The sequence below is a fragment of the Hyaena hyaena genome, unplaced genomic scaffold (assembly GCF_003009895.1).
Source record: "Hyaena hyaena isolate Hyena2069 unplaced genomic scaffold, ASM300989v1 scaffold_96, whole genome shotgun sequence".
Classification (NCBI taxonomy): Eukaryota; Metazoa; Chordata; class Mammalia; order Carnivora; family Hyaenidae; genus Hyaena; species Hyaena hyaena.
Genome location: NW_024080729.1, coordinates 276,895 through 347,841, shown reverse-complemented (window position 1 = coordinate 347,841; position 70,947 = coordinate 276,895). Strand labels below are relative to the sequence as shown.

General features: G+C 51.6%; 1 protein-coding gene across 1 annotated transcript; it reads right to left on the bottom strand.

Annotated features, from left to right (window-relative positions):
• Positions 1–19,618: 19,618 nt before the first annotated feature.
• On the bottom strand, positions 19,619–57,580 carry KCNK5 (potassium two pore domain channel subfamily K member 5). The gene is made up of 5 exons (XM_039235329.1): positions 57,021–57,580; positions 26,798–26,909; positions 25,509–25,675; positions 25,070–25,238; positions 19,619–22,389 (listed from the first exon to the last, which is right to left on the bottom strand). The coding sequence occupies exons 1-5, from the start codon at positions 57,204–57,206 to the stop codon at positions 21,524–21,526; spliced, it is 1,500 nt and encodes a 499-aa protein (XP_039091260.1). The 5' UTR covers positions 57,207–57,580; the 3' UTR covers positions 19,619–21,523.
• Between the last annotated feature and the right edge of the window lie 13,367 nt (positions 57,581–70,947).

Here is a 70,947-nt window from a genome sequence, read left to right as displayed (position 1 = left end):
AGAAGGGAGAGTGGGCGGGGGTGGCCTGGAGTCTAGCGACTCCCTTTAGAGACCGTCTTTTTTTTTTTTTTTTTCCTTTAGAGGCCGTCTTTTATCTGCTAGTTTGTATTTTGAGCATTTTCTTTGTATTTCTTTTGAAGAAAGGGCCGCATGATTGACCGGACAGAGGAGTCTGTGCAGATCCGTCAGAGGAGTCTGTGCAGATCCGTCAGCTAGTCCATCCTCCGTTTGTTGGAAACACAGACCCAGGGCAGAGAGACTTGCCGGAACACACACCACAAGAGGGGCAGAGTCAGCCCTGAAACCCAGGTCTCCTGGCCACAGGCCCACCCCATGCACACACACACACACACACACACACACCCGCAAAATGGGTATATGGGGTATATGAGTGGGGTTAGGGTGAAGAGCAGAGGAAACCCCTTAACTGTCAGGAACATGATAGCATGGTCTAGAAGGTCCATGAAACCATACTAGTTAAGAATCTGTCAGTCACTTGACAAATATTAATTGAACACCTGCTATGTGCCAGGCATAGTGAACAAAACAATGAAGAAAACAAAGATCCCAGCCTTCAAGAAGTTTACATTCTAGTGGGAGACCTGTTTGTTCTGTGACCAAGCAAAAATGACAAGATTGGGGCACCTGGATGGCTCAGTCGGTTAAGTGTCAGACTCTTGATCTCAGCTTAGGGGCTTGATCTCAGGATCGTGAGCTCAAGCCCTGTGCTGGGCATGAGGCCTACTTAAAAAAAAGATGGCGAGATAGAGGGTTACAAGCTCACCCCTAGGGGCCCTGGGTGGCTCTGTTAGTTGAGTCTCTGATTCTTGATTTCAGCTCAGGTCATGATCTTACAGTTCATGAATTCAGTTGCGTTAGAGCCCCGCATTGGGCTTTGTGCTGCCAGTGAGGAGCACTGCTTGGGATTCTCTCTCTCCCTCTGCCCCTCTCCCCTCTCCAACTTATTCTCTCTCTCTCTCAAATTAAGTAAACTAAAAAAAATTTAAAAACTCACTCCTACCTTATCCAATTTTGTAGTTGCTGCACGTGTATGCCACCCTTATGATTTGCCCTCTGTTTTCTTAGTACCGCTTATCGACCTCTTCCATATTTTTCCTAAGGTTACTGGATCCATCTTTTTCCTCCTCTAAAGAGGCATCGTGGCAGCCAAGAAGAGGCCTGAGCTTCTGGATCCACGCAGGTCCAAAGGATGGACACTGGGAGAGCCATTCATGCGGGTGGCCAGGCAGAAGGCAGGAAGCCAGAGCTCCTGCTGTGCCGAGCCCGGAGCAGGCTGCCCCGTGGCCCATCATTGGCATCCATGAGTCAAGTTTGCCATCATGTCATCCCTGAGAAGAACAGCTCCATGAGGGACTGCCATGGTCACAGATCTCAGACTCGAACCTCCATGCCCCACAGCAGGGGGAGGAGAAAGCGAAGGAATAGGAGGGAGGGGCAGGACTCACTCTATAAGCATCAGGCAGCCCTCTGGGGAAGTTCCAGGTCTAAAGTTCATCCAAGTCTTCTCTGTGATGAGGACACCCAGGCTGACCTCCCTAAACTCAAGTCCAGAAACAGAGCACCTTTCCTGAGTGTTTCTACAGAAACTTCTGAAGACTTAAGAAAAGTATACCAATTTACCCAAGGGATACAGAAATGCTGAGGCATAGGAGCACATGGACCCCAATGTTCATAGCAGCACTCTCCACAATAGCTAAAACATGGAAAGAGCCTCAGTGTCCATCAACAGATGAATGGATCAAGAAGATGTGGTTTATCTATACCATGGAATACTACATGGCAATGAGAAAGAAGGAAATCTGGCCATGTGTAGCAACATGGATAGACCCTGAGGGTGTTATGCTGAGCGAAATAAGTCAGGCAGAGAAGGACAAATATCACATGTCTGCACATATAGGAGGATTAGGAGGAACTTAACTGAGGACCGTGGGGGAGAAGAAGGGGAGAAATGGTGGGGGAGAGGGAGAGAGGCAAACCATGAGAGACTCTTGAATGCTAACAAAAACTGAGGACTCATGGGTGTGGGGGGGAGGGAGGAGATGGGCATGGAGGAGGACACTTGTGGGGATGAGCACTGGGTGTTATGTGGAAACCAACTTGACAATAAACTATTTGTAAAAAAATAAAAATAAACATTTAAAAAAACAAAACAAAAACAAAAAAAAGAAAAGCATACCAGTCACACAACTCACACTGTGCACACACAGTACTTGCGGTTCTTCATTCCAGGTAGATCAGCTTCTCAGGGAGGCCTTGTCTGAAGGGAAAGAAAGCAGTCCTACCCCAGGGACCCAGTCTGAGGGGGAGACACAGTCCTGCCCTCGGGAGTCCCCATTTAAGGAGAAGACATGGTCCTGTCCTCAGGGAGCCCCTGTCTAAGAGGGAGACCCGTCCTGTCCCCAGGAGTCCCAATCTGAGGGGAGACATGGCTTGTGTCCAAAGTGGGGAGACACAGCCTGATGAGGGAAGAGATACCGTCTGAGGGGAGAGAAACGCTTTCTGATTTCTAAAGGTCTCTCCTAGGATATCATCTGTCTCCCTGCCACTGTCTTGCCTGTTTCTTCCTGTCTCTCTGCATCTTTCTCTTCCTCATGTGTGTGCACATACAGAAACCCACACATGTGCACACCCACAGCAACACCTTCATAAGAAGTCTTAAAAACCCTCAAGACCAAACCTCAATAAGTGCCGAAACACAGTCCAAACTCCAAGAACTAAGGAGACCCAGATTCAGTGATACGTTAGGGAAGGTCTCCAGGTTGGGCTGCTGGAGGTGAGGCTCCAGAGCTCACTTGAGCTCAGGGGCTTTGAATCCCTTTGGGCTCCCCAAGGCTCTGAGCATGACCAGCGTCTCCAGTAGCTGTGTCCTCTGTGGTCACTGGAATGGGGTGTGAGCCTCAGCACCTTGGAGCTGTTCCCTCCCAGCCCCATCCGTCCTGATACATGGTCTGGCTGCTAAGGAAGCAGGACCTAGAAGGACAGGGAGCACGTGCAGAGACTGAAGACATCACAGGGGTGGGGTGGGACAGGAGAGGGGGAGCTGACCACCAGCTGTCCAAGCTCCACATGAGGCCAGGCCAAGAAGCAGGAATCCCCACTACACACACACACACACACCTGTCTAGAAGTTAGGTAACATGCCATGTAGTCTTGGTTTCAGGCGTAGAACCCGGTGATTCATCACTGACATACAACACCCAGTGCTCATCCCAACAAGTGCCCTCCTCAATGCCCCTCATTCATTTAGCCCATCCCGTACCCGCCTCCCCTCCAGCAACCCTCAGTTTGTTCTCTGTATTTAAGAGGCTCTTGTGGTTTGCCTCCCTTTCTGTTTTTATCTTATTTTTCCACCCCTTCCCTTATGTTCATCTATTTTGTTTCTTAAATTCCATCTATGAGTGAAATCATATGGTATTTGACTTTCTCTGATTGGCTTATTTTACTTAGCATAATACCCTCTAGCTCATCCATGTTGTTGCAAACGGCAAGACTTCATTCTTTCTGATTGCCTGGTGGTACTCCATTGCATATATATACCACATCTTCTTTATTCATTCATCAGTTGATGGACATTTGGGCTCTTTCCATACTTTGGCTATTGTTGATAGTGCTGCTATAAACACTGGGGGGGGTGTACCCCTTCGAATCATCATTTTTTGTATCCTTTGGATAAATACCTAGTAGGCAGTTGCTGGGTTGTAGGGTAGTTCTATTTTTAATTTTTTGAGGAACTTCCATACTGTTTTCCAGAGTGGCTGCACCAGTGTGCATTCCCACCAGCAGTGCAAGAGGCTTCCCCTTTCTCCGCATCCTTGCCAACATCAGTTGTCTCTTGTGCTGTTGATTTTAGTCATTCTAACATGTGTGAGGTGGTATCTCATTGTGGTTTTGATTTGTATTTCCCTGATGATGAGTCATGTTGAGCATCTTTTCATCACACACACCTGTCTTGACTTTCAGAGCGCAGAGAGGAGAGAGCAGGCCTTGGCATCTTCCGGGGATGTGTTCCATTGCCCTTGTTTGGGGCTCCATGCTGGGGAGGGCCAAGGGGTGGCCAGGAAGGGACCCCATATGGGGTTCAGTTCTGGTAATGTTTAGAAAACACCCTTCTGGGGGCACCTGAATGGCTCAGTCAGTTAAGCATCCGACTTGGTTCAGGTCATGATCTCACGGTTTGTGGGTTCAAGCCCACATCAGGCTCTGTGCTGACAGCTCAGAGCCTTGAGCCTGCTTTGGATTCTGTACCTCCCTCTCTCTCTCTCCCCTTCCCCTGCTCATGTGCTGTCTCTGTCTCTTAAAAATAAAATGTTTAAAAAAAATTTTTTTTAAACACCTTTCTGTCACTTGCATGATCTTCGTTACTTTCTGTCTTTGAAAGGGGCCACTCCAATTCATTTATAAACATAGAACACAGAGTCTGTGCCCCAGAAGTAACCCTGTCCAAATAAAAGATGGAAGGAAAGGAAGTCATGAGCGATCTGGGGATGCAGAGAATCTGTGAAGTCATTCTTTCTAGGACTCTGTAAACTCAGGACCCGTTGTCTTCCTTGCAGTTCTATCGGGCTGGAGGCCGGAGAATCAAAAGTCGACATCTCTAACGGCAGGAGCACAGAGTGGCAAGATCGCCCATCTCCCAGCCAGGTCACATCTCCAGTGACGGGAAGCTCACTTTCTTTCAAAGCTTCCTTTGCCTTCGCCAGATGCCTCTGCGCGGGGAGGGAGGGGACTTGGCCTGGGAGACTGCGGGTTCCCTGCCCTCCGCCTGGTCAATAGCAGACGCTGGCAAAGAAGATGGGGCGCTGGAGCTTTCATTCCATTTTACACGGAGTTCCAGAGCCTTCCTGGCTGCCTCTGGGAACTCCTCCTGGGCAAACAGATTTCCCAGATGAGTGGCCCCATTGTGCTCTTGGATGGCGCCAGGGAGGTGAGGGTGGTGAGCTGAGGAGGCTGTATTCTGAGCCACAGTGTGATGAAGGTACATCTGGCCTCGGCGCTGCGCGGTCCCATCGACAGGCCTGGGGTGGCACCTCCTTGCCTTGGCATTTCCCACACTGGATTGTGGTGCAGCCAGGCTTCCTGTGCAGGTCTGGCCGGTCCTGAGCCCTGGGGGGGGGGGGGCAAGAGGTGGAGTATAAGCCTTTAGGGCCACTGTCGGTGGGCAAACAAGGTGTTTATTCAGTGAAGACGAAAGGGGAGGTCCAGGGATGAAGCTGTTGGGTCCTCAGCCCTTCTCTCCTGCCTTCCCCTCCCCATGCCACACACACTCAAAGCGCTGCCCCAGGGACAGAGGCCAGGCACACACACTCAGACGTCAGCACCACAGCCTCCATGGATACACAGGACAGACACACACATACACACGTACACCATACAACAAGGGGACAGGTGTGGACAAGGCAATGCTTTTCTGATATAACCTTCCTAAACACACACACACACACATAGACACAGCCTTTGTGTTTTAAAGGGGTGGCTCTGGTCCAAGGGAGTCACAGCAGCTGCCAATGTCAAAATGGAGGAGAACTGGCCTAGAGAGGGAAGGAGGGGGTAGCTGGCGGCAGGCACGGGTCATGCAGGCTGCGGTCGCCTGATCTGTGGCATAGCACCTCTGAGGTAAACAGACTAGGCTTTGATCTTGAATGCCATCCCAGGAGGCTGAGATCCGCCTCCCTGGACTAAGGATCCAGGCTCCGGGGCCCCATGCAGAGACAGAGCAGGACAGTGGACAGATGGACAGATGGACCCCTGGAGGGAATCTGAGGTCCCCTTAGTCCTTGCTCCTCAAAGTGTAATTCATGGACAGCAAGGGGACAGGAGAGCCTCTCAGAAATGCACGGTCTTTTGGGTCGAACCCAGACGCACTGAATCAGATCCTGGTTATCGATTTACGTATTCAGGCTCTGGAGGCACTTCTCTAGGAGCTTCCTGGGCCATGGATGAGAGCTTGGATGACAACATCATCTCAGTGGACTTCACCGGAGTCTGGAAGTCACCTTGTAGAGTCGGCCCAGCCGTTTCCCAGGAGCCAGGCCATGCCTGCGTGTGTGGCCTCCCGGATGGATTCAGTCCCTCACCTCACAAGTGTTTGTGTAGCACCACGCTGCGGGTGGGAGAGACAATAATAAGCAGAAAACAGACCTGGTCCCTGCCCTCTTGGAGTCTCCAGGCTAGTGGGACCGATAAGCTTTCCTGAAGTGTCACTTGAGCTGCATCTGAAGAGGTTACTTTGGTGAAAAGGGGAGAGAAGTGTCTTCCAGGCAGAGGGAACAGCACAAGCAAAGGCCCTGAGGTAAGACGGAACATGGCTGGTGGTAGTTAGGACACATTTAGGCTGAGATTAAAAAGACACTGGTCTCCACAATAGACGGACATAAAGAAGAAACAGTTTCCTTTCTCTCTCAGGTGAAAGTCTATGCAGACTGTCTACTACAGATCAGTGTGGCTGGAGGGCAGAGAGCGACAAGGCCACGTATCAGATGATGCTGAGTGTAGAAGTCTCCGGGAAGCCAGAGCTCCCTGGTACCTGCCGCACCCATCCATTAATAGGCTTCAGAGAATCCTAGAATGCCAGAAATGGAAAGAACGTTGGGCTTCGTCCATGCCAATGCTTTGAACCTGGCTTCGAGCCTCAGTTCCATCACAGATTAACTGTAACTGTGACCTTGGGTCAGGACTTTCTCATCTGAAACGTACTGCAGGTGTGCTCCGGGAAGTGACACTTCTTTGACCAGGCTGGGAGCAGCTTGTGTGAGACTCCAGTGAGGAATTAGGAATTAGTTAGGACACATTTAGGCTGATATTAAAAATGAGACCCTAAAATAGACCCACTTAAGCAACAGTTTCCTTTCTCTCTCAGGTAAAAGTCTGAGCAGTTGGTACAGAGTTAGTAGGGCAGCTCCGTCAATGGTGATGGATAGGCAGGTATCTTCCACCTTTTTGCTGTGCCATGTCAACATATAGCTTCATAGGATCCAAAATGGAGGCTGCGGCTCCTGTCATCACATCTGGGTCCTCCTTCCTTTTAGAGGCGCCATCTAGATGTTGCACCCAGCCCTTCTGCCCATATCTCATTGGCCAGAACTGAGTTTTGTGGCCACACCCAGCCACAGGAGAGTCTGGGAAATGAAGTCCGCAGCTGGCCAGTGTGTGCCCAGTTGAAAATTCTCTTAACGATGTGAAAATGGGAGAATGGTGTGGGGCGGCCACAGAAGGTGACACAGAGTCTGAAGGTACTGTTGGAGTCAGGGCACCCAACCAAGTGTCTCCAAGAGTCACTTCTTGGCTCTGAGCTGCCCTGACCCCCTCCACTGAGCTCACCAGGGCCAGGCTCTGTCCTGCCTCACGATCTGCCCCCATTCCTACGAACTTCAGGAAGCTGACGCAGCCTGTGGAGGCTTTGGTAGTATAGCGCTATGGTCATAGAGATGGCCCCAGCTCTTGTGGCCCCACATTACACCACACCCTGTGTCTCAGGAGGTTTTTTGGTAGGCTGGTGGGACAGGCTCAGGAAGAGGTAGGCTTCCACTGCTCACACTTGTTAGAGGCTTCTGTCCTCAGAGTGGTGGGAGAGACGGGTCTGGGGTGGGGAGTGGGCCAGCTGTGCTCTCATTACCTGCTTCTGAGCCAGGACTAGGGGTGGTCCTAAAAGCCAGGTAAACAGTTGGCGGCAGCAGCTGGAGTGGCTGAGGAGCACTTTCCCACCAGACTGTCTGACCCTGAGAAGGCCAAAGCCAACACCAATGATTCCTGGGGCCGCGTCCCACCCACTGCTTGGGCTACTCATCACAGCCGGCTGCTGGCAGTGGCTCCCTTTCTGGGCCTCTGCTCTCTGCTCTTGTTTTCTCGGAGAGGAGCTAGGGAGTGAGTGTGAAGGAGGGGTTGTAGAGATCAGGGTTTCTCACCCTTGGCACTGTTTGGGGCTGGATAATTCTTTGTCGTGGGGGCTCCCCTGTGCACCGAGTGATGTTTAGCAACATCCCCGGTCTCTCCCCACCAGGTATCAGTACCGTCAACCCCTCCCCAGTTGCCAGATGTTTCCTGGGGGAGCAGGGGAAATCAACCCTGGCGGAGAGGCACTGGTAAAGATTGAAAGTGTCCTCATTCACTGAAGGGAAAAACCAAGGATGGGTGGAGAAAAGGAGGGGAGAGAAGAATGGGGTGGGGGGAGGAAAAGAGAGAAATAGGTGGAGAGAGAAAAAAGAAGGAAGAAGAAATACTAAGATTGAGAAAATGAGTTTAAAAACAAGAAAAGAAAAGAAAGGAAAAGAAAGGAAAAGAAAGGAAAAGAAAAGAAAAGAAAGGAAAAGAAAAGAAAAGAGGGGCGCCTGGGTGGCTCAGCCGATTAAGCGTCTGACTTGTGATTTTGGCTCAGGTCATGATCTCACAGTTTGTGAGTTCGAGCCCAACACCAGGCTCTGTGCTGACAGTGCAGAGGGTGCTTGGGATTCTCTGTCCCTTCACTCTCTCTCTGCCCCTCTCCCGTATACTCTCTCTCCCTCAAAATAAATAAATATACTTAAAGAAAAGAGAGAGAAAAGAAATAAAAGCAAAAGAGAGAAGCAGGTGTAGAGGGCCAGGCCCTGGAAGGCAGGGAGGGAAAGCAGGCCCCAAAGATTGTGCCAGAGCCTGGGGATGTAACGGGGCCATGCAGGAGCTGGCTTGGGGCACAGGGGCCATCTCAGAACTCTCACATCAAGGTCAAAATCAAGGCCCTGGTACCCTACTCCCTAATTGCCAGGCCGCAGAACAGAGCTTTTAGGGGTCAAGCTTCTCCCGGGTCTCTGGCCATTCTTAGTGGGGTTGGAGTTTGGATGTAGGATCGCCTCAAAGTTTCTCTAAACCTCAATTTCACCTCCAGAGAATGAGCCATTGCTGGTGAGAAAGCATGGAGGACACCTGCTTTTTATGTCTGTTCTCTCCTAGAGCCCCACTGAGATGATCACCATAAGGCATCACCCACAAGGACAAGAAGATTGGAGCTGGACAGTGGGCAGCAAAATTCCAGAAGCTGAAAAGGGATGGACAGTTACTTAGCCCGGTAGAAGCTGCACCCTCACCGCCTGGAGTGGGGAACCAAAGGAGGGCCAGGATGGAAACAAGAAGCTGCTTTGAGCCGCAAGTGCCTCGAACAGCTCAGCACTTGGCCACATGAGATCCCTCAGAAAGGGGGTGCAGCTGGGGCTGAAGAGGACTGGCTGGAAGGTCAAGGAGCAGTGAGAACCCCAGGTCTTCTCCTGCCTCTTGCATAGCCGGACTCTGCCTTCCCCACTTTAGCAGAAAACGGGCTTGCTTACCATCGGGGAAGTTTACACAGCTGAGGCAGGGAATTAAGTGCAGCCCTGAACATGGAGGGAGCAGTAAGTTCCCAGATGCCCTTCCCCACTCAGCATCAGAACATTGGAAACACGTGTGTAGATCCTGGCACATTCTGGAGAATTCTCTTTTGGGCCATTGGCCTCAGAGAAAAACCCTGCAGATACTGACATTTAGCGGGGGGCTGGGGGGGGGGGGGGCAGGAGGTTCTCAGTGAAAAGTTCAGCTTGCCACCACGTCCACTGATGCAAGCCCTGCTCATACAATCAGAGATCCAGTCTTAAATATGGACAGACAACAGGGGGGCCCTGCATCATGGAAGAGAGGCATCGCCATGAAAAAGGAAACCAAAAGAAGCAAACAAAAAAGCATAACGCAGAGATGATGCAAAAATCAGAATCCTATTTTGTCTCTCTGAGATAGTAGTCTTCGCAATAAGAAAAATGCTGTAACCTTTGAAACAAGAATAGGATGCTATAAAAAAGTAACATTCGCAGAATAAAAAATAGCTCTTGAAAATTAAAAATATGACAGCAACCTACGTGCATCTTTGCTAAAAATATTTAACCTGAATCTCACCATGACCTTACTTCTAGTCTCCGGTAAACAGCGGGGGTAGAGGGAAGAGGTAAATGATGTTGCGAGGAAACAGACAAATCCAGAATGTAGGACATTCTGTAAGACTTGCCCTTAAAGACTCTTAAAATGTGTGTTGTAGAAGAAACAAAAAGATAGAGAAACTATCATAGATTTTAGAAAGACTAAGGAGACCAAACAGCCAAATAAAACTACATAGTATCTAAGTTCAAATAGACTAGCTATAAAAGAAAATGTGAACATGATGGGGGGAAACCTGGATATGGACAGGATATTAAAGATATTATGGAATGGTTGTTTATTTTCTTAGGTCTGAAAACAGTAGTGTGATTGCGTAGCAGAATGCTTTTAATTTTAGGATAGGCAGGATAAAGTGTTTAAAAATTAAGTGTAATATGGACTGCAAATTTATTTCAAATGGCTCTACCAAAATAGGTAGGTCATAGATAGATATAAAATAACAACATTCAGTCTATTCTTGTACATCTAATACAATAGCTACTAGCCACATGGGGCTACAAAGTGCTTATCATCTGAATTGAGATGCCCTGTGACTATGAAGTACACACTGGATTTCAAAGACTTAGCACAAAAAAAGAATGTATAATATCTTAATAATAATAATAATAATAATTTTTTTTAGAGAAAGGGAGAGCAGGGGATGGGCATAGAGAAAGCGAGAGAAAAGGAGAAAGCATGGAGCCCGATGTGGGACCCTGAGATCATGACCTGAGCTGAAATCAAGAGTTGGACACTTAACTGACTAAACCACCCAGGCAGTCCAACAATTATTTTAATAAATAATAATTTTTTGTTTTTAATTTTAATAAATAAATTTATTATTTTAATAAGTTATAAATGATTTTAATGAATAATAAATAATTACTTATTAAGATATATTTTGAAATAAAGAAAATATTAAAGTTAACTTACCTGTTTCTTTTTACCTTTTAATGTGGCTACTAGAAAGTTTAAAATTACGTATGTGGCTCATGTTACATGTCTATTAAACAGCCCTGATCTAAATGTCAGGAAAAGAATGTTAACTATATTACTTTTTTTAACTTTTCTGCATATTTGCAATTGTCTTTTTTTATTCAAAAAATATTTTTTAATGTTTATTTATTTTTGAGAGACAGAGTGTGAGTGGGAGAGGGGCAGAGAGAGAGGGAAACACAGATTCCGAAGCAGGCTCCAGGCTCTGAGCTGTCAACACAGAGCTCGACACAGGGCTCCAACTCACAAGTGGTGAGATCATGACCTGAGCTGAAGTCAGATGCTCAACTGACTGAGCCACCCAGGCACCCCTGCAACTGTTTAAATAGAAAGTTAGAAAGAAAAAGATAAACAATAAAAATAAAGTAGAAGTCTTTCTTTTTAATGAGTAAAAGTATTGAAGATAAAAGTTGGAAATCCTTTGGAAGGTTGGACAAGAAGACAAAAAGTAAAGGTTAGAACACCAGAGAACCAACCCGAGAGTCCTAACTCAAAAATACCGTACATAATAAGCACAGAAAGGAGCCAAATGGTGTGAGCTTCTAGACTGAATGGAAGCCTGAGGGCCTGATGCAGTGAACTACAGAACATACAAACCAGTGCACTTGTAGGTATAAAGAGATTATTAAAAATTTCCAAGGTGAAAAAACAGCAACAATAAAGCAAGTCTCATACAAACACCGAGGAATTAGGATTTCACAGAACTTCTCTACAACCACACAGGAAGCTAGAAAACAAAGGAAAAAAAATCTCAAAATTCTGAAGGAAACCATTTCCAACCTAGGGTTAGATACCCAGCCAAGCTATCAGTCAAGTTGAAGGTAGAATAAAGATATGTTTAGACACACAAGATCTCAAACATTTTACCTCCTTTGTACCATTTCTCAGAAAGCTACTGTAGGAAGTGCTCCATCAAATGAGGAAATAAACAAAGAAAGACGGAAGGCATCGGATCCAGGGGAAAAAAAGGGGGCTCCAATGCAGGAAGGGGGCAAAGGAAATCCCCAGTGAGGGGTGAAGGGACACTTGGGAAGCTAGCTCTGTAGCAGGCCAGCAGAGCACCCAAGGGCAGAAGGATGTTTGGTTCTGAAAGAAATTCACCAAGAAATAAACAGGACTGATCAACCATCCCAAGAGGAGTTTGACATTGTAGCAGGGAGTCTGGAAATTAACCTAGTAACAGGAACATGCAAAATGAAGCAAACAAACAAAACCCATGAAAAACCAAATGGATGCAGGAAAGAAAGAGTATCCAAGTACATTAGGTAGTATTTGCATAGTCGTAATGACACGAACACAGAATTGGGGGCCAACCATAAATTGAAATCTCACTATGGTAAGAGGATAGGGAAGAAGTATGTGTGTTGGGGTGTAGAATGGAGCTAATCTGCCTCTTTACCAGTAGGGAGATAATCATTGCTAAAGTAGGATAACAAACAAAAAATAATAATGGGGTACAAAAATAACTAGATGTTATTTAGAGAAGTGAAAGAAAAATGAGAAATAGTTGAGAAGTCTCAAAGAGGCTGCCTCTGGGGGCTGGGGATGGGGAAGGGTGAGGCAGGCAATTGCTGTTTCCCGTTACCGTCTGGGTAGTATTATTTGACTTTTTGAAAGTATTTATGTATATATACATATCACCTTGCTAAAAATAAAAACTGAATTAAAAGATAAAAAGAAAACCCAGGTCATCCAGGGCAGGGCACGTGAATGCCCAGAACTGAGGGTCATTCCAGGTGTCACTGCCTGGCAGCTGCCTACGTCAGCAACTCCGGACATGGCTGGAGGAGCTTTTTTGGAGAAACATTATCCTGCCTACCCCCATGACTCATAGATTCCCATTGTTTCCACCCCCCTCTGCCATTCTCCCACAGTGGGGATGTGTGCGCTGATGCGGGGGGCGGGGACAGAAGACTTTCTTGTGCTCTTTGTTCATGCGCGTCCCACCCCCATCCCCAGGGGTACAGGCTTCCTTGCCAGGGACCAGGTGTTAGGCATGGGGCCCTGGGTGCCAAGAAGGAGAAAAAACAACCTTAAAATACCCGTGTGCCTTCCCATTGCGGAAATTCAGAATCACGTGTTTGAGCAAGACCTAGGAAGTCAACTTGCCAACGTCTGTAAGAAGTCAACACCGAGCCTTTCCCTGAGCACTCTGAGTGACGGGGAGCTCAGTGCCTTAGCAGGACAATGTGGGGGCTTGCGACCAAAGTGAGGGGAACACAGGGTCTTTAGTGCTCATTGGCTTTTGCATGGGATGTTCAAGGCCCGTAACATTGATCAGGGCCCATTCGTTATGAAAGGTGGGCTCCACATAAGGATACAGCTCTCAAGGCCTGTCCAGTCCCTTGTCTCTGCCTCTCTTACTATGTGTCTTCTGTCTCCTCCTGCTTCTCTCTGTCCACCTTCTTCCTCTGGTCCACACATGACCCCAAATGTCTGCTACCACTCCCAAGCCTCCATGACCTCAGGACTCTGCTCCCCGTAACTCACTGGCTCAGTCTCTCAACACCCTAATTTCAATGCCTAGCGAGCTCATCTCATTGGTCCATGTTGGTTCAGGTTTCCTCTCCTGGTCCAATCAGCTTTGCCAATGTGGGTCACATGGTTCACAGCTAGTAAGCAATGGTTTGAGGGGCCCCAGGGGGATACCAGTGACTCTCCATGAGCTGTGCTCTCTCTGAAACCCGTCGTGCCTGCTCCTTTCCAGGGTAGGCAAACCTCATCGCCTCCCATCCCACCCAGTCCACACAGCTAGTCCAGATGCAGGTCAGTGCAACAGTGTGCTGGTAAGTGTTGACTATCTGGCTCTCTGCGGAGGAGAGAGCCCTAATTTGTAGTGTCTGTCCATTTCCATGGTGTAGATACTCCCATTATGGCTGATTTAAAAAGAATTAATGTTTGTTTATTTTTGAGAGAGAGAGAGAGAGTAGGTAGGGGAGGGCCAGAAAGAGGGAGACACAGAACTCAAGGTAGGCTCCAGGCTCCGAGCTGTCAGCATAGAGCCCTGTGTGGGGTTTGAACTCACGAACTGCAAGATCGTGACCTGAGCCAAAGTCAGATGCTTAACCACTATAGGGCTGATTTTTTTTTTTTTTAAGTTGTCCAATGTTTGTTTATTTTGAGAGAGAAAGAGAGACAGAGCACGAGCAGGGGAGGAGCAGAGAGAGAGGGAGACACAGTATTTGAAGCAGGCTCTAGGCTCTGAGCTGTCAGCACAGAGTCCAATGGGAGGCTTGAACTCACAAACTGCCAAACCATGACCTGAGCTGAAGTCGGACACTTAACCGACTGAGCCACCCAGGTGCCCCCATTATGGCTGATGTTAAGCTACCAACACGATGTCACAAAACATGAAATTGAGGAGAGAAACACGGTAGTAATACCATTATATAATAGTCCTACCACATACCTACAAATACACAAATATCCTCCAAAGCATGAATAATAGTAGCATGTAACCAGGAAAGGATGAGTTTTGTTCTTCATATAATTTGTGTATTTATGTAATTTAATTTTTTATTTTTTAATACAATCAGCTTGTACAATTTCTGAAAGTGTAACCATTGGCTCTCATGAGCTAGTACGAACAGCCTCCAGGACCCCGGGCCAGAACTTTCGTCTGGAGTGAACAACTGAGGGTGAGATTCTGAGCGGATGAAGAGACAGCAGGAGCAGCAGAGCTGACTGCCTGGCAGGTAATTATCTATTCCTCATTTTCCTTCCTCCTGCCCTCAACCAACATCAGGTGTTTTAGGTAACCTAAGAGAGACGCCACAAATACAGGTCATTTGAATTGAATGGACTGTCATGTCAACACCCGAGACAGAGCTGCTCAGCTGGCCAGAACTGCAGGTGAAGGAATCAAAGAATGAGGAGGAAGTTTCCCATAACTGGAGGTAAACACAGATTTCAATGCAGAGTGAAAACACAGGCAGGGATTCATTGGCAAGGGATGCCAGAAACACAGAGGGACCTGACCTCTGAGGTCTCCAGCCAGGTGTTTCCAGAACCTGGGTATTTCCAAGGTTTTACCCCCGACCTTGTGATTCAGAATCTCCCAGGCAGAGCCCAGGAATTCCCTGGTGCTTTTTGCAGGCGAGCAGGCTGGTGTGGTAGTTGATAGCGCAGGCTAGGGGTCCTCAGGTTGGAACTTAGGCTATGCGTCTGGCTGTGTGACTTTGGGGAAGTTATGTAACTGCTCTGAGCCTCAGCTTCCAAATGCAGAGAATGTTGTGGGGATTAAATGAGAGCATGCGCATAAAGTGTCCTGGTCAATGCCTGTATGTGGTAAGGATCCCAAAAATGGCAGATGTGGCTATTTGGGTCACACGGCTAGATGGTAGCAGACCCCAGGCGTCCCGGTACTGTTTAAACATAGCAGAGAGGATATAAACATAGCTAGAGACCCCAAAATAGAAGGTGCTTTGATATCCTGAAAGTAAAAAATCTTTGATCTTAGGTTAGGAATTACAAAACCTGAGGGCGTCTGGTCTTAGCTGTGCCACTTCCTCAAAAGAGTTTGAGATTCAGGGTAGCAGATATTATCTGTACCCACCCGTCCCAATCCCTCTGCCCACTTTCGGTGTCAGTGCAGCCCCACGCACGCTGCCCAAGTGCTTCCTCAGTGTGCCTTGGTGCCTCTCTGCTTTTCCACCTCAGAGCTTTCTCTAAAGCCTGGCAGAAAGTTGCTTAGCTCAGGGCAAGCCCACCCTGTGTCCCCGTTATATATTGCTGTGTAACAAACCACCCCCAGAACCTAGAGGCGTAAAATAACACCCATCATTCATTTGCTCATGATTCTGTAGTTTGGGAGGATGGCTGGGCTCTGTTCCAAAATGGTCTCAGCTGGGGCTGGAATGTCCAAGATGGCGCCTCAGCTGGGCAGATTCTCTGTCCCTGTGGCTTCTCCACATGGCGAGTTTGGGTCTTCACAGCACGGGTCTCCAGGTCATTGGATTTCTCACATTAAAGCTGGCTTCCCCAAGAGCACAAAGTGGAAGCTGCCGGGCCTCTAAACATGTAGGTTTGGAAAGCTCGAAAGGTCATTCCACAGTACTCTATTCATCAAAACTGTCCCGGCCACACTCAAAAGGAATGGACTCCACCTCTTGCTGGGGGAGTGGCAAGGTCACTTTGCCAACCAGTATGTGGGATGGGAGGCACTGCCCTGACCATCTTTGGACAGTGCAGTCTGCCACATCCAGCCTGTATGGGAGGAAGGTGGGGGTTAATGCCCCCGAGGTCATCCTCAAGCAACGGGGGCGGGTATTAGTGGATACAGGCAGGTATCCTGTCTTTCAGAGGGACAGTTCTGAGGTGTATGGGACAGATTTTTCAGGAGATCCCAGCAGAACTGAACCCCGATTTCCCACAGGGGAACTAGCTCAAACAATGCCCTCCTTATTGCCTTTCACTCTTTCCCCATCTTCATCTCCCCTCCCTTTCTACTTCCTCCAGCCGTCTCCCAGTTCTGCTCTTAGGCCTTGCTCTCCTAGGAAACCAAACCAAGACACTCAGTTTCCTCACTTGAAAAAAGTCCCTTAAATCGGGCTGTAAAAATATTGCACCTGGCTTCAAGGCTGTTGAGTAATCCCACAGGAACCCATGTGAAAGGGCTTTGTAAACTAGGCAGCTGGCAACTGAGGTGAGGGGTCACTGTGAGCAGAGGCATTCCCCCAGGAAGCACAGGGACTTGGGGGCTGCTGGGGCAGAAGGCCCAGTCCCCCGGGTCATCAGTGGGTGGTGGCTGGGGCTGCGGTGGGGATGACGAGGTGTGAGGGCAGAGAGGTGTGGGAAAATGCAAAAGGAGGGTGTGGGCAAATAAGGGGTGTCGCGTCCCCATCCTGCGTGCCAGACTGAGGTGACCTGGCAGAGGTGAGTGACTCACGGGGCCACCACAGCCTGGGACAAAGTCCCTCAAGATCATCCGCCGACATGCTGAGACTTGCCCTTGTGGGATAAGACCTGCCTCCTGGTTTGGCTTCTATCCCAGGAAGAGGGACTGAATTTACCACTGGGAGGGTCCAGGACCCTGGTTCATTCACCCTCCTTTCAGTAAACACCAGGAAAACAGCCCTTCTTTGTGCTGGGTCTTGCGGTAAGGATCCAGAGGGGTACAAGCCACTCTTGGCTGTCTCTGGGCTCCCCGTCAGGGGCCGGGTGTGGGAGGCCAGGAGACAGGCAACTGGAACTGCATCGAAGCAGCCCTGAGAGAGGGCTTATGAGAGAGGTGCTCTGGGCACAGAGGAAAAGCATCTGAGCCAGAACCAAGAAGGGGGGCAGGTAACTGCAAAACCCTTCCTGGAGAAACTGATGTCCACCTTTAATCCACCAGACCTTAGGACTCAGCCGGGAGAGAGGAAAGGCATATTCTCAAAACCGCGTGGACAGAGACGGAGCGGCCTGGCTCATCTGAGAAAATTTTCTATGGCTGAGTCCAAGAGAGGTGGGGGTGGTTGGAGGAGAAGTCTGGAGAGAGAGGAGGTGCCCGAAGGAGCAACAGGAGCCCTGAGGAGTTTAACGCAGGACAAAAAGGGGGTCAGATTTGAGTTCAGGGCTCTCCCTGCTGGGTGCAGTGCTGGCCAGGCAGAAGAGGGTCTGTATTAGAGGCGAGATGAAAAGAGCCTTGAGAGATACAGACAGGACGTCAGTACCAAGCACAGGCCATGAAAAACAGCCAAAAATGAGAACACAGGGAATGAGCCTATGAGCTTCATGACTGCAAGGGGTGGGAGGGTGGGTTGTCCATTTTATACACTGTAGTTTTCTATGTGTCTGGTACAGAGCCTGGTACACAGTAGGTGCTCAATAAACACTCGCCGACAGATGAATGGTGAGTCCAGGCAATGCAGGTGGAGAGCACAGTGCCTGTTCACTGTTAGGACAGGAGGGCTTCTAGGATTCAGCAGGAGAAGGCCAGGGGTTGGGGCTGCTGGCAGTGGGCCCACTGAGTGGGAGGGTCTGCCTCAGAACCCCATGGACTTCCAGGGTTGAACAGTGCACCCCCTGAACCTACTGGTCTCTTTATCGGGGTCTCGCTGACCCAGGTTATGAATCTGGTGTCAACAAGGGGATTTACCCAGCAGGATCTTCTCCCAAGGCTCCCCAGCCACCTCTTCTGGCTTCCATCCACCACAGTGACGGGGTGACAGGAGACCTCACCACGCTCTCATCCCCACGACGTGGCACCCTGACTCTGCTCTTGATCCCTCAGCAACTTGGGGCCTCCCAAGCCCCACCCCCTGCACCAGCTGTTGTCACCTTTCTGTTTCTAGCCCTTTTACTCAGAAAGCTCCTAACTAATCTTAGCCACAGTGGCCCAAGACCACACCTCCACCCCAGGCTCCCGCTTGTGCTTGTTTGTGCGACGCTGAGCTGGGCAAATGGGGCCAAATAGCCTGTGCCACGGGGATGCTCCAAGGTATATAAAGGTAGTGCTTAGCATGATGGAAGTGTTACCTTGAAGCTGAGTGGTGTTAAGCAAAGCCAGAGAATCTTGGACCTGTTGGGAAGGGGTGGGGCAGTGCAGGGAAGGAGAGGGAGAGAGGTGGAGGGATGTTTTGGCAGAGGTAGGAATGGTATCAAGTAGTTCTAGAATCGGTGGTATTGTAAACACATATGACCCTTTGTGAGTGCATCCGTGCCTTCATGAAAAATGTGGCTTGCCCTGAAATCATAGAACTTTACATTTTTCCCAACAGACACAAACTTTTTTTTCTTTTTTAATGTTTATTTTTGAGAGACAGAGCATGAGCAGGGGAGGGGCGGAGAAAGAGGGAGACAGAATCTGAAGCAGGCTCCAGGCTCTGGGCTGTCAGCATAGAGCTGGACGCGGGGCTCAAACCCACGAACCGTGAGATGATGACCTGAGCCGAAGTTGGACGCTCAACCAACTGAGCCACCCAGGTGCTCTGACACAAACTTCTAACTAACGCCCTGTGCTGTGCTGGTTTAGGGGACCCCAGAACCGTAGAAGCCTGGCAGACCCTTTATTTAGATGGGTGCAGACATGCCCAGCTGAGCCCGGTCAGTTCTTGCTTCCACGTTCTTTCCAGCCCTCGGTGCCCACCCCTAGAACTCCAGCCTGGACCCACCATCCTGAGAGGAGCCCTTTCAGGGGACGTCAATCACCACAAAAGCACAGGCTGGCTTCCTCCTCCCATTGCGGTGGCTGGGGACCAGACCAGGAGCGTGGTCACATGGGTTTGAATCCAGGCTCACCATCTACTAAGATCTTGCCCAAGTTACCTCTCTGTGCCTGTTTCCTCGCTGGTAAAACGGGGATGTACACCTACCACATGGGGCTGCCATGCCATCAAAGGAGCTCATTCGCAGAAGAGGGACATAAAGCATGGAGAACAGTGCCTGGCCGACTGCTGACGATTTGCCAAGCTCCCCCCACCTCTCTCCCCTGGCTCCTGACTCCTTCCTGGTTCTAGGATGCTTTTGGCAATCCTAGTAAGTGTCACTTCCTCCAAGAAGCCAGTCCTGACTACCCCCATCATAAGTAGCCTGCCCCTCCCCCACCTCCTCACCTCTTTTGTTTCTCTCCCTTCCAGACCACTCTGCCAAGACAATGAAACCCTCCCACTGTCTCAGTTCACTGGGCCCCCAATCCTCCCAGACTGCCCCCACACCTTGCCCCCACCCAGCACCCTCTCCCACCCCACCCCCAACACAGCACACACAAGAATGGCCTGTCCATCTCAGGATTTATTGTAAAAAGGTTAAAATAAATTACATTTGACATCACTGCCAGTATGTACATACAGTGTGATTCCAGGACAGCCAGGGACACCCCAGCAAGGTGGGGCAAGGACACGAAGATGAACTCCTCAAGACATTCACAGGAACACCGAAGGCAGCTCCTTCTCACCCAGCTGCCCAGCCAGCACAGCCCTGGGTCACAGGGTGAATGCGGGTGTGGACATGCACGCCAATCATCTTCTTCACATGTTGGGGGGGGTGGGGTCGGGCCCCACAATACTGGGGGGAGGGGGCCTGGGGCTGAGAGGCAGAGAGAGTGTTTGGGTCAAGGGCAATCACTGGCCTCCTGGCTGGCGTCAGTCACCTGTGATGGATGCCTCTCCCCAAATGTGCTGCCCACATGCTTATGGGTGCCTTGGCACCCACCCTGCGTGGGGACTCTTGACAGCATGACCTTGGCTGAGGTCACCGAGAAAGGCCCAGGTGAGTTGTGGGTTGGAGCGTGGACGTATAACATCCCAAATGTTGGGACCCTGCTCTCTCCCCGCCTCTCCCCTCTGGCTCTGAAGGTGCTCCCACAACAGGTGCCAAGTACATGAAAACAGCAGTTTATTGAAACACAACAGAATACGCAGGACAGAGGGCCGGCCCCCGGGCCTGCATCACGGGGAACTCTGCCGGCCCTCACCAGGGACAGCCTGGACAGTTTCACATTATCTTTTGCACCCCCCCCCCACGCCCTGTCCCCAATCCTTTCTCCCTTAAACACACCCACACACATGCATACACAAATGATAAACCGTGGCTGCAGGCAGGAGCCAATTCACATATCTGGCCATTCCCTCTTGTAAGCCAAGAGGGACTTGCCCTGCCCCCGCCCCGCCCCTAACCGCCAGGGCCAGGAGGGCCAGGGAGCCGTGAGGTCCTTGTTCTGGGCACAGGGATTGAGGAGCCAACCAGACGGGGAGGCTGGGGACAGGAGGGGCCAGAGATGAGCTTACTCCTGCAGCCCCTGGCTACTGCCACCCTCTCCCTACAACTTCCCAGGGAGGGAGAAAGCCAACGGCTGCCATTGCTTGGCCAAAGGCTGCTGCCTCAGGGAACTGGGCCCTGGGGCAGCTCGGTCCGAGCAAAGCAACCAGAAGGATGAGGAGCCTGGGCCACACTCAGAGCTTGCTCCGGGGCCCCTGTATCAGAGGAGTGTTTCAGCACCTACCCCATATCTCCTCTCTCCCTTCCCCTGGGTGCCTCTTCCCTCGTAAGGTTTGTGGTAGAGGCCTGACAGGCAGAGGAAGGCCTGGGGGATGGCCACACAGGTGCTCCATGCAGGGCCCCGCTACTGCTGAGGAGCTGAGATGCCCAGCACCCCCCCACATCACAACTGTCCCTCCTTCAAAGGCAGGACCCAGGTCTCACAACGCCCTCCCCCGCCTCCTTCTGAAATACCTAGCTCACCGCTGGGCACACAGGAGCTCATTAATACTGGGGAACTCAAACGGCCGAGGCCCCCGGCCTAAGAGAACCGTGTGACATTTTCAACCGAATGACGCACGCGAAGTCCCATGCAGGTGCAGGCCTCCTTGACTGAGGGTGACCTGCCAGCCCACACAGGTCTCTGAACCATCCAATATACTAGCCATGCTCAGGACAGACGCCTCCCGCTGCCAGGGTGCCCATTCAACCGGAGAACAGAGGCCCTGTCCTGGGCACAAGCTGTGTTTGACCAGTAGCATCGAGCTGGAGGGGACAGAAGGTGAGGAAGGCCCCTGGCCCCCCACTCCCAGTTCCAGGGCTGCCCCCCACCAGAGGCCAGAGGTCCCAGCCACAGTAGAACGCCCTAGGATGAGGGGAATGGAAGCCATCGAAGGTGGGGTGGGGAGCCGGCCCTGCCTCACGTGCCTCTGGGGCAGTCTGACTTATTGTACTCGTTCATAAGCTGTTCGTAAGGCACGGACAGTTCAGACTCAGTGCTGGTGAAGGTGGACTCGTCGGACGAGGGGAACTCGCCCAGGTTCAGGGGCACCTTGGCCTCAGCCCCCTCCTGGGGCCTCTCCTCCCCCGCCAGGTTGTCCTCTATGGAGGACTTGGACGTCTCTTCGTCTGAGAGGCCAGCTTCCTCATTGGTAAAGGTGATGTTGACATTCTGGAAGATAAGTGGATGGTAGTCCTGGGCATCCCATGGCTCCCCCTCCTCGCTGATTCGGTCCAACTGGTTAATGAACACCTCAGGGGTCAGAGAGCCACCCTTGGGGGGCACCGCCCCAGCCTCCTCGCTGATGGGCCTCGACACATGGCCTTTGTTCCTTAGTGTCTGAGATACCTCTTCCAAGCTGGGCACCCGGTTCTTGGAGTAAACGACCAGGGGGGCCAGGGAGGTGGGGAGGGCTGGCAGCCCACCTCCCTGAGGCCCCAGCCCCGCTGCTGGGACCCTCTCCCCAGTCCCGCTCGTCTTCATTCCCTTCTTCCCTATCTGCTTGATGAGGTCATTGTAGGTCTCCTCCTTTTTGGACAGAAAGCTGAAGATGTTGACATCTTTGGACGCCGTGCTCCCAGCCATCTGTAGGGCCTTCTTGGAGTGTGGAGAGCTCTCAAAGGACTCCTTCCTCCTCCGCCGCCGTTTCTTGATGGCCTTGTGGACCTCGACAAACATGCTCACCTTCCAGTTGACAAAGAGGGACAGCCAGGCCAGCCCCAGGTAGATCCAGAGCTCCACAAAGTAGCGGTACAGGGCATGGTAGTTGGCGCTGGGGTTCACACCTGCGGACAGGATAGGAAGCCCAGAGGGTCAGAAGAGGGTCCGCAGGCACCTGGAGGCATATTTAGGCCAAAGCCACATTCCCTGAGAGCAGGCACAGCATCAGAACCCAGAACGGGATGCACAGTGAGAGGAAGGACTAGAAACTGGACTGTCCCATCATCCTGATGGTTCAGTCACTCACGTCCCCATCTTAGTCCCCAGCCTGCCTGAGCCTCAGTTCAACTGTCAAAAGTCAGGAGAGTGGCTCCCTAGGGCAAGGGAGGTTCAAAGACCAAGGTGCTGGGGAGGCTATGAACGCAGCCAACATACAGATCAGGAGACAGTCCATGAAGGTCTGCCGCTCGATTATTCACTGTGCCCCACGTAGCGGTTCTGTACACTTCTGTTAAAACCAGGGTGGGAATGGGGCCCCTGGGTGGCTTAGTCGGTGAAGCGTCCAACTTTCGCTTGGGTCATGATCTCGCGGTTCGTGGGTTCGAGCCCCGCGTCGGGCTCTGTGCTCACTGCCAGCTCAGAGCCTGGAGCCTGTTTCAGTCTGTGACTCCCTCTCTCTCTNAGCTCAGAGCCTGGAGCCTGTTTCAGTCTGTGACTCCCTCTCTCTCTGACCCTCCCTTGCTCACGCTGTCTCTCTCTCTCCTAGAAATAAATAAAAGTATGAAAAAAAAAAAAAAAACCACAAAAAACCAGGGTGGGAATTAAGGGAGACAGCAGCTGGCATCTTCACTGCTGGGGATGGACTCATGGTTCCATATGCATGGCGCTGGGGGGTGCGCCCAGAGGTCCGTGTGCACTGGCCCCAGCAGGGACTGTTCTGGGTGGCCTTGATCCCCCTTCAGTGGGGTCTGGCTGCCCCCTGACTTCCGGTTTCTGCCCTCCACAGGCTGGCTCTTCCCGTGGTCTGGAAGGCTCTGCGCACTCCACATCCTCCTCCCCCGAGGCCAGGCTCCTGACACCTGCTTCCCCGAGTCCTCCCCGGTCACCTACACAGCTCTTGTTTGAGCTCCTACACTCCAGGATCATCTGAGATTTCTCAACTTTACGCCTCTAAGCACACTGATCTGTATTATTATATATCCTTCCCCCCACCCCCACCTTCACCTTCCAATTAGGAACCTGGAAAAGGGACTAGGGGAAGGAGGCTTCCTCCAGAGAGGGGCTCCCACAGAGCGAGGCCTATACTACCCTCATCAAACCAGGTCCCCGAAGACAGGTGCTGTCTGCCTGGCAGATAAGAGGTGTTTTTGAGGGATGCTATAAACCTTGCTCAGGGCTCTCAGTCACAAGCAGGGTATGATGACAACCAGGGCGCATGTTAACATAGTTGGGTCCTACCCTCAGCAACACACATCTGATTTTCTACCACCCCGTTAGGGAAGAGCTATTTTTTTTTTTAAATTATTTTAATGTTTGTTTATTTTTGAGAGAAAGAGAGAGGCAGAGTGTGAGCAGGGGAGGGGCAGGGAGAGAGGGAGACACAGAATACGAAGCAGGTTCCAGGCTCCAAGCTGTCAGCACAGAGCCCGATGCGGGGCTGGAACTCATGAGCCGTGAGATCATGACCTGAGCTGAAGTCAGATGCTTAACCAACTGAGCCACCCAGGTGCCCCAACGCTATCTTTTTTCAAATCAATTTTACAGATGAGGAAACTGAGGCAGACTTTTAGAGTCTTGCTGAGAAAGGATGATTAAATACACTCTACTTCCCCAGGACAAAGGCTTCTCTTCCCTGTCCAGGATCCCTTACACAATGGCAGGGCTGTGCCTGTTTAAATTTATCTGCCAAGACAGCAGGCCCTGACCTGCCGAGGTCAGTAGAGTGTTCAGGCCTCTTTCCTGTTCCTCCCACCACTCAGCTCCCCGCCACCTTCCCCCCGCTCCCCCCTGCCGCCATCACCATTCTGAGTCTCCCTTTACAATGAGGCAGAAGGGTAAGTGACCTGCTCCTGCCCTCTAGGAAGGGAGCAGGGGAGACCAGAGGCCCCTGGAGCAAAGGCTGGGGTCAGCTGGGCAGGGCAGCAGGCATCGGGGGAACAAACACTGGGTCAGTGAAGACAAACGGGCAAGAAGGTGAAGGGCCAAGATGCTGTGCAGGCCACAGGCACAAGTCCGTGAGAGGCTGGAGCCAAAGAATTTTATCACCTGCCTGGATTAAGTAGGGGAGGAGTGGGCGGGGAATGTTCCAGCCCCAGGGGGTGGGGCAGCTTAGGAGAAGGCCTCTCTTGTCTTTAAACTGCCTGTGGCAAGAGCAAAGTTTCGGGCCTGTGAGCCAAGCCTCGAGAACAGCTACCTCCGCTCCTCTGACAGATGAAGCAGGCAGCCCGGTAACAGGAAGGGGGTTCCTGGCTTGGCTCTGGGGCTTTCTGGGTCCCAGGCACAAACCCTGCAGGGGGAAGGCCCTACCCAGAGCCCCTAGTGAACCTAAGCCTAGGAGACAGGGGAGAACACAGGGAGAGGAAGCAGCAAAACCCAGGACCCAAGAAAGAAAAGGAAACAGAAGAGGCTTCTGCATTTACTCCTCTTGCATCAGACAGGGAGGGATAAGGACCCCTTGGTGAGGAGTGGGGGGTTGCCCAGGACACTGAACACCTACTGGGGCCCCAGTAAAGATCAGCTGAATTGCAGGTGGAGGATAAGCAGAGAAAGAGAAGGCAGGGAGGCAGAGGCAAGGGGAGGACTCACCGGCCACAAAGTCGCCGAAGCCGATGGTGGAGATGGTGATGAAGGAGTAGTAGAGGCCCTCGATGTAGTCCCACTCCTCGGTCACCATGAACACGAAGGGCGGGATCACCAGGTGGACCAGGACGCCCCACACAATGAAGATGGCTGTGCAAGTGATCTGCGCCTTCCGCTGTCGGGGTGGTGGGGAGACCGAGTCAGACCGCGGTGGGGATGGGGAAGGCCAGCAGGGGCGCCCAGGAGGCCAGGGAGCAGGCTCACCACCCAGGGAAGGGCGCTCCCTGCTCCCGGCCTCACTCACTCACAGGACAGGGGTCCCTGCGACTGCCCTCTTGCCATCCGCCCTGGTACCTCTGCTTATTCTCGGTCTTTCCCACCCTCCCGTCTGTCCCCTGACAGGGTCCCCCCAGTGCTGCCCGGTACCCAGGGTGTGGAGACATACCAGGCTCACGCCTCTCCTGGTGAGGAACTGGCCCAGCCTCTTGGCACGTCCCCCGAAGAACTTGCCCAGGGCGCTGATCCACGTCAGGCAGAGCGGCACCCCGAAGAGACCATAGAAGACACAGAAGAGGCGCCCAGCAGGGGTCTTGGGGGCCACATTGCCGTAGCCTGAGGAAGGAGAGGAGAGTGAGGCACAGAGAGCCACAGGAGGGGTGGCGGACCCAGACCCAGCATGGCCCCGGCCTCCATCACGTACCCACACCCACGTTCTCTAAGATCACTTGATATTGATCTAACATCAGTACTTGAGACATGAAACTTCACTTGATCACACTATGGTCATGATCATTTACAGAGCGAGTGTGATAGCATGGGCTGTGTCTCCTCCATCAGACTGGGGGCTCCCTGGTGGACAAAGCCTTCACCATCAGCAAGCTTCCACTAGTCCATGTGGCACCACTGTGCGTGGTAGACGGTCTGTAAAGATGGCCATTCTTAATCCCGGCCTCCCCCCCTTCCCGTGCAAGCCTGTGCTGCCGCTCACGTTGGAATCCCCTCCCCTGGAATCGGTGTCTGGCTCGACCAGAGAATGCAGTGCAGGTGACGCCTGGCAGGCTGTTTCTAAGAGGCCCCCTTACTTCTCCCCGTGACGTCCTACCTTAGTGCTCACTCTGGGGATTCTCCTTCTCGGAACCCCGCTGCCACACTGTGAGCTGCCCAAGCCAGTGCATTTGCATCCCCAGCCGTGCTCTCAGCCAAAAGCCATGTCAACTATCAAATGTGTGATGGATGAAGCCGTCCTAGATGTCTGGCCAGTAGTGCTTTTGGCTGAGTCCAGCCTCATGAGGACTGCCTCCGCCATTACAGATCTCAAGCAAGAGCCAACCAGCTGAACCCAGGCAACCCATAGAATGGCAAAAGATAGTAACGTGTGTTTAAGCCACTGACTTGTGTGGTTATGCAGCCACAGATAATCAGAATACCCAGGCTGGTGAGCAGGCATGGGCTGGGTTTGTGCAGCGAGCAACCTGTTCAACCTCCTGCATGGACCTGGCTATCGGGCTATGTCATTTCTGCTCCAAGAGCCTAGCTGAGGACTCCTGGAAAACAATCTCCCAAGCAAGGCCCATCACCAAGGACTGCCTAATAATTCCCCAGGAAACCTAAATCCCCAGGAAAGTGTGAAAAAGAACGCAATGCAACAAGGCCACGGGACCAGAACTGGACTCTAATGAGGTTCCATGGAGGAGGGCATGGCAGTGGCTACCTTGAAGGTTCCAGAAGACTTACCAATGGTAGTGATGACCGTGGCTGCAAAAATCATTGCATTGGGCCAATTCCAGTTGTTGAAGGTCTGATTCCCTGTAATGGCCACGCCCTGTCCTGCGGCATCAGATACTACCTAAAAAGAAACACAGAGTGATGTTTATACTTTCTAAGTGACAGCACTATACATAATTCCATAGGCATTCGTAATCATCACAATAATAAGGTGGCAGTTACTGTCTCCAGTTTATAGATAGCAACATTTTAAAGACTATCAGAGAGGTTAAGTGATGTGCCCATGATCACACAGCTTGTCAAGCAATCTGTCTCTAAAGTCCATTCTCTCACTGAGCCAGTGCTTCTCAAACCTACTGGCATGCACCAGCATCACCTGGAGAGTTTCTGAAATACAGACTACTGGGTCCCACCTCCAGGGTTTGGTTCAGTGGGTCTGGGAAGGGGGCCTGAGAATCTGCACTTCAAATGAGTTTCCAGGGGATGCTGGTGCTAGTGGTCCAGAGTCCACACTCAGAGAGCTACTATACTAGACTACTCTGCCTCAAAGAAGGCACATGTGACTCAGACACACAGGAGGATGCCTAGGCCCCATCAGCCCTCCACAGCCCTCCACAGAGAAGTATACCTGGAAGGGACCCCCCTGTCCCCTTCACCCCAGCTCAGTGCTCTCATGGATCTGCCTTCTCAGGGTGTACAAATCAGCTGGCCTCCCTTTCCTCATCCTTGGGATTCTACCCTCTGCCCCTACAGACTCCCTGTTCCTTTCCCTCCCCGGCTCCCTCCCTCTGCCCCGGACTGAGCAATCTCAAAGTCTGGGCCAGGACAGATCAGAGGTGGTGTGCACATTTCCAGGCGACTCAAAATCCTGCTACCAGTCCCTGCAGGGCTCCCAGCTACTGTGGGCAGCAGGTGAGACGCCCCCTGGGGAAGTCCACCAGCGGCCCCAGAAGAAGTCTTCTCTATTCCAGGAATACTAATCGCTGCCAAACCTGTTCTGACCTGACCAGAGACTGCCTCTAGCCCCGCCTTCAGTCCTGCCACCACCAACCCCAACTTGCAGATGACGGGGTGTGGGTGGACCCTAGAAGGAGGCTCTCAACAAGGGCCCAGGATTTAAATGGGGGATGGGGTTCCAGTTCTGCCCCCAAGGAGGGCCCCCCAATCCAGAGACTGGGAACTCAGCCAAATTCCCTATAAAGCTCAAGCCTGGGACTGAGGGAAGACAGAAAAAGAGTGAGGCAGACGGAAAGCCCAGAGCTGTAACCCACCGCAGTGTGACTGAAGTTTGATGGGAAACAAGGGAGGGGCTGGGGTTGTTGAGAAGGAATGAGCAGTCTGGAGCAGCAGCAGGTCCGTGTAAACGGATCTGCCGATTCCATAAAGAATTTTCCATGATGACATGCTCGTCTGACAGGCCATCAAACCACACCGCTCGCTGCCCTGCCTCCTCATGGCGTTTCCAGAGCATCAATCCGCAGGCTGTGCGGCAGCAAAGCAGAAAGGCGGCTGGCTGCCTGCAGCCCTTTGCTCAGCCTGCTGGCTGTCCAGCCGGCAGGGCCACCTCCACGTGAGAGCACCAGCACATTCAGATCCTAAGGGGCCAACAGGTCCATCCGAACGGTTTTCTCAGAAATAAACCTACGTCCGAAGCAGGAGAATGTAGCAGGGTCCTGTGTCTTAATGTCAAACAGATGGCGGCTCCCTTTGGCCCCAGCCTTTGTTGTAGAGCAGAAAGGGCAGATCATAATTGCCAGCGAGCTCGGCCTGACAGATGAAAAGAACGTTTAAGTAGAAATTGCACCACTGAGCAGGGAGCGATGCAATCAGGGCGCCATCTCTGCTCATCCCCATGGAGTCTCGGGAAGAAGAAAGCTGTCCCTGTTCTCACGCAAACGAAAGAAGTGGGTTCTAGAAATTCAAACCAGGACTCTCACGGATGTCCAAATGGGGGTAGCAGCAAGTCTGGCACATTCCGAGGAGGGACTGGTGGGCACCAGAAGCTAGCGCAGGTTCATCAAGAACGAGTCACGCTCAGCTAAGTAGTCTCCCGCTCCAAGGGGTTGCAAACCCTTGAAGTTGGGTGGAATGCAGTAAATCTAGATTTCAGCAAGGCAGCTGAGCAGATGGGCTTAAAGATACTCATGTGGACAAGACAGAGACATGTAGGGCGGAGCTGGGATTAATTTGGATCCCTTTAAAGGCAGATAAACAACCAAGAAATACTGATCTTTATCAACCCGGTCCGAGGTCTCCATGATCATGCCAAAGGCCTGGCCTCTTTGGTATTTTAATCAACGACACAGAAAAGACATATGTAGTTGGCTGACCAGTCTCGTGTGCAAAGGATGCAAAACTCGGGACAAGGCAGATTGGAGGATAGTTATTAACACACGGCAAAGGCAGTCTGGAACTCAAAAATCATCTGGACTGGAAAAATGGGCCCAAACTAACAAGATATGACCATCTTTTAGATTTTTCATGTCATACACTTTGGGTTAGAAAAGAGCACTTTAGGAGCAAAAGGAGAAGTCCTTGAGTCTCAGCTGATGACAAACTAACAAACACGGGGGTGGCTGCTGAAAGAAAAGTCAACACAATCTCGGGCAGCGTCAACATCTTATCTACTGAGAGGGCAGGGCCATACACGGGGAACTGTCCCACTCTGGGTGCCTGACCTTTCGTATCTGTTAACCAAGGAGGAGGAGAGTGGCTTTTGTGGATACTGAGCTACCTCAGAATGGACTGCTCTTGGCAGCAATCCATTTCTGGTAACAGAAAATGTTTAGAGCAAAGGTGACCACAGCACAGCCGGGGTGCTGAAGGTGTGATTGGAAACAAGGGTTCCCAGCAGGGTGGTAGCACCTTTCGGAAGTGTCTGGAAGTGCTGCCTACACCACAGACAGCACTGAGGAGATGGAGTCCCTGCCGGCCCCCCAGCTGTCCTAGTGGAGGATGGGGCTAGATGTCCCGCCACTCACAAGAGAGCCCAAGCCACGATGCCGACACTGCTTCCGCTGAGGAACACTGGCTTCCCAAAGGCAATCTGTGATCTGGGCATCATTAGTAAGTACTAAGGAGACACCCAGCCTAAGAGTGGCAAAACAGGGGCGACCGGGTGGCTCAGTCTGTTGAGCGTCCAACTCTTGGTTTCAGCTCAGACCATGATCCCAGGGTCATGGGATGAAGCCCCGCGCATTGGGCTCCATGCTTTGTGGAGCCTGCTTGAGATTCTTTCTCTCTCTACCCCTCTCCTTTACTCACGCTCTCTCCCTCTCTTAAAAAAAAAAAAAAAAAATTAATTGAAACAAAAAACAAAGTGGCAAACAGGGTAACCAAAGAGGCATTACGGTTGGGAGCTCTGCAGTAGAAAAACTGGGTTTCCTGCTTTCCTCCTGCCAAATCCTATGGCCTTTGGGGCATAGCCCTGCAGCCTCGGCCTCCAGCCCTGGGTTATCAGGGAGCCACAGCCCCATGCACTTTCCCCATGACCTCCATTATCTCTCCATGGTCACCCAGACAGGGGCAGGCAGCGAAGGAGGCATTCTGAGGGTCCCAATGTCCCCAGGGCTAGAAGTGCCACCAGCCCTTACAACAATCCAATGGCAGTGCTTCTGCCAACCGGTGAGGTCACGAAACAGGCCAGAGGGTGAGTGGGGCGGGGCTGGGTTCTGGTTACAAGTCAGTGGGACTCCCCCCACCCCTGCTCTACTGGCCCCTAGGCACCTGCAGCACTCCTTGCTGTTGCCTCCTCTCTGCCCACGGTCACCGAGCAGCTGGCCTGAGAATCAGCTTGGCTCCCTCCCAGTGCTGGGGTGGGAAGAAGGATGAGTGCCGCTGAATGGCCGACGCCCCTTGCGGGCTGTATATTCACATATTACCTAACAGGTTCTTCCTGTGATCCTGCCACGTGTCCCTCGAGAGTGAGGAGAGTGAGGCCTGGGGGCGGGGCAGAAGTCCAGGTGTGGACTTGGGGGCCTGCTTCCTGTTCTCACCATGTGTAACTGTGGCTCTGGCAGGAGCCCCTCCACGGTGATGGTCAGGGTCACGCAGAAAGCAAGGGGCGGTCTCCCAGAACAAAGGGCCTGACCCAGGATCCAGGCCATCGCTGGGTTGGGGAGAGTGGCCTGGGGGAGACAGGCCGACACCATGAGGGATGTGGCGTCCTGTCCCCAGGGTTAGGGAAACAGCTCTCGCAGGAGGAGGTGGCCCCTGTGCACTCACAGAATTCTTTAACTTGGCTCCCAAATTCACACAAGACAATATTTTCATTTTCCACATGACCCTGGAGAGTGATGGGAGAAGGGGTCCTGCATGCCGCCCAGGCCCAGCTCTTGTTTGGCGAAGGGATCGAGCTCCCTCCTGGGTCAACCCCCTAACAAAGCAGCTATGATTTATTGAGGGCCTACCACGCACGGAGTATTGTGCTAACACGTTACTGCCTTTAGCTCACTTAATGAGGACAGAATCCTGCTGGGAAGATACTGTAATTTTTTCCATTTTGCAAATGAGAATTTAAGGCTTGGAGAGGTTAACTAAGTAGCTTAAGGTCAGAATGCTAAAAGCACGAAGCCAGGAGAGCCCTGGCTAGACGTGGTTATCCTGCCCCCCTTCCCACAGAGGCCACAGGAAGGAGGCCAGTGCATACTTCCACCCCTTCGCACCAGCTGAAAAAACAGTGCCCTAAAACCAGTCCATCCACTCTGACCCGGGCTCAGCATTTCTAGCCCAGCCTCCAGGGAGGCCACATGCCCTTGCGTTGGCTTCAGGCAACCAGCTGCCCTGACCCCACCCTCCTGAGCTCTCGCTGTCCACTGTCCGAGAAGTACGGTTCCCGGACAGCTCCTCATCCCCTGGGATCCGGGGTTTCCCAGGCAGAGGCAGCTGCCAGGCCTTCCCCTTCCTGGAGAGACTCATCCTGCTGAGCGGGCCAGTTCCAGGGCGCGGGATACCGTGCCCACCTTCAGACACAGGCAGGTGGGGCGGAGGGCAGGCTCTCCCCTCGCGCCCCCTCCTGCGGCGGGGTGGGGATGGCGGCTCCCTGGCGCTCACGGAGCCTCCAGCTCCCAGGCAGACCTCGGGGATGGGTCACAGAGCTCTTGCCCACTGTGCAGGATGCAGCTTAAGGATCCTCCCTGAGGCCAGCTTCCAATGGAGCCCCACGCTGTTGGAGGCACGCAGGCCCGGTCCTTTACCAAACCCTGGCTGCAGTTCCATCTCCATGGCTTGGAGCCACTGGCCTGGAGGGTGAAATAAGGCTGGTGGCCACACAGGCACGGTGCTCAGCACAGGACAGAAAGGACCTTTACCACTCACTTAGCCCTCCCAGCCCCCTTGTGAGGGGCGCACAGCTTATTAATCCTTATTTGTAACAGATTAGAACAGATGATATTTGAATAGCAGTGGATTTGGAGTGGTTGTATGTTCGACACCGACCAAGCCCTTTAATCATTCAGCTCCCTGAATCTTTACAAGCCTAAAGCGTAGGTGCTGTTACCCCCCGTCACAGATGAGGGCAATGAGGCACAGAGGCCCAAGGGTCACATAGCTAGTCTGTGGCGGGCCTGGGGAGTGAAGTCGGGCGGTCTGGCCCTTAGCTCCTGTGCTACCTACAGATGGGGAGAGGAAAGCGAGGACACAGGGTGGGTCTCTTAGCTACAAGGAGTGGAGCCAGGCCTCTGGAACACAACCTCCCAGGCAAGTTGAGAGACATCTGCAGGAATGCAGACTCCCCTAGAACACGCATGAGCTCCGTGAGGACAGGACTTTTGTTTCCCACTGCTGTATTCCCAGAACCTAGGACACTGCATGGCACATCGAGAAAGTGCTCAACAAACACCGGTTACGTGGGTGAGCACATGACCTTAAGTGACTGTATATTCTCTGGCCTGGACTAACTCGTACCCCCAGTGGCCTCCCTCCAACACCTTCCCAGTATTGCCCTGCAGCTGAGTTTCAACTAAATTCATCAGCAACAAGGTAGGGGCCTGAACCCGGCAGGAGAGGGAAGCAGAGTCAGACCCCCAGCAAGAGTGGGGCTGACGAGGTCAAGGGTTGGCTGCAGACACCACTGAAACCACAAGCATCCAACTGGCATTGAGGGTGGGATGAGGGGGAGTGGGTGCAAGACCCCAAGAGGGGGCAGAGGGCTGGGGAAGGGGTGACGTACAGCAGGCAGATGAGAGCCCTCTCGGCCACGGCCAAGATGGCAGAGCTGGGAGAGTCCCTGGGCAGACTGAAGGACTGTGCTTTCTGCAGGAAGGGGAGGCAGTCCCCTTTGGAAACTGTCCTGGGGCAGGAGGCGAGCAGAGAGCAGAAGGAAGACAGAAGGGAATACTGGTAGAAACACTTACTAGGAGCCTCTCTGCGGCTCAGCCTTCATGTAGGGAGGCAGAGGTCTCCCAAATGCTAACATCAAGTCTACTGGCAAATAACTTAGCCTATCAGTCTCAGTCTCCCCATGTGTCAAGAGTAACACGTTTCCTGAACATCCGAAATGTGTGTGTCGGTCAGGAAACCAGACCCTGAAAGGACCTGAGACCCAGGGAGAAAGAACGTTTGTCCCCAAGGCTAGATCAAAGGGCAAGGGGTTAGCTTCTGGGCACCTGGAAGACAGGCCTAGGTGATAACAGGGGACACTGGCCCCAAACTTCCTCACACCTGCTGCCTTTTCCCACCTCTTCCTAGTCTAATGGCGAAAGCTGTCCTTTGTCAGTCTGAGCAGTCAGCTTCCTCAGGACACATGGGGACAGGGGATCAGCTGGAGTTAGAGGACCTGGGGAGTGGGTGTGTATTAAAGCTCTCCCTGGGCAGAAGCTCACCCGACATGTCCTGTTCCATCCCTCAGAAGGCTCATCTCTCTTGATCTCTGCCACCCAGAGGCTCCCAGTCATCCCGGCCAGTCTCCTAAACAGCCAAGCAAGGCAAGCAGGCTGTGGGAAGGTGAGTGGGGAGAGAGAAACATGCCACACACTGTGACCTCCCCCCACCCCACCCGGCTGCCTGCCAGGAGAGGCTGAGGCTGGGGCCCAGGCAGCCTGTCGGAACGCTGGCCCCAGCTCCCAGCCCAGCCTCACAGCTCTCACAGCACCCACCCACTACCCGGCTCCTGCTGGCCTCCCGAGTGTCCGTGTCTGTCTGTCTGTCTGTCCATCTAGTCTAACAAAGAACCCCTCTGAACAGGGGGTCAAGGGTAGGACGGAGGCCCCGCGGGGAGTGTTGTGAACAGGACTGACATCAAGTGGAGATTAGTAAACCTACCTCAGGCACTTTCCAAGCAAGTATTTGCAGTATGGACTTTACAACAATGTTTCTCAAATCCTTTAACACCCGAACCTATGAACAGATAAAGGGAGGAGGGGAGGGGGACCCCAGAGCCTGCGTGGGAACTCCCTAGAGCAGTCTGAGAAGCGGGAGTGGGAATGCGGGGGGCTGGTGGGGAACGGCTAGTCTGTCCAGCTGCGGGGCCAGTCCTCCATCAAACAGTCCTTCTGGGGAAAGTGTCCCGGCCAGAAGGTGAGCACCTGCTAACTATGTTATCCCTAAAACCAATTAGAGAATCGAAGACTATTAGTTAAGCCCTCAATTATCTCCATCCTCTGTCTCTGCACCGCTCAGACTGACTAACATCTCAAGCTTTCTCTAACTGGGGATGGCGGAGAGGGTGCTGGGCTTGTTTTCAGATGAGGAAACTGAGGCTCCGGGACTTTAGATACCATACAGCCACTGAGGCAGTGGCTCTCAGTTCAGGCTGCACAACACAACCACCCCCCACCCCACCCCACCCCACCCCCGCCCTAGGTTTAAATAACTACAGTGCCAGGGCCCCCCGGCAAGTGTTCTGTGTACTTGACCCACGGGGGATTCTGAAGTGCAGCCACTCACTGCCTAGTGTGGGGTGATGGGCGTGGGCACCAGGCTCCAAGCCTCCACCTCCCTGGCCCTGGGCATTCTTGCTGGCCTCTTGCTTCAGCCCAGGTGACCAGGATGTGGCTGGGAAGGCAAGTGCACCTTGAGAACGGGGCACCGGCGAGGTGCCACCCTGATACCTGTGCCAGCACAGGCCCTGTCACTCCCGGGGAAGAAGCAGGTGTCTGTGGCAGGTGCAGGGACCCAAGGGGGCAGGGCCACCCTGCATCTCAGTTGAGATCAGACCTCAGCTATTACAGTGCAGACTTTGTTAACTTCTTTTTTTGCCTACCTGTAACTTTGGGATTTGTGCCGGTGCCCACCCATGGAGTACTTATTATGTTTTCAGAAGAAGGAAGAAAAGATGAATTGCTGGAGACTCGGTTGGTATGCTACGTTGGTAGGCTAGGCAATGTAGGGCTGGAGAACCAGGTTCATTCAGCTCTCCTCTGCCAGCCGCTCGCTGAGATGCTCCGGGGACCCCCTGACCTCTGCCCACTTCCTTCTCTGCAAAATGAAGAGGTTGGTCTAGGACTACTCCTGGGGTCCCCCTGCCTGGACAACGCATAATTTCCTCTGCCCAGAATCATGACTTCTGGGCCCAGTTCAGCACTTCCCAAATTCCTAAACCACACCACACAGGTGAAAGTACATTTTCATTCTTGAGACTCAGTTCACTGGCCACCGGCTCAGCTCCTCCTGAGCCACCAGCACATCAGGCCACCCATGTCAGGAGGGAGCCCTGTTCCTCGACCACGCTTCCTCTTCCCTGTGTCCCCTGGATCCTGATGCAGGATGGAGAAGGCGCCTCACTGCGTCTCCTCCTCTTGGGTCCTTAAAGCCACATGCCGGTGCTGGTCTGGGCCGCCCTCCTCCAGCCCAGGTATCTTGGGTGGGACTATGTACAAAACACAATCCCCTATACAATCACACCTGCAGAAACCCACACAACCTCATGAGGCCAAATAGGAAGTGGCACGCCACCACGTCCTCAATGCACACGTCAGGCGTCACTATACCACTGCCTAGCCGGGACCGCACGTAGAGATGGTCTTGGGGGAGAGCTTGGGAAAGTACTCATGCCCGGGTCCTGCCCTCAGGGAATCAGACAGCAATGGTCTACGGCACGGAACAAAGATGCTTAAAGCTGCCCCTGGTGACTCTACTATCATATACAGACAATTTCAGAGCCACTGCCCCAGACCCAAACCATCCTCCCTCCCGGGTGCAGCCCCGTCCCTCGAGCCAGTGCAGCAGGTCGTGGAAGCATGGCTGTCCTCCAGCCCACCTCTGGGGTTCCCCTCGCACACCCTCCTGCGCCATCTCTCAGCAACCTCTGCGGAGCTCAGAAGCACTGCTAGATCTCACGCTCCAAGGGGCAAGCCCGTGCCAGAGGTGAGTACGTTTTCAACAGAAATCTCCGGGTTTCCGACTTTCTCAGGCCCGGGAGCCCTGTCTGTACTCAGGAGGGACAATAAAAACAAGGCAGGTGACCCTGCCCCCATTGTTCTCCGGCTGGGACGGTAACCCCCCAGCAGCTGGGGGCCCCTCCCGTGAGAGGGCAGAGCTTTGCAGGGACTGGCTGACCTGGGAAGGCTGCAGGCTTGGCTAAAGCAAACAGTGAAGGGCTGCTGAGGTCTGGGCTCAGGATGGGATGTCAGCAAGTGTTCTCAGGCACCTGGAAGGCTCCGCAGATATACGAGACTGGAAATCCCAGTGTGTGAAGACACAGGGGACCTCACCGGCCCAGCTCGGGGTCTCCCGGCCCTGCTGCCTGAGAGGGTTTCCTCCCATCCAAACACACACACAAGGTGACCCTCCAGAGCTATGTTCCCAAATCCATCTCCTGCTTCATCTTCTTAAGGACTCAGGGCCGGTGAGATGTCCAGGGACCCCTAAATGACAAGAGGGACATCCTTGGTCCACCTCAGCCTCTCTACCCACCATTCACACCCACTGCCCTGCCTGGGGTGACCATGGCCCGGCCAGCGGTCCTGTGCTGCTACCACCCGTTCCCGATCCAAGAGGCTGGGGACTGGGGCCTGGGCACATGACTTGGCCTCTTCCCTGCCCCCAGAATCCAAATTCTGGGAGTGATGGACATCTCTCTGCCTTTCCAGATGTAGAGAACATTGTTCAGCCAGGGCCCCTCAAGCATGTCAGGTGGGCAGAACAGTCCCCTCCTCCCACAGGGATGGGGACACTTGGGAGTGAGAGGCCCCACACAGGGTTCAGCTTCTGGCCTGTCCTTTCCATACAAGCCAGCAAACCTCTCTGGGCCCCACCCAACAGCTCTAACAAAAGGTCCTGGGAAGAGGGTGGGGCTGGCACTCCCCTCCTCCTCACCCAAACCCACTCATACCTAGAACTCCTGTGGCCCTAATCCCATTTAAGGCCAAGACCCTGGAGGAGGGCAGGGAGGCAGAATGGATATTCCTATTCCCATTCTGTAGCAGAGGAAATCAATCAGAGAGGGCTGGTGACAAGTAAGTCACACAGCAAGCTGATAACAAAGCACAGAGCAGAACCAACCAGAAGCCCCTGACTCGTCCTGGAGGGTCCTTTCCACCAACCAACCAGACCATCCTTCACCCATCCCGGAACTGGGTTGAGAAATGCCAACCAAAGTGGAGCAGGGAAGGGGACAGCAGACAGGTAGGCACAGGTAACAGGTGACAGAGCTAAGAAGGGGTTGTGCAGATCTAGTTTTGACATTATTTAGGTGGTGAGTGTACACTTACACTCCCCGTCCTCAACTGCCGGGATGCCTCTTAGATTTACCCCAACTGTGCAGTGGGGTGGGAGGCGCAACCTCAGGAAGTCACCATCCACACGAGCTTTCTAAAAACAGCCCTCAAGCAGCCACAAAGGAGGTCACAGGAACTGCTGACTAGCCAGCTCCCCGTCCAGGGCTGACGACCTGACCTGGTTCACGATCAGCCCGGCTGCCCCACTGCCACCACCTTGCTTCCGGTCCTCCAGAGCTCAGGTCTGCACACTGGCCTGGACAACGCAAACCGGGATGGCCAAGCCACTTCAAAATCACAAACGTCATGTTTGGGACGCTCTAAGAGCAGCCCGGGGATGAGCAGGAGAGGCCTGGGAGTTGAAGCAGACGTGCCTGGGTGTCCACCATTCACCAGCGGGTCACCCAGGACAAGGGCTCTCCCCTCTCTGAGCTTCACTTTCTGTATGTGGCAAGCGGGGGCACCAAGGCTGCATTGGGTGGGAGCGCACATTACAGGAAACAATGCACAGCTCGGTGCTGGGCATACATGGTGTGCCCCCAAAACAGGCACTAGGTAGGAAAACACGGGTGATGGGGGGATGCCTGCTGGACGGGGCCTCCAGAGCTGGCCTGGCTGTCAACGGCAGTGCTCTCCTTCCGGCTACCACCGCCCGGAACACTACTATGGCCACAGCCTACTATTATCTCCCCCTGGATAGAAGGCAGACTTCACTCATCCCTTATTCCTGGAAGGGAAACTGGTATGAGTAAGTCCTCAGTATTAATGAATAACTGAGTCTCCAAGACGGATGCCCTTCATAATCACACCTTCCAGCGCACAAAGTTGGGTGCCAGTGTTCTTTAATGTGAGTTCTGGCTCTGCTGGGGAAGGTGGGCAGTCCTGGTGGGTGTGGGCAACCCGTGTTGATGGCAGTTGTTTCTCTGCCCCAGGGCCTCTCCCCTGCCTCACCCCACCCCACCTGTCTGCAAGGCCAAAGCCCCCAGAGGTCCTAGCCCCGGTGAGTCAGCTGCCCTGCAGACTTTGGAACCATCAGGATTTCAGAGGAAGGAGGCAGGTGGGTGGGGAAGGGTAGGAGCCCGGGAGGCAAGTCAGTCAGGGCTGAGAGCCACAGGTCTCCCCATGCATGTCCCTGCTTTCCTGCTCCCCTAGCAGTGTGAGGGACGCTCTGTTCCACGAACCTCTCTGAGCCCTGGTGGCTGCTGGTCCTGCTCCTCTGGACAGCCCTGGGGTTGTTTGCTGGGATCCTGAGGACACGGTTCCCCACCACCACCACCCCCACACTCCAGCCTCCATGCTATAAAACCTGTCCCTGATCCCTGCCTCAGTCAGGCCTCCCGGTTACACCCCTGCCCTGGAGAGGAGGGCCGTGGCTGACATCGCCCACCTCTTGTCTTGCAGAGCATGCCAGACCACAGGCAAACTCTCCCCCACCCAGGGGCCTCAAGAGTGGCCCCTCTGCCTGCTCCTTCCTCCCTTCCCTCTCACTTCACCCCTGGCTGGTGGCTCTGGGTAATAAGTAACCACCCATCCTTAAAGGCTGGGGTTCTGATGATAAGGAATTATTAAGCTTACCCATTTTCTGTAATTTGTTTAAGATGACTAGATGGTTAAACTGTAAACCTCTTCACTAATTTAAAAAAAAAGCCCACAGGGGTTGCAGTGACGGGTATTAATTCTGCACGAAGGGTGGGCAGCTGAGTTTCTCCATTCCTATGGAGTAACCTCCCCACCTGCTTATTGCAACTCCCCTCCCCTGGCCCTGCACCCAATCCTGGCCCCACTGTGTCAAAGCATGATCCCACCCCATCCCTCTCCACAAAGCCCCCTGCAGGATTCTCCTGCAGGCCAACCACCTGTCATAAAATCCTTCCTTATTGTCTGACTCGAGCCTAAATCCCTCCGGCTGCACTCCAAGCCCATTTCCTTTAGTTCAGTCTCCAGCTGGAGACGGACAACAGCTGGCCTCCATCCTCCCTGGAATAAATTGTACAAGAAACTACCGGCAAAGTAGCACAGGCATTTTGGGATGGAGGGTACTCTTCGCCGGGGGCGGGGGCGCTTCTGCCTCATGGGCCCCCAAAGCCCAGATCAAATCCCACCAGAAGACTGAGTCACGATTAGAGACAGGGGTCAAGACCACAATGCCCGACGCCCACAAAGATCCCGGGCCCGATGCAAAGGGAGGTCCATCCTGAAGGGCAGACGCCCCACTCCCCAGACTGCCACACATCTCACTGGTCGGTCAGTTGCACCAGGGGTTCTGGCCCCCAAGGCCCCAGGTCACAGGAATAAGATACAAACAGGCTCCCCAGTTTGGGAAAGGAAATGGGAGCCAGATATACGCAACCAGGGCCCCCCAGTCAGTAGCTGCTAATGCCACCCTTACCCAGGTAGGTCATGACAGCAGAGGGGCACACCAGGAACAGCTGCCCCACCGTTTTTGCATCACTCAGGGACCATCCCCAGCCTACCTCCCATCCCAGCCGACTGGGGTGTGGACGTGACCAGGGTGAAGAAACAGAGGCGTTTTGTGCTGTAGGTATGGAAAAGTACAGCCAGGCCCTCCTAGCACAGAGAGGCTGGGCTGAGGTGCGGGGTGGTATGGGAGCTGGAAATACCTCCCATCCCCAGACCTGGGGCCCAGGACCAGGGACAGGCCTGGTGACAGGAAATGGACACTCTCTGGATGGCACAGCAGGAGAGTCATGCCTATAAGAAGGCCCGCTGCAAAACCCACGAGGCAGAAAGTATCAGGACCATGGCTTGCTCTCACTCTCTCTCCTTTACAAGGGCTGGGAACTTTTTTTTTTTTTTGTCAATGTTTTTTATTTATTTCTGAGAGAGAGAGAGAGTACATGAGCAGGGGAGGGTCAGAGAGAGAGAGGGAGACACAGAATCCGAGGCAGGCTCCAGGGTCTGAGCTGTCAGCACAGAGCCTGACATGGGACTCGAGTTTGCTAGCGGTGAGATCATGACCTGAGCTGACGTCAGATGCCTAACCGACTGAGCCACCCGGGGGCCCCATACAAGGACTGGGATTTTAAGCAACAGCATTTTTCAAGTCTGCTTAACCCCTAACGCCCGCCCAGGTGCTGGCAGCCCTCAATCGTCTTAGCAGAGAGCAGGAATAGTCAGTGTGCAGGCCCGCATAGGGCCAGCTATTCTCCAGCCCCAGAAGCCATGACCTCCCTTTCTTCACTTGTAAAATGAGAAGAACACTGCCTCCCCCCCCCCCCCCCCCCAACTCTCAGGGCTACAGGTCCAAAGGCTCGATGGATGTGAGTGTGAAGGGCATGAAGCATGTGCACAGGCAAAGCTACAGATGCCCCTGACTTACAAACTCGTGGTTTCTGAACACCGAGTGTCGTTGGGGGAGGCTTTCTTTCAGCCTCCTGGTGCATTGTGTGTGGCCAGAGAAGGCTCAAGGACAGGAAGGTAAATGGCACGAGATTTCGAAGTCACCCAGGGGTCATGCAGGAGAGCGAAATCCGCTCCTCACGTGGTTGCATCCTGTCCCCCTGCAGAGCTCAGTTTCCCATGAAAACACTCTACATGGCAGCTGGGGCGGCCGCTTCTCAGGCTCGTCCAGAGAGGTCCATTTACCCTTCAAGCCTGCTCAAAGTGGCTGTCTGTCCTGGGCCACTGAGGGACAAACTTAAGTGACCCCACAAAGGTGGGCTTTCAGGACACAGCCTGTCACCTCCCAGGTAGAGTGGTGAGACCAGATGGCAAGATGGAAAGAGGGTTCTCTTCACACTTACTCCCACCTCAGGGCTCTGGGGTCCTCTCCTCTTCAGTGGGGCAAGAGCGCAGCTGTGCGTGCCTGTTACAAATGTCACATCTGGCCAGGCACCAGCCCCAAGCCCTGTGCAGAATGCATCCAACCTAATTTAACCCAAAGAAAGAAGGGTCCAGCGTCCTGGACGACCTTCCTTCTTGCACTGTGCAGCTCAGAGCTGGGTCTACTGATAAAGTATTTGCTGAGCACTGACCATATGTTCTGATGCTGTGAGCCAAACAAAGAAAGTACAAGACACAGGCTCTGCCTAGAAGGACTCACAGTTCTATCCAGAGACGGGCAGGCAGACAGGAAGTTACAGGACTGTGGAAGACACAACAAAACAGCAGGGTAATCGTCGAGGTCAGGACAAGCCCCAGGGCTTGAGCTATGCCCCTGTCAAAGTCCCAGCAACTGGACACAAAGCAAGCCCAAACCCAGATGGGGAAACGGAGGCTCACGAGACACAAATGCCTAAAGCAGAGCCACCTCCCAGGCAGGTGCTTCCCTAAGCTCTGAAAACTGCCCATCCCTCCTCCCCAGCCCTACCTTTGGGTCCTCTACCTTTCCCACCCCAGGACGCCATCATGTACCCCAGAAGGAACCTGGAAACCCCCCACAAGTTCTTTCATTCTTTCCAGACTTGTGGTGGAAGAAGGTTCATGGTTCTCATCCCAAGGAGAAGATGTGCCCTTGTGGCCCCAGATTCACCCCACCAGTGATCCTGGACCTTAGTACAGGCTTTCCTCCCAAGGGCTGGGGAAGAGCTGATGCTCCCCTGTAGATCGCGGGCTGAGGAACAGGGTGGAGCAGGCAATCAGAAGGATCTGATACCCAGAGGAACAAGTGGAGGTCCATGGAAAATGACTCACTTTCTACAGCCTGGTCCTGCCTCCAATGAAGCCAAGGCTGACTGATGATGACACCAGGAATGACCCTCCCACCAAATACATACTCATTGGAGTCTGATGTGGATGAGAGGGCAAGGCCCTCTGCAATCTCACACTCTCTGGGGTGTGAGAGTGGATGTGCTCACCTCAGAAGGGCTTGCAAGTTTCCGGTGGGGGAGGGGAGGGGTCAGGGAAGCCACCTCCGACAGGTTCTTGGCACATCACCGTCCCAGCTGGCCAGGCCAGCTCTCCCCTCTCCCACCCCAGAGCCGGAATGGAATTTGACTAGACGTCGCGAGAAGCCAGTGGGCCATTAGAAACCTCAACAGATCCTATCAACACTCCAGTGCTGTCCAAGAGAACTCTCTGTGCTGATGGAATGTTCTATATCTGAGCAGTCCCGTGTGGCTACCGAGCCTTTGAAATGTGTGACTGAGGAACTAAATTTTAATTTAAAATTAAACAGCCACGATATTTAGTGAGTATCATGTTAAAATAAAATTAATTAGCAACAGGTGGGTGGCGAATACCATACGGATGCAGAGTGAAACACAGCACATCCTAGCCAGATTCTCTCCCAGGCAGAGTCCGCCTTCCCCTGGGCCCCCAAGTGCACCCAAGCCTCCGGTGTAAACTGCAGCACGCTCCTGACTCTGAATTACATGCATGGTCCTGGGCACACCCAACTCTTGCCTCTGCTTTGTGTTCAACCAAATGGCAGGGCATGGTCTCCCTGTGCCCCTGTGGGACCTGGCAGAGCTGGATGCAATGTAACACCTGTCCATGGGCCTCTGGAAGACACTGTCCCTTGTAGGGGACACTGTGCCCAGAACTGGGTACAGCTGCTGGGGCTCCCTGGCTCTGCCGGGGGTCTCTCAGGGAACTGCACCCTCTTCTTGGTGACCGCCGCCTTGTGTGTCCCGTCTCAAACACCTTGGTCTGCAGACCAACTCCCCCCCCCCCCCAAGCCTGGTTTCCCCAGATGTTGAGACCCTTCCCCTCAAAGTGTTCAACAGCACTGCTGCCCAGGAAGTCACCACTTTGGCAGCGAAATTTAAAAACAATAGCAACACAGTTTGGCAACCACAGAACTGACACCAGGTTTTAGAGTACGTTCTGTTAAAACCATGATTTTGCTTGGTGCACCTCATACATTAAAAATGAAAAAAGCTAGCACAGAAGTGGCTAATGATATAAGCACATATCTAATCCTTAGAGAAAATTCAATTTCTGTGCTTTAAAGGCATTACAACAGCATTTCAGAAAACTGGGGAGGCAGAGAAAGAAAAAGCCATCAATAATCCTGCCTCCAAGTCAGCACTAACGCCTTCTGTTTTTACATCAAGTTTCTATGACTCAATGCTAACAGAAGCCCACGCTAACTTCACAGTTGCAGCTGCCCTCACCCCCAGTCTTGTTTTTGCTTAACTTGAAGTCTGGCTTCTAGCTCAGTCTCACTCTGAGAAACACCAACTGAAACCACCCCCACCCCAGGGGCCTGGGCAGCTCACGCACCGGGTGTCCCCGTGGTAGTGTCTGAGGGTTTCCCATCCACTGGCCACACAGCCAGGACGGTCAAGAGGGAAGGACTAGCTTGCGTGTACAGAGCAGCGGGGGAGAGGTGCGGAGGAGTGTCCATAGACACAAGACCAGCTCCAGGAAGGGGAAGTTTTGAGACCTGTACACAGTGACCCCAACACAGAGCAGGGAGAGGAGTCAGGGGGTTTGACCACATGCAGCTCTCAGCCCTGGAATGTTCCAGAAAGAGAGGGTGTGCCAGAGCTGAGATCAGTGAACCTGAGTCCCAGCAGGCTTGATGCAGATGGGAAATTTCTGGAGCAGGACCCGAAAGTGCCCCTCATGTTTCCAAAGCTGCCCTGCCCCCAGCATCATGGTGCCTGCCCTGGGTCTAGACCCAATGCACACCCAACCCAGGGAGATGCTGACACTTCGCCAGACAACCTATTGACCTGTCCCAAGAGGGCAGTGTGCATGTAAGGTTCAGAGAGGTGTGGGAAGTCCCCGAGTGCTTGCTGGGTGGACGCAGAATCTGGCTGGGCAAGACCCTCATTGGGAGGGCTAGGGACAGTTTTCCAGATTGGCAGTAGGTCCACTTGAAAGCAAAGGAGGGCTGTGAGGGTCCTGCCTCTGAGATTTAGGGGCTGGTGGAAGAGAAACCGAAGCAAAGAGAAGTACAGCCTCATGGTTCAGGGTGTTCATTAATAATTACCTCTCACACAGTGCTAGGCTTGCAATCCACTGGGGCACAGGTTGAGGGCCTCATGGAGCGTGGGAGGAGTGCAGACCCCCAGGGCGGGAAAGAGGTGCCCAGAGAAGGAGGAGACTCAAAGGAAGGCAACCCCCAGGCTCAACAGGGGAGACTTCCTTGACACCCCTGGCCCATAGCAACTTTCCTCTCCGAGGGCACCCAAGGCCCCCACAACCCGCCACATCCCTACTCAATAACCCTCCATATGCATTGCATGGTCCCACGCCAACCTCAAAAACAGAGAATGTCTAATTCTTCCCAGAATCTCCAGTCCTTAAAACAGCATACGTACTGGGCATACGCCAGGTGCTCAGTTAGGTGTCTAATTGGCCTTAAAGAGCAAGTCCTTGGTTCAGAGAGGGGCGGCGACCTCGCCCAGTCACACAGCGAGTCAGCTGAGTAAGCCCTAGGCCCCGGCTCACTGGGCCACTCACTCACAAGTTAGCCTCTGGGCTGCGGCTGGAGTCTGGGGGATGGGAGAGATGGGGGGTTGAAAAGCTGATAATCAGGACACCCTCCCTTTTCCTGCTCCCCAGGGGGGTGCTGACAAGACACTACTGCATCAGCTTGCTCCACTCAGTCCACTCAGCACTTCCTTACCCTCAGTGAGAGGCAGCCCTTCCACCCGCTGCTCCAGGGGGCCACGATGCTGAGAAGGGAAGGGCGTCCTTCCAAAGCCAACACTGTCAGGATGCATTCCACGACCCAGGAGGCCAGAGGGTTATTCCCACAGCAGAGATGGGGAAGGTCTGGGGCTGCTGTTCTTTCTCCTCCAGAGGGTCTGTGAACAGGTGCCACCCTCCCCCGGGAGGACAGCCAAGGCACTGACACTTAGACGCCAGGGGCCCGTCCTGGCGCCCTCCGCATGCTTGAAGAGTCACGACCTCTATCCTCAGCCAAGCAGGCAGTAGCAGGGTGCCATTTCCACTGCAGGAGAATGGCAAGACTACAGCTATTCCCTATCGAGGTGTAGCCCAGAGTCCTGCTGGAGGACTTTCCCTGGGAAAGCCAAATGGGGGCACGTGTCCCAAGTGCGGGTTTAGCTGCTGAGGAGGTGGCAGTAATATGGGGACTCACATGGAAATCTCACAGCTGACAGCTGCACCGGCCCCCTCTAGCCCCTTGACTTTTTTTCTCGAAGCCTTGGTCCCTGGGTCCCCTGACCTGCAAATTCTGGAGTGAAGGGTAGGGGCCCACTGGGTCTGTAGGGACGATGGGGAAAAGGGGCTGAGGGCAGGAAAGGAGTTGACAGCCCCGACTCTGAACTGTGGCTCCCACTTACATAACCCAAGCTTTCCTGTTTTAAATGTTTTCATACAGCAAATGTCAAGTAAACCTATATGTGGTCAATGTGGTCAGGAAACAGTGGTGTCAGAACCCATAAGGCCGCAGCATGCAGTGCTCAGCAAAGGCCAGCAAGCAGGCATGGAGCGCTTTTGGGGTGCAAGGAACCAACGGGCCCCGAGAAGAAAATCCAGCCCCAAGCAATGGCTGGTAGCCTCGAAAGGTTGGAGGGACTGGCCCTAATTTAGGACACCATGAGAGGCCACCCCAGAGCCCTGGCTCTGGACTCCAATGGTTCGGGCCACTAACTAGCTGTGTGACCTTGGTTAGGTTATTTAATCTCTCTGCCTCAGACACGTTATCTGCACAATGAAGTTCCCCACAGCACCTATCTTAACCATTGCTGGGGAGTCGGTGCAACATGACAATGGCCCTCGCCTGGCACATGGCACCCTTTCCCTCACTGAGTGCCAGCTACCGTTACTACTGTCTTGTGACTGTGATTCCGCCCCCTCTGCCACCCATCCCCACAGTAGCTCGCATTACTCGGGGACACAGTAAAACTATGTCTCCATAAAAACTGAAAACCTGCAATGAGCGCACAGCATTTTAGACCGCCTCTCCACTCTCATGAGACGACCTCCCACCTATAGAGGCTGACTGCGATCAAGGGTCGGGGTCCGGAAAGAGGTGAGACCTCGTGGGTAGCAGAGTCCACATCACATCGGCCACTGCAAGAATGTTGGCTTCATCTGAGGGAGAAGCCACTGAGGGTTTTCTGAGTTTGGGGGAGGGAGGGTCATGACCGGAGTTTCTGAGGACCCCTGACGGCTATAAGAGTGGCCAGAAGAACTATTAGGTGTGGCAGTCACCTTTCAACCTACCTCTTGGGGCCACTGCTTCTAAGAAGCCTTCCCTAATTGCCCCATTTAGCTCTAATTACTCCTTTATTGTACTTCCCTGCCACTGGTGAGTGCAGTAACCTTGGGAAAGTTACATAACCTCAGAAGGTGTGGGCCTTGGCTCTGTGGCTGGACAGGGAGGTCAGTTAGGTAACGACTAAGCTCTCTCCAGCCTCACCATGTACGATTTGCCACCAGGAGAAGTGCCCGGAGCCTGACCCTTCTCCCCCATCGGCCACCCCTGCCAGCTTCCAAGGGGAGTGGAGAAACCACCCAACCAACCACAGTTCCTTGGGTACAAACACTTGGGGTACAGAGTCCTGTGATGGGGAAGCATGAGATCATTTCTGCTCCTTTCTTAGCCTACAGTTAGTTACCACAATCTCAACTTTTGCCTCTTGTTCCAGAAATTCTCACTCGTGGGTGGGGAAGCTAGCCCTCAAGATCACAGAAAGGGGTGTGCCAGGCAGGTTAGGAAATCAGGCAGGCCAGTTTAGCTTAAGTAACATTAAGTGCTCTGCACCCCAAAACACGGTCGAGGTTCTGATTTAGAGGGCATTTAAGAGGATTAGAGGCAGGGTGACAAATGGCTCCGTGGGAAAAGGCTCTTGACCTGGGCAAGGCGAGTTAGTTCAACCTGAGCTTAGCTCTACAGTCTATCCCCAGCTCCCCGCCAGGCCTCGGTTTTCCTGTTAGCAGAGGGATGGCATTTCTTGCCACACCTCAGTCAGGCCCAGGAGAGGTCCCAGTGAGGAACCTCAGAGGGATGGGGCTGCAGAGACCCACAGTAAGACCAAGGGTGGGCATCCGGGAAGGGTGCAAAGCCTGTGTATCTGGCAGGCTTCTCAGGGGTCACCCAGGTGCTGCAGGCAACACTACCCAACGCTCCTGCTCCATCCCCTGGGGCCAACATCCTTGGCCAGCTATGGAGGGGGTACCCTGCAGGGTGGGCCACAGGGTAGCAAAAGCCCAATGCAGGCTCCAGTCAGGCCAGAGTTACCAGCTCAAGGCATGCCCTTCTCCCCTGCAAACAGCGGGACCTTCCTCCTGCTCCCTCAGAAGGCTCTGAAGATCAGTTTCCACAAAGGGACGGGGGTGTTTTTCCTCCCCCTGGCGGGTCCACTTGCCCTCCTGATTTCCATGGTACATGGTCTGAAGACATTCCCCAAAAGGCGGGGACGGGGCTGGTTCCCTCTGCAGCAGGTCTCTAACAGGTTTGGGCACATAGTATGTGCTTAGGAAATACCTGCTGAATAAAGGACTGGATCCAAGGCAGAATCCACGGCTCAAAGGCAGAATCCAAGACTCCCCATCTAGCATTTAGCCCGGCGCCCAGACCTGTTAAATGCGCACACAGATTGGCTTTGCTAATCCCAGAGAGAGGAGTTCAGGAACAGCACATAAAACAAGGGGTGGGGGAGAATGACCCAGAGAAGGAAAGCGGTTTATTCTGTCAAGTCCCTCACAGGGGAAGACAGGTGGCAATAACCCGAACATAAGGGTGAACTTGGACCTGGCAGGTGCAGGGAGTGAACATCACACACATTTTCTGTGTTCTCCTGTTATCTTCTTCCCACTGGGATGGGTACCATCACTCACTCTCCCTTTCAGACAGAGCAGTGCACTCAGGGTCTCTCAGCTTGCAAAGGCCGCTGTGACTTGAAAGGCTGTCCTTAAAAGCCGCTAGGCAATGCAGCCCCACATCATGAGGCTTGAAGGGGAAAGTGGGAGTACATTTTGATAATGGCACTCCCTTCCTCCTCTCCAGTGTGGAGCTTATGAGAGCAGCGGCTGTAGTCTGGGCCTGGCTCAAGTCACCTAGAAAAGGGCCTTCTAGGGTGCCCGGGTGGCTCAGTAGGCTAAGCATCCGACTTCAGCTCAGGTCATGATCTCACCGCTTGCAAACTCAAGCCCCATGTCAGGCTCTGTGCTGACAGCTCAGAGACTGGAGCCTGCCTCGGATTCTGTGTCTCCCTCTCTCTCTGCTTCTCTCCTAACGTGTACTCGCTCTCTCTCAAAAATAAACATCAAAAAAAAAAGAAAAGTGTCTTCATCTCAAAGAGGCCTGGCCCCTCCTGACTGGTCATAGAACTGAAGGTCCATACGGCTCTCCGCATCCCCCTCATAGCTGGGCACACCACGGGGCACCTGGGGCCCGGCAGACACTGTGGGCACACCAGTGGTCGACTACACGCCACATGCTTACTGCACAGGTCTGTGGATTAGGGCCAAGGGTGGGGACACATGTCCCTGCCCACGCAGGGCTCCTACTGCCTACCTGGGCCTAATTTAACAGGCACTTCAAGCCTTCCTGACTGAATGGATGAATTTACTTGAAGGAAGTGAAGTCCTGGAGAAGTGAAATCTGGCCAGGGTCACGCAGCACATACCGGTACCATAGCGAGAACTGGAACGCAGGTCAGAATCCTCCATTTCCTACACAGTGGTTCAGATCTGAGTCTGTCAGCTCCAGCCCCAAGCACAGGTCCACAACCGGGTACTGGCTGGGCCATCAAGCACCCTGCAGGGCTTTTCTCTTGGGGCTGGGAAGCAAGCCTTTCCCTCCTAGGAGGGACCCAGCTAAGCAGCTGCAGCCAGATTACAAATGGGCCATGGGAGGTGACAACAGCCACAGTACGCAATCCTGCTTAAATGTTTCAGCAGGAAACCCAAATATTTAGATAGAGGAGAGGAAAAATAGAATGCACATTTCAAAGCCAATCACAGGGACCTGTCTGCCAAGAGCACTGTGAGAGGGCAAGCGGGTGGTATCTGCCCCCAACAAGGGAACAACTCTGCCCCCAGATCCTGAGTGACCACCACCCAGGGAAGACACTCGTGACACCATCTGCCCCTGGAATCCTCCAGAATGGAAAAGGTTAGACCAGGGCCTGGGACAAGCCAGGACTGAGCAGAGAAAGCCTTGTGGGGCCCGTGCTCTGGAAGGGAAGACAGTGCCAACCTTCCATACTTTTCAGGTATGGACCATGAACTCTTTGGAGGGGAGGGCTGTGGGTGAACTTGAAAGAAATGGAGAATGCTGGACAATCTACTGGGACAATGTTGGGCACACTATTGAAGCTCTATGGTCCATTCTGTTGCTCCTACCAGGATGCAGTACTGATAAGGGCATCTCCTGGATCTTTCTCCATTCCTGGCTCTGAAGTCAGCAAGGCAGGGTAAGTTCAAGCCTCCAGTTAGCCATGTAGACCTGAGCAAATCCCTTGACCTCCATTTGCCTGGACAATGAATGGGCATAGCGGTAACATTGAACCCACTAGACTGGTTTAATGAGACACAGTTAAAGTACAACCCCAATGCCTGGCACCCAGTAGGAATTCAGCAGGGTGCTACCCACAGCAGGTAACCTTCCAGCCTGCCTCAAATTCCTGCTTTTTAAATTCAAGAGTAGAAATTAATCTCTCCATGGTTCACACTTAGAACCTCCAGGTGCCCTTACCAAGGTCAACCAGGTGATAGCTCCTTAGCCTTTCTTTCTCTAGACTGGGGGCTCCCTGACGATAGGGGTTCTGTTTCATTCAGAGCCAGATCCCCTGCAGGCTGAGAGGTTCCACAGAAACAGGAACTGAATCCTGAGGCCCTGTGACTCCTGTCCCATCTCTCCAGCCTCTACCATGTGCACCCCATCACTCAGCACCAGGACCGCATTTCCCCTCGTTTCGCCACTGTGGCCCTGTGTCTCTGCCCAGCGAGGCTGAGCCCCCAAGGGCTACGGCCCCATCTGCTTTCTGAGGATTCAGCACACACAAAAATGCTGGCCAGGAGGGAGGCCCCTCTGAGACCCCACCCTCTCTTTGCCCAGGTCTCTGAAATTCAGGGATCAGATTAACTCCTCACCAAAAGCCCAGAGGCCCCAGGCAGCTGTAGAGAGCTGCAATATCCCACGACCACTCTTTTACATCAAGGGACACTAAGGAATAATCTGGAAAGGTTACCAAATTGGGGGGGGGGGGTGTCTTTGGCTGGGACAGGAACCCACACTTAAACCTCCCAAGGTTTAGGAGGTAGGAGAGGGGCCCTCCTCCGTAGCTGAAAAGCTGGAGTGTGAGGGAGGGTGGATGGGCTTAACTTAAACCTAAAACCACACTTAAACCTCCTAAGAGGCTCTTGGTAAGGTGCCCTCCCGAGCTGAAACCTGGAGTGTGAGGGAGGGTAGATGGGCTGTGCTGGGGGTGTTGGCTCTGTGGGCTTTGGTGGAAAAACCCATGCTCCATCACATTAGAAAGTTGAAGGGAGGAAGCATCCTTATCAGAACACCCATGGGATGAAGGGATCAGCCCACAGAAATGCTGTTAATTTAAAGTCAAGATTCCACTTCTTTTAAGTTGCCACGCCTATGAAGGAAGAGGGAACTTTCTGAAGTGCTGTTCACTCCCTGACTTAAAAATTGCAAAAATTTGGTCAGTTCAAATTCCTTGGCTAAACCCAGAGGGCTCTGTCATCTGACCATCACCTCTGAGCTCTGTGGCTGGAGCCCAGGACCATCACACACTTTTACTCCTCCCTGAGGGCTGTGGGCAAGAAGGACCCACCATCCCCCCTTCTTTGTCTAGCTCTTTAAAAATGTGGTTGACATATACCCAGAAGAGGGACTGCTGGATCATTCCATTTTTAATTTCCTAAGGAACCTCTACACTGTTTTCCATAGTGGTGGCACCATTTTACTCAAAAAGCCAAATGCTAGGACTCCCCTTGGAAGGTGTTTGAAGTAGTCAAATTCACAGGAACAGAACGTAGATTGCTCGTTACTAGGGACTGGGGGGAGAGGGGAAAGGGGAGTTGTTTAATGGCAATAGAATCTGCTTTGCAAGATGAAAAAGTTCTTTTAGAGCTGTTTCCCAGAAATGTGAATATACTTAACAAGAATGAACGGACTCTTCAAAACAGCTAAGATAGTAAGCTTTGTTATCTGTTTTTTACTACAATATAAAAAAGTTGGTTGACCTTTCCTCTGCTTCAGGAAGGTCTTCCTGCTACTGTGTGAACCACACGTATGTGGGCAGTCCCCTCACACAGCAGGGTTGTCTAGGAATAGTAGCAGTGGCAGCAGCGGTGGCTAACACTAACACTTAATGAGCACTACGTGCCAAGCACTCGTCTACGCAAACAGTGAGGGTGATATTTGCGGTGTGCCTGTCCTCTATCCATGTAAAATCCATCCTTGGGTAGGATGGCCAGGTCAGGCCTCCTCTGCTCTATTCTAAGGGTCCCTGGCAACTCTCAGTGGAATCTCCCAGGAGACTCACCAGGACCCTCTCCATTCCCCCAAAGGGAACACGGGAAAGAGGCAAGCCTGTTTCCTGTGCTTTCTTATAGTACCCAGAACACGTGGCCTCTCTGTATCACCCAGTTTTGGCCAAGTGGCTCTTGCACCCCAATTTGTACAAAGACTATATTGGGGGTTGTCTCAGGAGCCTGGCTCCTCTGCTCCCCAAAGCCTTATACTTCCCTGCCCCCCACCACACAGAGAGTTCAGAGGCTGAGCCCAATCTGACAGCAAACAGCCAAGTTCAAGATGAAAGCTCTCAGCCTGAGGTCAGAGCCAGCCAAGCACAGCATCCAAAACTGGAGGATTTCTTTTAAATGTAAAACTATAAATAGGGCAAAACCCCAGGAAAATATTTAGAAGCAACACTCATCACCTCCCTTGCGCTCCCTCCTATAGGGCTCCCCCCATCCCCACTAGAACCTTTCAACACTTGCTAATTCCCACCCTCAGTAAGTCTCTTAATACCATGCCATCTGCAATCATCCTAAGGGCTCTAGTAAAACTCTCAAAACGATTCAATAAAAATTCACTTTAACTGTTAAAACTCTAACTAGAGCAGTTAACTGAGGCGGATTTACCGATTTAACAATTATTATTATTATTTTGGCTGCCCTCAACTTTGAGCAGAACATAAACAAATGGCCTATTAGGAGGGGACCTCTTTCTTCCATTTCCTCTCAAAACCCCAACTTCCCTACTTTCCACTTCTGCAGTTCTAGACAGTGAGGATCCAAGTTTGAACTAATGACGTGGAGGCCTCCGTGATCTGGGATAATCAAAAGATCTATTGTGTTCCCTTTACTTCCAAAGGCAGTTAAGTGGACCAGTGTGCTTTACAATTTCCAACAAGGCTTGAAACAAAAGAGGTTTTCATGTTAACCCTCAATTCTCAAAGAAATTCAATGAATGTGCCCCATTCTAAGGGCATCATTTGGTCAGACCATTACATCATTTGGTCAGAGGGAACTTCAGCACATAATCCATGGTTATATTTTCAAATTTTAGCAGGAGGATCGGTGTTAGAAACACGATGACAGAACCTCAAAACTGGAATCAGCCTGACTGACTACTGCAGACTGGAGCATGTACAGAATAGGAAGGGTCCAGAAAATAAAAGGAGGGGGGTCCGGCACACGCCAAAAACCTCCACATAGGATAATGTAGTTTGGAGCCAGCACGGAGGCCAGAGGGATCCAAGAGGCTTCTGGAAACTGGTCAGGAAAAACCAGGGTTAGGGATGGGGTGCTCCAGTGGAAGGCAGGGCATGGGGTGACCCCTACCACACCCCTGGGAGACATGAGTGTCTAAAGACCCACAGCAGGAACACCTCAATCTCTCCCTGCTTCTTCTCCCTCTTAAACCCTCTTAGATCAAGCACCCCACTGGAAGTCATCATCTCCTGAGAGCCCTCCCTGACCCCTCAGGCTGGTCCTGGGGGCCCTCACGAACCATCACACCATGGTGGGTTTATTCGTCCTTCTCCCCAGCAGCCAGTCTGAGCCTGGCGGTGTCTTAATCCATCTTTGCACTCCCAGAGCCTTGCCTAGCACCTGGCACACAGTGGACACTTAATAAATGCTCGTTGACGAATTCTCAGGTACTGTGGAATGACTACGCTTCAGTGTGAAACCTGATTCTGCACTATATAATCCTGGGCAAGTTATATCATTGTCCTCATCTATAAAAGGGTGTGGTCACCAAGATTAAAGTAAGGACGTATAGAAAGTGCTTATTCAAGGCTCTGGTGCAGGGAGTTCTCAAATCCTTCCTGTTTATGATCATTGCACACGGGAAGTGAAGGTTGAGACTGCCCCCCTTCACTGCATCCAACCCTTTGCTCTTTTGTGCTGCCAAGGGAGGGGTGGACCGATGCTTACCGCAGTAACGGAGGAGGTGTCGGCTTGGCAAGGCCCAGCACAGGAGGCTGGCGTGCCAGTGCCTGTTCTAGGGGGAACAGAAAATAGAATTTCCCAGCTGACCAGAGTCCAGCTGAACCAATACACTAAGCTCACGTACAGACTCACCGTTCAACAGCTTCACAGGCCTAAGGAGGGCAAAGGTATACAAGGGGCTGGCTCTGAAGGACCCCAGGTTCCCACCCCAGGCTGTGCCCTCCTGCTGCGTCACCAAGGCCACTTCAACTTCCATGACCTTCAGTTTCCTTATCTGAATCATAAGGTTGCTGTAAAAAGTACCTGAACTGATGCAGGTAAAGCACTAGGTTGATGTGTGCTCAATAAACACGAACAACAGGGGGAGATGTGCCCACTCTAAGTCACATCTGTAGGCATCTTACCTAACGCTTCTACTAGACCTGATGATCCTCACCAGACCCTGACTGTGCATAGAGGAAAGAGGCAAAGTTCAATGGCTTGATGGGTAAATGGCCAACCCAGATGTCAAAACAGGCCTGTGCCCACTCTCATAAAATGCACATACCAGCCACGGTGCCCAACACACAGGGGCGCTCAAGTTGATGCTAACTGCCCTGGTGGGAAGCTCTGCAATTCAGGAAGAGGCTGGCGAGGCAAGGGTCTAAGGTGATTCCGAAGGCAGGAAGGAGGTCAACCACAGGGTCTGAGGCGCTGTGGTGGGAGAGGGTAAGCATTTGAAAGTCCGGTCGCCACCTTGGTTCAACCACAGCTTGAACGGGAGGAAGCACCAGACAACTGGGGCTGGGGGGGGGGGGTCTATTTCCAAAGATCTAATGAAAGGTGTGGTGTGTTGTGCTAATTCCCTTCACAGGCATTTGAAAGAACAAGCAGTTTCCAGTGTTAAAAAAACAAAAAACAACAAACAAAAAAAAACAACAACCCCTACCCAGACTGAGCCCAGCCCCTACCCCAGGAATTCCTAGCTTGGGACTTCTCTAGGATTACAAAGGTGATTCAGAACCTGACAAAACACAGAACCTCAGGTGGAAATGCCCCAGGCCAGAGATGGGAAAAAAAAAGTTTGAGTTTTCCACAACTGGAGTCTTCTTTTTTCTTAAACCAATTTCCTGGGGCTGAAGGCAATGCCTCAAGCCACATAACAGAAAGCAGAGCCAGGGAGACTAAAAAGTGAGCTAGCAAATGCTTCCACCAGTCAGTGTTCACTTCTGGGGTTTTTCCTATGATGGGAGGGGAAGTTGGAGAAGGTTGCAGAGTTTTTTGGCCAGGGATGAGGAACAGGGTTGTCCATAATCCTCTCCAAATCAGACTGGCCTGATGCCCAAATCTAAAAGTTACCTGCCCACTTCTGGGGGGCAATCATTGGCAGGTTTAAGAGGAGCTCTAAAGAAGAGGCTTTTTGTTGACTTGAACCCCTTAAGAAAGCTCACTTCCAAAGCTACCACCACCAGCTGCACCCGGCTGCCTTACCCTGACCACCCCCCCTTTCCCTTCTCCGTGGGTTTTGAAGTTTATTTTCCCACATTCAGCCTTGAATTCTTTCCTTCCTTCCCCTGCTGCGGCGAAGAGGGAAACACTTCGAGGGCAGCTTGATTCTTTATCATCCCCGCCTGCCCTCTTCCCCCTCTAAACAAAGCCCTGGAGCAAACTAAACAACAACTGCTCTCCGGGGGGAATTGTTTCCTCAAGGGAAATTATAAAGTGACCCCTCCCCAACTCGCACACACAGGGCAGACACTCATCCACAGGAGTTCCTGCTATTACCAGCTAAGCACCCACCCCCCCAACTACCACCAACCTCACCTCCCAGGTCCCCTGCTCTGAGGGCTGCTGAGGGCCCAGAGACTCTCCCCACTAAAATGCAACACCTCTTGTGCTGGCCTAAACTCCCCGTCTCCCTGGCCCCTGAAAGGACAGGTCTTCACCTGCCCAGCTGCTGGTAGGTACCTATACACCGAGGCATGTGAATGTCCGTCGATTTAAGGACAATAAGAGAGCAGCATAGGCAAGACATCCTCATGTTTTCCAAAGCTTTCAACCTCTCAACGGTCCCGGGCAGGGAAAACCGATGAAGACAGGTTCATTCTCATTTCACATACGGGGAAACTGAGACCAGAAAAATGAGAGTCATACAATGTTGGGCGGCTGCTGTAGATTAAATGTTGTTCCTCACCAAACCTCCTTTCTGGCATCTTTCACCCCAAGAGAAAAATAACACCTTGGACAATCTACCCTGACACCACTCCACAGTCTAGAGCCTTCACCAGGCGGAGGACTAGGTCCTGGTCCTTCCACTCGTGAGAAGCCATTAGCGCAGGGTGGGTGCTTAAGGCTACGAGCCTCTGAGAGAGAAACTGGCGTGAAGGGCCCTGGGCCTAAAACAGACCCAAGATCCCAGCCACCAGGGTCAACCCCAGTTTATTCCAGTGAGGTCAAAGCCATCCATAGAGCATGAACCAGAAGACAAGAGGTTCCCAATGTCAGCACGGAGAAGAAACTACCCCCCAACACTTCCCAACTTCCCATTCTGCTCTACTTCTCCTTCCCCCTAAAAAGGATTCCCGGGGTTTTGTTCTTTTGTTCAACCTGCTACTTTCACAAACTTTTAACTCCAAGCCCTAGGGGAGGAGGGGAGGTGTCTCCGTGAGATAAGCCCTGCCGGAAGCCTGAGCGTCCCCAGCCTTGCGGCCATCAGCACCCGCATCCCGCGGGCTCGGGCGGTACGGAGCGCCCTACCCACTTCCTGAGCACTCCAGGTGCGGGTCCGGGAGCGTAAGACTCTTTGCATAGTTTGGGACTGCGGGACCCTCCAGCCACTCCGCCCGGCTCACGTTCCCCAAGACATGCAGGGCGGGCGCCGCACTGGCCCGGAGCCGGGAGGCGGAGATGCGAAGGGGTGGCACCCAGCTCGACTCCCGAACTCCGGGAGCGTCTCAAAGAGAAGATAAACGCCTTTATCCGCCCTGCAGCCCCCCTCCAACGAGGGAGGTACCCGCACACTCCCAGGGAGCCGCCGCGGGGCCCGGTTCACCTGGAGGTCAACCCCAACTTCTCTCCGGACAAACGGGGTTCCCAAAGAGTCTCCGCGCGTGGGTGACCCCCGTATCTTTGGGTGAACGACAGATCCCAGCAGCCAGACCCATGCGAGACATCCTTTCCTGCCACCCCCAGAGACTGAGCGTTATCCAAAGTTATGAAGGGCTTCCCTTCAGCACTCTGAAAGCTCCGGCCGGCTTCCAGTGTCTATAGGGGCACAGACGGCGGCTCACCTGCAAGATCTTGTCCAGGCCCTCCTGGCCGAGGCACGGGAACTCCTTGAGTAGATGCAGTTTCTGTGTATAGTAGTTTTTCTTGGCCTCTTTCCAGTGTGGCTCCTCGAGCACCTCGAAGATCGCCGCCCCGATGGCCAGGTAGAAGATGATGGCCGAGGTGAGCAGTGGGCCCCGGTCCACCATGGCTCCCAAGCGGCCGCCTCCAGGAGAAAGGCTCCCCTAGCCCCTGCAGCTCCGGGTGCACGCGCCCTACAGCTTCTGGAAACAGCTGTTTGAATTTGGAGCTCCGCATGCGCAGTGCCCTGTCCCCCCCGCCCCCCCCCGTCCCCCGGCGCCGCTCTTTGGACAAAGTTGCTCCGCCAAGTTGGCCCACCAAGTGCGCGGAAACGTACGAGGATTTGCTCCCGCGGTGGGGTGGGATTGGTAGGTGAACACCGAAGCGGGACAAGGGGGCGCCCTGGCTCGCTGGGGTAAAGGGAGCTGGGGGAACTCAAGGCCAGAGTCTAGGGAGACACGTGGGCCGCCCTCCGCGAGCCGCAGCAGTGTGCGCCGCGCCCGCCTCCGCGCGCCTCTTTAACCAGCGCCCAGCGCGCGCGCCCTCCCGCGCCGGGTCCCGCGGGGGTGGGACCCGTGCAGGCCCCGCCCCTCCCCTGCACCGCCCCCGCGTAGGCCCCGCCCCGCGCAGGCCCCGCCCCGCCCAGGGCCCGCGGCTGGCGGTCCGGAGAAGTCACTGGGAGCTCCGTGCGCTCCCGGGGGCTGCCGCCAGGGGAAGCTGCACGCCCCGCGGTGCCGGAGGGGTGGGGGTCTCCAGGGCTCGCGTTTGTTGTTAGCGCTGGTGGTATTAACCAAGATGAGTGTGTACCTAATGACTTGGGTCAAGGAACTTATTTCTATTACTAGTTTCATTGTAACTTAATTTTCGTCCTCTGAAGTTTCTGCCAAGAAAGCTTGATTCTCAGTCTCTTTCTCTCACACCCTCCTGTAAACCAGGGGAAAGTGTACGATTAGAAACGGACTGGAGAGGCTGCAGAGAATCAAGGAGTTAATCCAGCCACAAAGGCGAGACACTCCCCTCTTACCCCCTTTTCACCTGCGCTAGTGAGACAGACGCCCACGTCTAGAAGGAGCAGTGTGGCGGCTGTGCTGTTGGAGACACCTCCCAGCCACGCGCAGTGTAACTCTCCAGGAAATACTTAACCTCTCCATACTCCCAAGCCTACTCTGCAACCCTCATCCACACCCACACACATGCGCTCATCCCCCTTATTGCCAGATGCTTTCTTCCTAAATTCCTTCTAATGTGCTAGATAACCAATACACTATAGAACAGTAAAATGACAGCTGGCCGGTGGGGAATCTGGATTGTTCAATGACGTATCCCAGACTGTTACAGAGGAGACACTTAGTAAACATTGGTGCAATGAAGGAGTGAATGAATTTGTCAAACACGCACATTGAGGATATAGCTCACTTGCCTTCCTACCATTTACTGAGGCAGTACTCCATTCTTCCCATGCTTTACAAGTAGAGCCTGTAAGTATGCCAGCCTTGCAGGGAGGAAACTGAAGCTGTGTTGGGTTAGTTTGTTCAAAACCTCTAACCAGCAACAGCCAGAAGCTGGAGTGGCATACTCCAGCACTTGGTACCAAGGGCTGGCCCTGACCCCCTTGGGACCTCTGAGGGGGTCAGTGTAGCCGTGGGCCAAATTAGTGCACTGCCCCCCGGCCAAGGCCTTTTATTTCCCCTGTGGGGAACGTGGGGGGCTTTGCTCAGGTGTCAAGAGTAGGGCAGTGTGGAGGTTCCTCAAAAAATTAAAAAAAGGAACTACCCCATGACCCAGCAATAGCACTACTAGGAATGTATCCAAAGGATACAGGTGTGCTGATTCATAGGGACACATGTACCCCAAAGTTTATAGCAGCGCTTTCAACCATAGCCAAATTATGGAAAGAGTCCACATGTCCATCAACTGATGAATGGATAAAGATGTGGTTTATATCTACAATGGAATACTACTCAGCAATGGAAAAGAATGAAAGCCTGCCATTTGCGACAACGTGGGTGGAGCTAAGTGAGATAAGTCAGGCAGAGAAAGACAGATATCATATGACTTCACTCATATGTGGAAACTTGGAAGGGAAAGAAAAAAATAGTTATAAACAAAGAGGGAGGCAAATCATAAGAGACTCTTAAATACAGAGAACAGAAAGAGTGGGAGGGGTTGGGGGGTGGGGAAAATGGGTGATGGACTTTGAGGAGGGCACTTGGGATGGGCACTGGGTGGGTATGTAAGTGATGAATCATGGGAATCTACTCCCGAAGCCAAGAGCACACTGTATACACTGTATGTTAGCTAACTTGACAATAAATTGTATTTAAAGAAAAAAAGAGTCAGGACAGTTTTTACTGAGAGGCGGAGGAGGTATCTGTGGTGTCTCCAAATTGGGCAGGAGCAGAGGGTCTGGGGATGCAGATTTGAAGGATTGATCTGAGTTTATGGATGTTTCTGTCTCTCCTTTATGGCACCATGTGTGTGTGTGTGTCCCCAGGAGGCCAGAGCAGGAAGCCCCATGTTCCCTGAAGACTTAGGGAGCCAAATCTTCTCAACAAGTTCTTTAGGTTGCCCCCTCTGGAGCCCACCCACTCCCCAGCCAGGCTTCTGCCCCACCCCAGGCATACTCCTCCTCTGTAATTCCTGCCTGCCTCCTACCTACCCTGCACCACACTGCAGTCTCTTGCTCCAGCCCTCAGCCCCTAAGGAGTCCGGCTTCTGTCCCAGATCCCCTCTCTCTGGAGGGAGAAAGTCAGGGACTTGGTGTGAACAGTTCATCCAGCGGAGGTGGGGGCCGTTCGAGAGGCCACAGGCTCTCTCTCTGTTTGGAAAATTCTCCACCATTCCTCTCCCACCTCCGGTCTGCGTTCTTTTCCTAAGAAAATAAAGGGCCTCTTCCTATTACAGTCTCGCTGTCTCACAAAAACACTGCAGAATACTTTGGGGGTGAATTGGGTTTTATTCAAAAGCTTTATAATTTCTAGTTTCTCTATCTTTCCACTTTGCCTATTTCTCCATTTCTCAACTCCTTTCTTGCCCTCAATGTGATGGTGTTCACGCTCTCCTCATCTCTCCTTTTTTTAAAATTTCTTTTTATGTTTTATTTATTTTTTGAGAGAGACAGTGTGAGCAGGGGAAGGACAGAGAGAGTGGGAGAGACAGAATCTGAAGACAGGCTCCAGGCTCTGAACTATCAGCACAGAGCCCGACACGGGGCTCAAACCCATGAACCATGCGATCATGACCTGAGCTGAAGTCAGGAGCTCAACCGACTGAGCCACCCAGGCACCCTTCCTCATCTCTCCTTCTGTGGCTCCATTCCTTCACCCTCCTGTATTTTCTCAAAGCCCTTGACCTAGCTCTCCATGCTCATGCCTCTCTCCCCTTCCTCTGACTCCTTCCAGAGTGAATGTGCTTCTTTTCTTCTCCCCTTACTTCTTCCACCCTCCTAGACCCCATCCACACATTTGGGTCAAGAATATCTGATGGAGATCAGGAGCTATTCCTGTTCTCTGCACAGCAGCCAGTGGGGGCTTTTGGAAATATAAACTGTGCTGGAACCAATGAATGTCTAGACTGCTTGTGCCTCGAGGATGGAAAAATAAAAGTAGGTAAAAGGTGGCGGTTGGGGCGTGGAGAGTGTATTTTCTTCTACAGCTGATGTTGGGAAGCAAGAATTTCCTGTGTCCTGGGTCCTTCTAGCTAGACTAAGAAAATCAAATTGAATTTCCTATGTACAGGGAATCCGCACAGACATGGAAATCCAAAGACAGGCAAAACTAGGTATACATGATCTAAGAAGAAGGAGGTAGTGGTCTGGGACTTCAAAGGGGAGGAACGTAATTCACAGGAAGATGAAAAAGAGTAAATGGTTGATAAGCAAATGTTTGCTAGGTCACTCAGGAACATAGAGGCTTTGATCAAACAAGCCGTGCCAGATTCCTCTCACATAACTAGTTCATACTATAATGTAGATATCTGTGGCGATAACTCTCTACCTGGAGCAGATTCTCTATCTAAATTCTTTGTAGGCAGTTGAGAGGAAAGGTAAAGAGCCTTTCCTAAATCTGCTGGGTTTTAATTGCTTCTTAACTTAAAACCATCTTTATGCCAAAGGGCCCATCTTGGGCGGGCCCGCCCTTGGGCCCTATAGTGATGCTATGCTCATTTATCAGCTTATGGCTGTATAATCACTTCAGAGAGCCATTTTTTGAAAGACAATCAGCTTTGAGAATGGAGTTGAATTTCACCTTGATAGCGACAGATCACTAGACTTAGCTGGGTCCCTCTAGGAGAAATGGACAGAGCAGACCACTTGTTTCCCCCCAAGTCATGTTCCCAGGCTCTGGCCACAAAAGGATCCACACTCATCCTTGACCCTTCCTTGGTTCAATTAGGTGAAGGGGTTATCCTCTTGGTGAATGAATGTTTGATAAACCTTTCATAGTGCTAAGATACTTACTGCTTTATTTCTGTTTAGGAATATTTTCTGTTTGTACTGTTTAGGGATTTCAAGGGCGAATAGTCTCCCCTCTAAAACTAATGTTTGACCTAAGGAGACATATAAAAAGCCATGAAGGGGGCGCCTGGGTGGCTTAGTTGGTTAAGCGTCTGACTTTCGCTTACATCATGATCTCGTGGTTCGTGGGTTGGAGCCCCACGTCGGGCTCTGTGCTGACTGCCAGCTCAGAGACTGGAGCCTATTTCAGAGTCTGTATCTCCCTCTCTCTCTGACCCTCCCCTGCTCACACACTCTCTCTCTCTCTCTCTCTCCTAGAAATTAAAAAAAAAAAAAAGGCATTAAGAACATAAAGTGGTTCAACATTACAGTCACTTGAAACTTTGTTTCCCTAGAAAAAGCTCTGTAGCTCTCATTTCAGAAGTTTAAAAGGTTTTATTTTCATTTTTGTTCTTGTCATTTGCTTGAAGGATAGACAGTTTTAAATGCCTTATAAAATTGATTGCATTATGGAAGATTGTCAATTACTTTCTAAACTGGCTCTATTTCTAATGGAAAATTTAGAAACCTGGGGAAAATATCCATTAAATTTTCATGTCTACTAATCCTCTGGTTCTTCAGTTAGAAAGGTTCTGAGTAGTAAATTCAGTGGATCTGATAAGGCAAACTTCATGTTTTATACTAGGAAAAACAAAACAAAATCATAGAGCAATAAAGTTATAGTGGAAAAAATGTAGTGAAAATGATATATACATAGAATGGAATATTATTCAACCTTTAAAAAGAAGGAAATTCTGCACCTGCTACAACATGGATGGACCTTGCGGACGTAATGCTAAGTGATATAAGTCAGTCTCAAAGAAGACAATTACTACACGATTCCATTTATGTGAGGCATCTAAAGTGGCCAGCTCTTGGAAAATAGAATAGTAATTTCCAGGGAGTGGAGATGAGGGGTGGGGAGGAGGGGAAAGTGCTGCTCAGTGGATATAGAGTTCCAGTTTCATAAGATGAAAAACTTCTAAAGAATTTGCTGTAGAACAAGGTGCATGTAATTAACATGACCATGCTATGCACTTAAAAATGTTAAGATGATAAATTTTATGTTGTATGTAAGGCTTAAGGTAAATACACACACACATTAGTGAAAATTGAACTTGTAAATGCAAGATAAGATGTTTGAAGTTACAACAACTAGCCAGGCATTGAGGAGAGAGATGTGGCTAAGTGACAGTAATTAAGTCAGTAATTAACCTTTCGCACGGTTTGTTACCTTTAATACCAGAGCTACGTGTCCTTCATTCTGAGAGCTAGTTAAGCTGTGGAGAAATGTGTCTTTGTAGGTTAAGAACAGCACTCATGCACAGACTCTGGATTTTTTGTATTTGAAGATTTCAGATAGATCTCTGTTGCCATTTCAAAGTCTTTCCCTTAAAAAGGGAGCGTGACAATATTAGAATTTCACTGCTGTGGAACAGCATCTAAAACGTCTGTTGCCAGGAAAAACAGCCCAGTAACACGAGAAGTCCCCACTCTGACCAGTTCAGAGGTCACCCAAAGTTATTTTTTAGACTGGGTCATTTTTAGAGTTAACACAGCAGGGCATGAGTTATGGGACTTACCCCCAGATCTTTCTCTCCAACTGTCATTGATGCCTGAAATCCCATATTTGAGAGTCATTCCTTTGTGCTAAACACCGCCTACTCCCTAAGGCCTCTTTTTAACACCCAGGAAAGGGATATGGCATTATATCTGAAACTTTTGTTGTTTGGGTGACAATTTTGAGTATCTATGAATGTTTCCTCGGGAAAATGCACCCGTGCACAGACACACCAAAATTTTTACACAAGTTCTGATGGTTTCAGAGGAACACGCCATCCTCGCCTCCCTCAAAGATTGTACCTGGGTAGCTGAATCCAGAGGTTCCTTGGGCAGGGAGGTTTGGGGTGATTGAGCAGAATCGTTCGATGAAGAGAATAGAAGGAAAAAGGTGAATGGAAAGGGTGAGGGGCACCAGGGCAATTTTGACTATCTTTAGGAATTTGTCTCGAACAGTAATAACAAGGCACTTTTATGTGTTCACTATGTGCTATGTAGTAAACACTAAATGAGCTAATGCAGATAAATAAAGCATATTATTATTAATATCTCATTTAATGGTTGCAATAACACCACAGGGGGTTATTAGTCCTTTTTAAAAAAAAAATTTAGAGTCGGGGGAGAGAGGCAGAGGGAGAGAGAGAGAATCTTAAGCAGGCTCCATACTCAATGCAGAATCCAATGTGAGGCTTGATCCCACAACCCCAGGATCATGATCTAAGCCAAAATCAAGACTTGGACACTCAACTCACTGAGCCACCCAGGCGCCCCATTTTTTTAAATTAATTAATTAATTTATTTCTGAGAGAGAGAGAGAGAGATAGTGTGAGCAGAGGAGTGTCAGAGAGAGAGGGAGACACAGAATCTGAAACAGGCTCCAGGCTCTGAGCTAGCTGTCAGCACAGAGCCTGATGCGGGGCCCGAACCGATGAACCATGAGATCATGACCCGAGCCGAAGTCGGACGCTTAACCGACTGAGCCACCCAGGCGCCCTGCCCCATTTTTTTTTATGAGCCCATTTTACATATGAGGAACCTGAGGCTCAGAGAGGTTAAGTAACTTGCCCAAGGTACCTTGCTCACGGTGACATGAGTCCAGAGGCTGTGGTTGTCCTCACTGACCTGAACACGAGCGGATATCACTCCCCTTCCCACGGCCCCCTCCAGCTCCTCCTGAAGCCTCCTGGTTTCTTCCTGTGCTGAGAATCTTCGCCCTACTGGCCCAGGCCCTCCCAAACTCATTGTGGGAGTGACTGGGTGCACCTGGTAGCCCTGTGTTGTCTCTCATGTCTCTCTGTCCTACGGTGAACAACTTCCTCTGTAGCCTGGGGTATTTCTTCTGGACATTGTGGCCTGTCCCTGCTGGTCTCATACAGCCTACTCCCGTTGCTGGTCACCCTTAACACAGAGAGGGGCTTTGGAAAGAAATTGTCAGTGGGGTCAATTGTTCTTTGCACGTAGAGATGACAGTGCCATGCTGACTCTGCCAGTGTCTTTGGGCGACTGCTCATAATGTCTCATAGTCAATGTTTTTTTGAGCAAATGCTATGTGCCAGGCTCTGTGTGAAGCACTGTGGATACGGCATAAGATGGCTCTCTCTTTGTCCCGAAAGGTCTTTGAATGACCAGGAGACAAAATGGCAGTAAAAGTCTATCTGGGGTTGAGAAGCCAGGATTACAGAAGCGGGGGTGGGAATCCATTCCATCTGGGTAGAGTCAAGAGTGACTTCAAAGAGCAGCTGATCTTGATAGTCATTTTCAAAGCCAGGTAAGAGTTCATCAGGTAGACTGGGTTGGGGGAGAGCAGCGTGAAATGTCATGAAGGCAGAAAGCAGGGAGCTGCCAGAGAGAGGCTCAGCAGGGGAGGGGCAGCCAGAGACCAAGTCCGGGCGCGACAGTGTTCTGTGTACATTCAGGAGAACAGGGGAGGGTTGGGGTGCCATGACAAGCGGTTCTAACCCGTAGTCATCAAGAGGCCCGCGGATAAAATTCAGAGCCTCCATGAACTTGGATATCAAGTTCACATCTTTATTTGTGCTAATCTCTACCTGAAATTTAGCATCACCTTCAACAACAATGGCAGGCAGCAAACTACAGTAGCATGAGCAGCACCTGAGACTTGGGCACCAACAGATATCATGGTTCTTTCAAAATCCCATGAACTTGCAGTAGATATCTCAAAACATTGTTTCAATATTTTGTGATTATTAGACCCATTGCTGTAACTTACAACATGTTAATGAAAAGGTACATATATTACTATACACAATTTTTATTTTTAAAGAATATTTTGATAATTGTGTTTCAATATAATTGGTTCTTTGTAATACAGCACATTGTATTTTATGAATTTAAATACATTTTATGGGGGCGCCTGGGTGGCTCAGTCACTTAAGTGTCTGACTCTTGATTTCGGCTCAGGTCATGATCCCAGGGTTGTGGGATCGAGCTCTGTGTCGGGCTGTGCACTGGGCATCGAGCCTGCTTGATTCTCTCTCTCTCTTTCTCTCTGCTCCTCTCTCTCTCTCAAACAAACAAACAAACAAACAAACACCAGAAAAACTTTTTACTAGGAAGAAGTCCAAAGACTTCATGGGACAGTCAGAGGAGTGTACAGAACAAAAGTAAGTTTAAGTATTTGACCGGCAAGGTTTTCGAGCAGGCAAGTATCCTTAGCATTTTCAAGAGTTTACTCAGGCAGTTGTGTCCTTTAGAAGGTGGTAATGGCAACAGTCCAGTGGTGAGACAATGGTGACCGGAAGGAAGGTAAGAACAGTGGTGGTGAGAGGCAGGGAGGACTCCGGAGATATTAGGGGGTTGGGAGCTTCGTGATTAGGGGCTTGTCATGGTTTTTGGAACTCTCCTGCTTTCTGGGGCTGTCTGTGTACAGGACCTGCTACATTCTGGAGTTTGGCACCCATGCTAAGCTGCTTCCCCTCCCCCATTGCCTGAACATGTGGGAGCCCCTCCCCAAGTCTGCCTCCTCTAGCCTCTTTTAGCCCCTGGCTGCTCTCAGCATCCTCAGAAGGTCTCATTCAGACCCACGGTTCAATGCTTACCACAGCCCCATCTGGCCCCAGTGTGGCTGCTCCCAAGGGATGTAAAGATCCCAGAAGCAATTGACTACTCATCCTCCAAATGGAAGAGGGGCCTGAGGATTGGATGAAAGGAGGATGGGGAGGAGGGGAGAAGGAGGAGGGGGATGTCAAGGGGAAGGAGGAACTGGGATTCCTGGAATGTCTGCTTTCTGAGCCAGTATCCAGAGGGCTCTGGGTAATAAACAGAACTTGAGCACACACAGGACTTTGGCCGTAGAGTCCTGGGATGTGTGTTTCTGAGCAATGGCTTATGGGGCCGGGGGCTCCCGGTACCGTATGAGGGCTCCCCATACCTTATGATGAGACTCCTAACACGTAAGTTACATTCACTGACTATCATGAGCGACTGGAATCCCTGTCCCCTAGTCACAAAAGCACCTTTGTCCTCAAACCAGTCACCAAATCCTCTGAACCTTGTGTCGGGGATGCAAGCTGACCTGCTCTGGAAAAGCCATTGATTGGGGTCCAGCTCAGGGACCTTTACTGCGGGTGAACGTATTGGGGTGAATGGTCTAGCCCCTTTCTTTCCCTTGTACCGCCTTACAGGGCAAGGAAGAGACTAGCCATAATTGGCGCCATGATATGAGTCACCCTTACTATGTACTTCTCACGTGCCTGGCACCGCCCTCAGCACTTGATACACTTCAGGCTGCATTAACCTCACAATGACCCTGTAAGGTAAGCTTGGTCATCATCCCCATTTTATCTGTAAGGAAACTGAGGCTGAAGGAGGGAAGTAATTTGTCCAGTCTGGTGTATGGGGGAAGCCAAGATAGGATCCCAGACTGTGATGGCAGAGGCCTCTGAGACTTAGACAGGGAGTGGGGACTGAGGGAGCTTTACTCCTCCAGGACCAGAGTAAGGCCAACTCTTGTCAACCCCCAGAGCCAGGCTGTTCCCTGCAGGGGCATGCATGGCAGTGTTCATTTGTTAATCCTTTCCCATCCCCTTGGATATCCTCTGCCTCTATTTTTTTATTGTGGTAAAATATACATAACATAAAATTGACTGCTTTAACCATTTTTAAATGTACAATTCAGTGGCATTAAATGCATTCACCATGTCATGCAATCATCACTGTTATTTGTTCCCAGATGCTACTCTTTTAAAAACAATGTTTATTTATTTATTTTGAGAGAAAGCGAGCAAGAGATCAGGGGAGGGGCAGAGAGAGATAGAATCTCAAGCAGACTCCACACTCTGAGTGCAGAGCTTGATGCAGGCCTCAATCCCACAAACTGTGAGATCATGAGCTGAGCCAAAATCAAGAGTTGGATGCTTAACTGATTGAGCCACCCAGGCCCATCCCCCACCCCCTGCCAATGTTAGTAATTTTTACGGTGTAATATGATATTGTGGTTTAAAAAGAAACATCTTCTTTTTAGAAAGAAACATCTTCTTTTTAGAGATTAAATCAAGTGCTGAAAGAGTCTTGTCACTTCTCTGTTTTCCAGATGCCTGAGATAAAGTCCTGTGTTCTTACCATGGCCTCTATAAATGCAAACATCACCTGCCTCTGTGGTCACAATCTCCCACTGTCTTCCCAGCCCACCCCCATGGGCCTCATGTCAGGATCACATTGTGGCCTTTGTGGAACGTTTAGCCTGTGCGAGTCCCTTCCTCTATAAGTGATATTTTACAAACGTATTAATATGTAGACCAATACACAAATACCACATTTAAAACATTTTGTTCAACCAAAAAGTTTGAGTTTTTTTCTTCTGATTTTAAAATAAAATATTCTCATGGGCTCCTTTTAGTCTGATGGACCCAGACACTGTCCCAGCTACAGCTAATGGATAAGTCAACCTTGTTCCAGAATTATTCATTCTCTACCTCCCCAAACACTCCTCTCCCTGCCTTCACCCTGGCAAGCCCTATGTTTCCTTGGAGAAGTCTTCCCTGACCTCCCCAAGTCTCTGAGAGAGACTGGGGACCCCGTCACATGCACTCATGCATCCTACACCCTTGCTTCATGAGAAGCACCACAGTCAAGAATCCTATATTGATGTGTGTGATTCTTTCCTTGATGTCTGTCTCTCCCCCACTATGCATCTCTATATCCCCAGCACCTAGCCCAGTGCCTGGCCTATGGTGGTGCTTCCTAATAAATATTTGCTGAAAAAATAAATGCATTCAAAATGTAAAGAGACATCAGTGGTGCTTTAAAAACATTCAGATAGGAAAAAGAAAAACGTCTGGAAAGAAATACACTGGAAGGTAACTGTATTTACGGGAGGTGGGTAGTAGGAGGCAGAAAGAGTGGTAGGTTTAAGAGTGATTTTTACAAAATTGCTAAGAGACTGCTCTTGAATGGTCTTATTGTAAAAAAGAAACCATAATTATGTGTTGGCTACCCTGTGGTTCTAATCACATTATTGCAACATATATATGTATCAAGTTGATGGGTAGTACACCTTAAACTTTTTCAATGTTATATGTCAATTACATCTCAATAAAAAAGAGTGGTTTTTATTTCCATGGTTATGCTTAAGTGCATTTTCTAGTTCTTTCTCAATGAACATCTGTCGCTTCTGTATTAAAAGTATTAAACCAAACAACAGAGACGTGTTCTTTCCAAACACGTACTGAAAGAAAGACCCTACTGACTACAAGCTCCTTGAAACATGGCTGTGTCTATCTTGTCTTCAGTCATCCCTTGTGACGGGAGCATTATAGGTGCTCAGCAAATATTTGCTGACAGACAAAATGCCGATCCTCCAGGTCCGCATTGAAGATGGTGACTTCAGGGGGCTGCTGCCTTGCCCTAGTAAGGATGAGATGGGGACGTAGCACAGTCAGCAGAAGGTGGAGAGTAAGGGACTTTCTGGAGGTAGGGTTATCAGACTCAGAAAGAAAGGATTCATTTTATCTGGACAACTTAGATGGGTTGCAAAGTAGGAAATAAGGTGGAAAGAGACAGCCAAGGGAGCAGAAGTGGGCAAGGGATCTTCTCCGAGTGGCCCACTCCTGCTCCCAGACTGGAAGCCCAAGGCGGTAGCAGCGTGGATTGTATCAGAACTCTTGGAGAGGAAGAGGAACCGTGACTGAGACAAGAGTGCAAAAGATCCCCAGGGCCAGACAGAAACTGGGGAGATCTGGATGGAGCACTGGAACTGAGACAGCTGTCAATTACACCCAGTGAGTCAGAGTCCAGGCTGACATTTAAGATAACAAACACACGGGAGCACGTCGAGAGGCAGACCTACTCTGTTCATTCAAAATCACTGCCTTGGTTCAACTGAACCGTCCTTCAGCACATGCCTCGACTGGAACCACTTCTCATTCCAGGTGCGTCCGTGCTCTGAAATGGGCACTTGGAAAAGAGGATTTGATTAGCAAAGATTCGATCAGACTACAGCTGTGGCCAAAAAGTGGGGCGTGCCTGCGAGGCAAGCTTTCCCTGCTGGCAGCCAGATTGCTGTGCACTCCATTCATGCCTGCTGCCTGCCGCTGTGCCCCACATCTCGCCGTCCGAGGGCAAGCCGCTGGGTGAAGACATGGCAGCCTCCATGGTTCTTACTTCAAAATGCACATCCCAGGGGTTAAGAACTCATAGTAAATCTGTTCCTGTTTCTCCTTGAGGGTGAGCTAGGATCAGGACTCTGAGAGAAAAGAGTTTTAAGGAGAGAATGAAAAAGGGAAGAGATAGTTGTGTCATTTGGTATGATGCAGAGAGTGGGTGTGGCTTAAAGGCTGTGGGCATGGGATGGGAATAGAGTATGGCATGGGAGGGGTCTGCACGAATTGTAGCTGTGCTATTCCGGGGGTATGTGGAGACTGACTGGGCTGATCGTGGAGTAGCTGACATCCACCCAACTCCATGTCCCTTTTGTGGATTGTTCCTATGTCCATGTATGCTCCATGATTGTTCCTCAAATGTATGGAAAACCTCTTCTTTCAGGGATCTTTCTCCAAACCTCTGTATCCTTCAAATTTCTTGGCATCACATTGGACACATAGTTTGTGCTTTAACAAAATATGTCCATTGTTAGCTCAGGGAGGAAAGCTCAGCCAGAAGCCAGGCATCCAATTCTGATCGCCTTCGATAAGTTCTTCAAACTACAGACCTACAAATAACAAAGAGCTCCACGGAGAGCTACAGTCTCTACAAACAGTAGTAGGCTCTGTAAACACCTTCAAGTTCTTTGAACAGCTGTGTATTTAAAGCAATTACAAGTTTAAATTATGTTTTAAAATTTTTAAACATTTACAGACTAGAGGCTCTCCAACCAGGGACAGGCTCTGCAAACATCTATGGGATATGTGAACAGCTGCAGGCTTTGCAAAAAGTGATAAGCTCTGCAAACACCTGCAGGTTCCACACTGCAAACAGTAGAGGTTCTGCAACAGTTGGACTATAGGCTATGAAAGTATCAACTATAGGCGCAAACCCAAGAACACTATTACAATTTTTGTAACTGATCGTTACTGGCCTTTTCTAAAAGGAATAAATATTAGGAAACAGATGGGAAGGGATGAGAGAAGGACAAGTAACTTTGATAAATAAAGAAGATTATGGGCTCTGGTTGGATTGGAAACACATCAAAATAATTCAACAAAACATCAATGGAATCATTTCTATGTGCAAAGAATGGCGCTGGGCATCATGGGAAGTGTGGAGAACCATTACACACTCATTTTGCTCGAGGAAATTCAAACACCCTGCACCACTTCTGATAGTCATTGAGAATACCTGTACACAGCTCAGATTGA

What these genes read in the sequence shown, in the direction of transcription:
- KCNK5 (XM_039235329.1), bottom strand. Translation starts at nt 57,206, where the DNA reads ATGGTGGACCGGGGCCCACTGCTCACCTCGGCCATCATCTTCTACCTG. An exon ending in CACGGTCATCACTACCATTG is followed by an intron (nt 25,676 to 26,797) that starts GTAAGTCTTCTG and finishes CTCCTTCCTCAG; the next exon opens with GCTACGGCAATGTGGCCCCC. An exon ending in CTTCGGCGACTTTGTGGCCG is followed by an intron (nt 22,390 to 25,069) that starts GTGAGTCCTCCC and finishes TCCTGTCCGCAG; the next exon opens with GTGTGAACCCCAGCGCCAAC.